Source organism: Diadema setosum, chromosome 4 (assembly GCF_964275005.1).
Source record: "Diadema setosum chromosome 4, eeDiaSeto1, whole genome shotgun sequence".
NCBI lineage: Eukaryota > Metazoa > Echinodermata > Echinoidea > Diadematoida > Diadematidae > Diadema > Diadema setosum.
The window spans coordinates 25,752,383-25,824,471 of record NC_092688.1 but is presented as its reverse complement, the minus strand read 5'-3'; the positions used below and the strand labels follow the sequence as shown (position 1 = coordinate 25,824,471).

Below are 72,089 nucleotides of genomic sequence, written 5' to 3'. Positions count from 1 at the left end.
AATTACATCATATTTTTGTAAATGTATCAAAATAAAATGTTACACTGGAAATATATGAAATCATAATATATCTTAAATATGTTAAATGTTATACATTGGATTTGAAGTTTAATAATGCTTTATCTTCCAGATGTTGAGAGTTACGAGAATAATTATAAAATTATTACGTACATCCTGGGAACCCTTCTCGTTGTTTTTGCTGTGGTTGGTATACTGTCCATCGCTTGGTGCAGGCGTCAACAGAAAAGGTGAATTTTTGTCAAAAATATTTTCAATTCAATGCAATTTTATTCGGCACAAAATAAATCAAAAGCTCATTATGTACACAATAAAAACAAAAGCGGATATATGCGTATATGCGTATATACATACATGCACATTTTAAGGGAATTAATGTCGGGACCCCTTTGAAACATCTAGTGCTTGTTGTTGGGGCGCAAAACAAGATTACACAAATTACAGTCGTTAAATGGCATATTGTGCAAAATGAAAAGAAAGAAAAAAATACACACACACACACACACACACACACAAAAAAACAACTTACCAGCCCTACACTATACACACACCATGTTCTTAACACACGCAGCGCACACCCAACACACACATTCAGTAGCAATGTAAGGATCAGAGAAGTGAAGAGAAAAAGAAATTAGGTATCAAGCAGTCTACTCAGTCATGGATAACAGTTTCTTAAAAGTATGCTGTTTGAATAATGTTCTAAAGCGAGAAAGTGTAGTGCTGGACTTGAGATCTGGACTATTGAATTCCATTCATTTACTCCTGTAAAACGAATTGAATGAGTCCCGACTGTTAAGCGGGCCAATGGCATTCTCAGGCTATCTTTCCCGAGTAGAATAATCATGAAAACACACATTACATTTAAACATATCATATTTACAAATCTAAGGTGTGAGTCATTGTATGCGACTCACTGAACAATCAAAGTATACTAGTATTCAGAAGTGAGTGTACATTGAATGCACATGAATATTGAAGTAATTTTGCTAATTTTCAATCCTCTTACATAATTTGGTGGATGGACTTGTGTCACAAAAACCCGAGTTTCTGGTCGCCAGACATTATGTTATTATTTCATTGTCGTCCAAACAGTATTCAATTTATTTTACAAAAACCACCCCAAATCAAAGGCAATGATCCGCCGATTTATAAAAAAACAAAAAAAAACAAAACAAAACTAAAGAAAAAACACACACAAACAAAAAAGCAAAGACAAAATGACGTGGAAGTTTGGAGGCTGTTGAGCAAGTGTGAGTGGTTATTGGTTATAAACAACTGCCATGGGTAAATTCAGTCTTTTAGTAGGGGATGACTATTTCTCCTAGTCGAAGTCCTTGTGTTGATTCAACATTCTGCCACTGTTTTAAAACATAAAAAATTGCAATTTTTCCTTCTAGATTAGACATACTTAAAAAAAAGGATAGAAATCGCCAGAGTAAAAAAAAAAAAAAAAAAAAAAAAAAAAATCAGTGTCAGATAGCAGAGAAAACACCCGTGTTAGAATTGCTTGTTTTACCCATTGAGTTCTGCTGATTTTTGGTGACATTATGCTTATAATGTAAGATTCATCAGAAATAAAAAAGTGCAGCGAAATTTTACTCATCTCAAAACTTTGCTGTCAAAAGTCAGAATAATTTTGTGCTACTTTAGATGTAAGAAATTACAAATCTTGGGGGTATTTTATTTGTAATTCACTTTTCTAGATTATGTTAGAGGGACAGGAATTTTGTATCACACTTTGCTTATGAAAAGCAATGAGAAAATATAAAAAAATATCAATCATTGTTTTTATTGATATACCTATTTGTGCTGTAATTTACAGTAACGTTCATTCCAGTTTAACAGGATGCATTCTAAGAGTATTGTTTTGTTTCTTTATTGGTTTTATGTTTGATACGTATAGGCGTCGACAGGCTTCTAGTCATTCGAAAGTCCACTCCAGTGAAGAGCGGTCACAGCTGGATCCGCCGAACACTTCGACTCATCCAGGCAGAGGAGATCACGGAGGCGCCTCAGCTCATCCAGAGAACGCGTATGAGAATCGTTCAGCGGTAATGACACAAAAATTACGTCGTAAGGGTCACAGGTTTCGATTTTAGAACTGAGAATTTCACTGTCCGTAAGTGTTTTTCTTATGGGGGGGGGGGGGGCGAGGGTGGGCTGGCTTGAGAAAGAAAAATGTAGCAGGAAAATCCCCTCACTTTTGTTTTTCATTTTCTTTGGTAACTTATAGCATGTAGTGAGTTTTGAATATGATACATCCAATTCGTGGTCCACCTAACATACGTAAATGAATATAAATGCTTTCTGCAACTAAACTTGCATGAGAAAATATTGAGTAATCTGGAAAAAAGAAGGAATTTATTCTCAACGTGGACCAGAAAATCCACAAATATTTGCATAGACTTAGTTTTGCCAAATAAACATGTGTAATCGTACAATGCATTTCTGGTCGACTTGTTGATTTCATAGAATTTTCTTCCAGTTGCACATCTTCTTTAAATAAGTTTTTGTGTTTAGCTTAGAGTCATTGCCTGAAAGCAGTAGTGCTTTTTAGCAGTTTTCGCAGACAAAGCCACTTCTGCTACAAGTTTGTTATTTCAATTTTCTACCTCGAAATGTGTATGTAATCTATCATTACTATTAAAAAAATATGAACAGCAGTGCCTTTGACATAATCAGGAACAGTATATTGCTACGCAGTGCCCCAAATTCTAAGTTATATGACAATACAATAAATAGTGTAGTTGCTTTTTAGCTGTTTAGTTTTAAATGCTGACATGGTTCACACACAATCGTCGACGTAAGTTGACCCAAGCAGTGCACTAGAATAGGTCCTATTCTTCAGAGTCTCGTTTCTCTATGGTTCTATTCCAACTTGTTTTGATGATGTGGCAACATGCAAGTTTCATGAGTAATATTTCATTTTAAGGCAGAAAATACCTTTTCAGGATATGATACAATGTGATAGATGTGCCTCATCGAGACTTATTGTGTCTTTCATGATATAGGGTCACATGTCACCAGACCTGTCTCTTGAAACTAGAGTGAGCATCGGGAGAGGTATTGCGAGTTCAGCAGAGACTAGATCACTTCCTTCTTATGACGTCATACACCCGGAGAGTGAACACTTTTTTGAGTGTATAAATACGGCAGCTGATAACACGAAAGCACTATACATGGACATGTCAGGCTCAGAGAAGAAAGGGAAGAAGAAGGTCATATTTCTTCAATCAAGACACTTTGATAAAGATGAAGAAGATGTTGATGAAGACGACTACCTCCTTTCCAATGTCAGTCTGCACAGAGCTACTAGATTTCAGCCTGAAGCAAGTCGAGATGCCATAGAGGCCAGTGACATTGCCAGTGACTCACGCTGTGGTAAAGACATCAACATAGCATCATCCACCACATCCAAAGCTGTAGGTGACACTGGTCAATCTAGGAACTTCCAGTTTCCAATCTACCATGACATTCCTTCAGTTTCCGACCAAGCTGCACCCACTTTAGAAACGGAGAATTGTCCTACCTACTTTAATGTCGAAGGAAATGACGAATTTGCCCCTTATGCGATGACCCAGAACGATCCTTTATATGCAGCTTCTATCTATCCTAGCACGCCAAGAGTGGAGCATGAGGTGGATGAACATGGCTATCTCGTTTTAGAAGCACATACTGATGAAAACATCAATGATCGCTGTGAGAGCCAAAACAACTTTCCGTCCACAAAAATAGATTTATACGAAAGCGACATTTCCCCAAGAAGAGAAGATGACTTCGATTCAACAGTGTATGAGAGTATTCCTCGTGAACCAGAACTCGAAATATGACTTTACACTTATTTTATGAACTGTGTCTTACACGTCACAACAACGACGACTATATACCATGGATGATATTCGCCATTCTGGATGTTCGTTATTCCGAAACACACAAACTCCCTATACCCGGATGTTTGTATTCTGAAAATGAAATGGGGTTCCTAAATCCGAACATTTGTGGAGTGATTCAGAAGACTTGTTGGTCTAAAAAATTATATCAAATTCGGTATTTTGAAGGTTCGTTAATTCTAACATGTAATAAGATTCGTAAATAAAGTTCGTAAGTCCAAAGGTTTGTCGATCAGAAAACGAAAACGATTCAATAGTCCGAACGTTCTCTAATCCGAAAATCAAATAAGGTTCATTATTCCGAAGGTTTGATGTTGCGAAAATTAATTACAGTTTGTTACGCCGAAGGGTTGTTAATCTGAAAATGAAATAAGATTTGTAAGTCCGAAGGTTCTTTCATTCCGAAAATGATGAGAAGGTGCGCACTAACGAACCTTCCAATATTAACTTATATTTTGGCTCAATCATCTCTGAACCATTCATCATGACGGAGCTAGGGAATCCCATAGGCTTCATAAACTTAACAACAAGCATGACAACCATGCAGTATAATCCGGAAGTATGAGAACAAATGCTAATTTTAAGAGTGCCTTAAAAAAACACTTTCACCTTTAATAGGCTGAATTCAAGTGCAGAGCAAAAAATACAAAGGAAACAAAATTAATTTAACCTGTGATGTTTATCATAATCCATTGATGAAAATAATGAATGAAGCAGTTTTGTCATATTCAAAACTCATTCTTTAAAAATATTTTTGGTAGAGGCCGACGTTTACTTCTTTTTTGTAAAAATGTCATACATTGTTGCGTTGCTATAAGTTGAATATAAGAAAAAGTTCATTTCTACATTGTTGTGGAGCGTTTTCTTGAGACGCTGCAAAGGTACATTATGTGTACACCTCAATGAAGATACCCGATTCGCACCATAACCAGATAACGTTTGTGTATGTGCCATGGTCAGGTGTGTTGGAGTATAATAATGTACCGAAGTAGGGTAAACGAATGCAATCATCATAGCTTGGGATAGGACATGTTCTCCATTAAATAGTCTCATTTTTGAGTGAACAAGTGAACGAACATAATACGAGAAAGCAACAAACACTAATGAGAGCTTTACTATTGACCTACGACTGACGTTTGATATATCAACCTACCCAGTTTCAGGGTATGCTGTACAACAATAATTATTAATAACTATGGTAATCTCTGTGGGACATTGTATAAAGTAATCTAAGGTATGGATTTAACATGTAATATCATTATACATTGAGAACCTTGCTTCCAAAAGGCGCTAAATCCATATATATATATATATATATATATATATATATATACATATATTCAATGGATTTAGCGCCTTTCGGAAGCAAGCTCTTCAATTATTAGGTAGAGGGTAAAGAGTTAATCGTTCATAATTTTGAAAACAGAGGAACAATCTAGTGTGGTGTTATTCACTAGCAGAATTCGTGTATTAATATCAAGAAATACCCGGCATCATTTACCTGACCAAAAGACATCCAAAGCTATCATTTTGGACTATCGTATCATGATGTGAAAGTGTAAACATTGTCATTGAAGAACTCACTGCTGAGGAGAGATCCTGGAAAATGCTTGAAGGAGTTTGATCACAGCTCTACGTTCATCCTAAAAATGCATTTCATGTAGACAAACAAAAACACTCAAGCTAAAGGATACGATCACTCCAAACGCCGACCGTTAAAGTTAAACCATCTATACCGGAGCAACTGATTTGAATTAAAGAGGAACAAAATCACCATTTCATTAACCTTTTTGTCAATGACTCAATTTAAATCATATGCAAGAAGTGAAATTCCGCGTTCAGAATCCAAAGATTTCGATGCTGACTATAGTTGTTATAATACATTAAATACTGGTGTGTTCAGTGCAATGAAAGTAGATGAATAGGGAGCAACTTCCGTTCATTAGCTGCATGTTTGAGGCAAACAGCATTTACAAATTTATTACCGATCAAGGATATGAAAGTGAAAAAAAAAATGAAGAGTGGGATTTTGTTTTCTTTCCATGGACATGGGCAGCTTTAATACGGAAGGCCAGAAATATCAACATACAATGACCAACTTCAGTAACACTTTTACATTCACACTCGATGGAGTATGGAAGAATAGTTCATCCCGCGCTTCGACCTGATATCGACAGAAGGAGGGCAATCATCTGTAGTCATAAGTTTTCTGCAGCTTGGAAAAATGCCCCTTTTGAAGTCACACCGTATGACTTGTGACATACAAAGACACACACTGCAAGAATATTAGTCTCAGTGTCATCTCTTACTTCCAGCCTTGCATGTTGAAATTGAATGTGAAATGGTGACAGTAATTTATCAGAAGAAAACTCCAAACATTTTCTACACAAAATCATAATGATTCCTTACGAAAGCATTGAATGATCATGAAAATAAGAAAATGATTCAGGGATCTTGGATCTAAATGCTATGCTTTCACAGATCACTTCAAAAAGTGTTCTTCATCATTATTAATTTATTTCTGTTACCATGACGCGTTAGAAAAAAAAAACAACGACAAAAATGTCTAGCACTCCTGTGTGTATACGCTTAAGTTCATGTAATAAAAAGAAAATCATTTGAAATAATGAGGGCATGTATGTGCTTCAATATGTTTTATATACATGCATACTAATACATAATGTAAACACAAACACACACACACATGTATAAAAGTATTGGCTAGACACTATACTTTCTTGTCTGATAGCTCTTGCGGGCCACTAAGTTCTTGAAATTTCAAAACTTGGTGGCCAGATATAGAAATGAACAATCTATAACTTTAGTTGCCCGATCGAGCAACAAATATGACCTGTTTAGACATTGTGTGCTGTTTATGTGTGTGTGTGTGTGTGTGTGTGTGGGTGGGTGGGTGTGTGTATGTGTGTGTGGTGTGTGTGTGTGTGTGTGTGCGTGTGTGTGTGTGTGTGTGTGGTAAACGAATCGAAAGATGATCGACATTGCTCGTACCACTTTCCTGAAAGCCTTGGAAATCGTATGAGATACATGCCTGTACGCCTGGACATCTACGCACGCGCAGGGAGTGGCCGATTAGCTGAAAAGGTCTCATGACGTGTACTCGAGCCCTCTTCTTCCTCGACATTGACAGAGCAGGGATACTATGCGTTCACATAACTTTACAGACAGAGCAGGAAAGATCTCCTGCAAACGTCACCCGTTCTGCAGACAAGCACATCGAGGAGCCTACCACTGCAGTAATTTTCCATATCGAGGCGGAACGGGCCCGAGTATCCATATACTATCATAAATTTAACATAAAATAAACTGGTACATTTATTCTGAATCTTGAATATTTCATAATTCTCAAGGATGCAAAGTTACCTCATCCAGATCCGTGTTAAGCCAACTCGAGATAAAGTAAATCTTTAATTTTTGTTTCTCCTTTTTCAACAATTTAAAAGAAAATGTGGCAAGACGTCATTTTTTTTTCCCCGACCATCTTTAATGGACAAGTCCGCCTTCATAGGCATGTGAATTGAGTGAATGCAGCAATATCAGTACAGTATGGTACAGTATAGGTGGAGATGAGAATAGGGCTTTTGTTACGGCACATTTTGGTAAATTGCACATTATGGTTATTTGGAAACTGCACATTTTGGTAAATTTACCAAAATGTGCAGGACATTGACGGCACATTTTGGTAACTTTCTTTTCCTCCACAATCATCACATACAAAAACACATTGTAAGTGCAGTTGGTTTTTGTCCCCACCGAATGAGTTCGGCAGCTTAAAGGCCGTGTCACACCTTTCCGGGTAAGCTTCGCGGGCTTGTTGCGAGTAAGGTTTTCCCAGCACGCAGGAAAATGATCTCGCCCTTAGTTACCCGGAGCTGCGCACGCAAGTCCGATTTACCCGCAGCCAAATTTTGAGCAGCACCTCGCAGGCAACTCCCACGCAGGTACTTCGCAGTCCCCGTATGCGGTCAGCGCGGCCAAGATAATGACATTCTGTCATTTCTGTTGGACTTCTGACATTCCTTCAGATGAATTTCTACGTAGTCAGCCCCCACGCGCCTGGCACGCAGGTCACACAGAATATTTGCAAGAAGAACATAAGTGGCACGCATCCAGGAAGTAAGACACATAACATGCACAACTCGCGCAAATCCTCGTCCGCCCTCAGAAATTGTCCGGTATGCTGGAAAATCCTCACAAGCAACAAGCCCGTGTAGCTTACCCGGAAAGGTGTGACAAGGCCTTATTATGGTTACGGGTAAAAAGGATTTGCAAGCGCACCTCCGGGCGACTACGAGTGAGATAAGTGCTAGGTACTGTTACGTGCAGGTCATCTGCGGGGACCTCTGGGTAGTAAAAATTGTTCTTCGCAAGTCGCACGCAAGGCTTGCCCGGAAAGGTGTGACAGGGCCTGTAAGGCCGTGTCACACCTTCCCGGGCAAGCTACACGGGCTTGTTGCGAGTAGGGATTTTTTTTTTCAGCACGCAGGAAAATTTTCTGCGGGCGGACAAGAATGTTTTACGAGTTTCGCACTTGTGTCTTATTTGCTAGACACGTGCTACTTACCTTCTACTTGCGTGTATTCCGTTTGACCTGCGTGAGAACTTTGAAACCGATACGTTTTCTGTTACGAGCGACTTACGGGTACTGCGAAGCATCTGCGTTGGAGTTGTCTGCAAGGTACTGCCGGTAAGGGTCTTCTACTGGTGTTCTGCGTGTACCCCCGCAACTCACTCCGAACATAATTATTTTGAACATGCTCAAGGCCTTGTCATACCGTATCTGGGGAAGTTTGACTTGCGGGCAAGCAAATTTTCTACCCGGAGCTCTCCGCAGTTGGTCCGCACCTGACAGTACCTAGCGCGTATCTCGCCTGTATTTGCCCGGAGGTGCGCACGCAAGTCCGATTTACCCGCAGCTAAGTTTACAGCATGACCAAAACTTTTTCCGTGTGAGTCGTGGAAATTGCCCGCAGAGGTACAAGCAGAACGCCAGTAGGAGGCCCTTATCGGCAGCACCTCGCAGGCAACTCCCACGCATGTATTTCGCAGTCCCCGTATGCGGCCAAATTAATGACATTCTGTGGTACTTCTGCCATTCCTTCAGAGGAATTCCTTCACTGAGTTGTCAGCCCCACGCACCTGGCACGTAGGTCACACAGCATACCCGCACGAAAAGCAATCGCAATAGCTTACTCGCGCCTTCAGCTCGGGTGAGCTAATTAAGTGCAGGCCCGTAGCCAGGATTTTTCAAGGGGGGGGGGGGTGCGGTCACTAAAAAAACGGACCTTCGGTACCAATACCAATGATGACACACACACACACACACACACACACAAATATATATATATATATATATATATATATAAATATATATATATTCTTTGGACGACCGAACTACAAAAGTTGTATTAGAATTTGCGCGCGAAGCGCGCCGCAAATTGTGAAATTTGACTGTTTTAATGACGTTTTAAAGTCTCGAGGAAATTTGTATTTTTGTCTGTTGCATGCAATCGCGTTACGGTATTTCATCTAGGAAATAGTAAAAACTCATTTTGCCAGGAAGTTGCAAAGTTTAATTGTGCTCGAGACTCTGCGCGCGTAGCGCGCCGCAAAATTGAGAATAGTGATTTTCCTGGTGTTGCTTTAACTTTTATTTTTTCTATTGTATACCCGCGTTAGCAGGCCTGAAGCCTGGTATGCGAGTTTGTCAAAAACGAAAATAAATAAGAAAATTTTTAAAACAAAATGAATTGTAAATGTGAACCATTTACATTTTGCCTCCTTGTGGTAGGATATTTCCAGCTTTTCCGAACTTTCAAATAATCATTTTAGATTTAATAATATTAAAGGTAGTAGGTCCGATTCGCAAACAGTCAAATGTCATATTAACCATCATGCTAAGAAGGTTTTCTTTGTGAAATTTGGAGGTCAGTGAAATTCAAAAATTAAACATCCGTTAGCCATTGGAAGAAGTTGAGTCAGTTAGTGCTCAGATGTTTTCCTATTTGCTTTGATCTGTCTTACTGTGCACACTAAGATACATACTGGAATGGTTATTTCTTATTTATTAAATTATAGTAGCATATTTGGTTACTAGCTGTCTCTAGGCATTTTCGAATTTGGGCTGCAAAGAGATCCACTACCTTTAAGTTAGAAGAGAGATAAGTAAATAATGATAAAATAAACAAACAAAAAAGAATGAGTTTCTTTTGTAATACCATCTGACAAACTTTTTACTTTACCATTTTACTTCATAGCTCAGCACTTTCCATTCTCTCTCATACCCTCTTACCCATTACATTTAAATGAAATACAACTAAAATGAGTTTGCGTGCCTGCATAATACTCTTTGGAAATTATAAGTGAAAATGTTCTTAGGTTTTGGCTCACTTTAAAATGAGAACCATGTCACAACATGAGAAAATGTATAAGTAATAATCAACACTACATTTCCGAATTTGGCCTGAAAAGAAATCCGCTACCTGTAAGTTAGAAAAGAGATTAGTAAATAATGATAAAATAAACAACAAAAAAGAATGAGTTTCTACCGCCGTATCCAGAACAGAGCCTGAAACGGTGCAGGCTCAAGAAATCGTTTGTACTATAATACGTCTTGAAGTACAGTGTGATACTGTTGACTCAGACTTCTACAAAGCTGTAAGTGAGAATTGTAATCCAATCCGACTCATGAGATATTTATGAAAATATATCAATAAAGAATGTAAATTAAATAACGATGCGTCACAATGCAGTCTAACGCTCTCACAATGCTATCATACATAGGGTTTTTCACTGACTGTTTTTACTCCGGAGCTCTTGCAATATTCAGGCTTTTGTAATACTATCTGACAAACTTTTTACTTTACCATTTTACTTCATAGCTCAGCACTTTCCATTCTCTCTCATACCCTCTTACCCATTACATTTAAATGAAATATAACTAAAATGAGTTTGCGTGCCTGCATAATACTCTTTGGAAATTATAAGTGAGAATGTTCTTAGGTTTTGGCTCACTTTAAAATGAGAACCAATAGAACTGTCACAACATGAGAAAATGTATAAGTAATAATCAACAGTACATTTCCGAATTTGGCCTGCAAAGAAATCCGCTACCTGTAAATTAGTTTCTAACGCTCTCACAATGTTATCATACATAGGGTTTTTCCCTGACTGTTTTTACTCCGGAGCTCTTGCAATATTCAGGCTTTTGTAATTCTATCTGACAAACTTTTTACTTTACCATTTTACTTCATAGCTCAGCATTCTCTCTCATACCCTCTTACCCATTACATTTAAATGAAATACAAGTAAATTGAGTTTGCGTGCCTGCATAATACTCTTTGGAAATTATAAGTGAGAATGTTCTTAGGTTTTGGCTCACTTCAAAATGAGAACCAATCGAACTGTCACAACATGAGAAAATGTATAACTAATAGTTTGTTGGAACCGTAAGCAAATGCCAGCTGAAGGCGAGTAGGCAAGTGTGTTTAAAAGCATTAGATTATGCACAGAGATCGTAGTTACTTGATAGATGATCTTTTCTCGAATGTTGGTACTAGCAAAATGGCTAGAAAAAGCAGCTATTATAATTCGTTAGGCATGCATAATGGCCCAATGAGTGTTACAAGAGAACTGGAGTAAGACAGGTCTTTCATTTTGTTTCGTCTCTCCTGATCGTTCGTAAGAAATGCTAATTCATGACCACCTTTTCACAATTTGATTGGAGCATGCATTCATAATGGAAAATAGTTGACATAATAATCTATCCCCAGGCATTATCATGCCAACATGTACTTATATATACATGTACTATATCTTTGTGAGACGTAGATATAAAATGTCTCAGGTTTTCGATTATAGTAATTCGAGGAAATTTCTTTCATTTTTATTATATATGTAAACTTGAGGCTATTAGATTTTCATCCACTTACCTCTGTTCCTGTGAAAAAATGCAAGTGTCAACCTCAATGTCATACACGAATCGCACGTACTCGGGCGGCCAGTGGAAAAAAAAAAAAAAAAAAAAAAAAAAAAAAAAACACCGGTCACACGCGCCAAGGGCCATGGCATGCAGTGCCAATATAATAATAGCTCGCACAAATTGATACATAACATTTGTGTTTGTGTGCATGGGGACGATCCGATGGTTCATACAACAAAAGGGTTTCGTACAATTATTTTTAACATTGTTAAACGTACTCTTCCACATTTACGTAGCATATAATGTGTCTTTATATTTATTTGGATTGTTATCTTGAGAATTGCTAAAAACCGTTATTATGAAAAAGTGGACCTTTCAGAATTGGGGGGGGGGGGGGTGCGTACGCACCCGACGCACCCCCCTGGCTACGGGCCTGTAAGTGTCTTGCCTGTCTTTACTGCTGCAGCAGGACCATATCACCTTAACTCCTTGACCGTATTATAAATCTCGAGCCTATCCATGGGTTTTTAGTCCAGTTACCAAAATGTGCAGATTGTCCAAAATGTGCAGGCAAATCCACTTTTAACTGCACATTTTAGTAACAGTTGATCCCGCCAGGTATAGGTGCAATATCGGCATATTTTGGTAAATTACCGAAATGTGCAAAATGTGCAGTTACCAAAATGTGCCGTAACAGCTTTTAACTTTTTGCGAGATACCAAAAAAACACTTATGATATAGTACAGAGCATACCATTTTAAGAGGAATTCAAAGTTTATTTGATGAAAATCGGGTTTAGAATGACTGAAACATCCAAAAACAAAGTAAAACAAAGCGATCTTGATAAAGTGTGGGTCCCACACTTTGTTAGAATCACTCTTTTTTGATATCTCAGCCATTTCAAAACCAATTTTCATCAAATAAAAGTTTAATTCCTCATAGAATTACATGCTCTTTCATATTTCATAAGAGGTTTCTCATTATGTCACCAAAAATGTTAGACACCTGAAACTAGGTCTCAACCAAAACTATACGATCCCTTTAACCTTCCTTTAACGCCCTTTATACATGTTTATTTGAGAAAATTATGAAATCTTATGCTGATTAAACTAAATTGAATGACCTAGTTACCTTCTTGAATGCTTAAGTGATCATTTAAATTTACTCGATTTTTTTTTTTTTTTTTTAAATCAAATGCAGATCTGATGAAATTAGGCGGGAAGACTTATGTCATCAGGGCCGGCGGAGCGTTTTCAAAAGTGTGTGTGTATGTTGGGGGGGGGGGGGGGGAGCACTTCCGGGTTTTAGTTTCATGAGTTAACAAGCAAAAAAACAAACAAACAAAAAAATACACATAAAAAAAAACCAACAACAACCCCCCCCCAAAAAAAAAAAGAAAAAAGAAAAAAAGAAAAGGTCCTCACCTCATCTCTCCCTTTCCAATCCCGGATTTCTTCCCCCAAAAAGGTCTTCACCTCATCTTTCTCCTCCTTCCACTTCCGGGTTTCTCCAGCTGACAAGCACAAAAAAAAGGGGTCTTCAAAGGAAAAACATAACCTTACCGCGCTAACACTCTATTACTTTTTCTTTTTAGTGCCACTTACGTAATTCCAGGTTAAAAAAAAAGTGTGGGGGGGGGGGGGCGAAAGTGATGACACCTTATGTATTCCTTTATCTGGTGCACAAAAAATTTGGGGGGGGGGAGCCCCCACGGTCCCCCCCCCCCCCCTCTTCCGCCGGCCGTGTATCATCCCTTACCTTCTGAAAGAGGCAAGTCATTTTTTTTTTTTTTTTAATGATGCGAAAGTGAAAATATGTTGAAACGTCTTTATATTTTCTTGATATTGTTCTATAATGTGACATCATCACAAGCTGTAACAGTCTTCTCATCCTTATGCAGTGACAGAGGAGAATCTTTAAAAATTCCCAACTTTTGAACTGACTGTCCGATTTTCTCCAAACTTTCACTGATGTACTAATATTACTTTATTCACCCAATTCACATGAAGGTGGACTTGTCCTTTAATATTCCAAAGCCCTCAATTGTGAAAGAGCTTTTTCATCCAGATTTGAATCCAGCACTCACAAAAGAAAAAAAAAAAGCGGGCGGGTTTAGCTTCTTGCACCAAGACTATTATACATTTAAGATGATCTAAAATGTATGGCCCAAAAATGGAGAGAGCGAGAGAGAGCGAGAAAGAGATAATGCTTTGTGAATTTGTAAGGGTCGAAAGTAGTTCTCCATTCAAAATATACACCCTCAAGAGTTTTGTGTATCACTTTGGTTTACATATTAATGGCTCAGAACATGCATCTATAGTACAGCACAATTCTTTATGGAGTCATTCAGCTTGCTGGAAGCTCTAGTCAGTAATAGAGTACTCCGAAAGTACTTTGTTAATTTTAATCACAGAAATATGATAATATATATAACAGTAATGACATAACAATACAATATCTCGAAAGACAGCGCTTGCGTTATATCACTGAAACTAATGATTGGCATTCTCGAGTGGCTGCATGTTGTGGATCCGCCTGCATCGCTTCCTTGAAAGCCCAGGCAACTTGATGAGATTCTGCTCTCAAAACGCATTCTTATCACGCGCACTCAGACTTTTTAATACTCCAACCACGTTACCAATCAGCTCAGTACCATCAACAGTAATTATTGTTCATTTCTATTACACCTTGCATGTGGGGATTGAAGGGAGCATTATACCGACTTTCAGACTTTCGTAGCGTGCTGTTATTTCGGAGATATCTGCAGTGGCTGTGCTATGATTTCCCCTTTTTCGCGATGGAGGAAAGAATGATATTCCTTGTGTGGATTTGTGCTCATTTCATGTTTTTCAATCCTTGTTTGAAGTCCTCAGCATTGGGAACTAATACATGTAGGTACCTTTCAATTTTCTTTCAATCATTGACAGATCTCGCACATTTCTCTCTTTCTCAGTTTTTATAGCATGTCCGTGTTTACACGAGAATGGACTGTTATATCAGATGTATGCTTGAACTTCTGTTCTAATAATTCCCACAAGTAATAAGATTCCAATAAGTTTTTATCTGCTACGCTTGTGAGAGAAAAACCATATATAACTTAACTACTGGGCTATGGCCTCCAGGAAGACGAATGCGTTCCAAGAATTCGGGAAGAAATAGTACATGATTCTGGGCATTAAATCATGTCACCAAACTGACATCATCTCGAATACTAGAGGAATATTTCATTGTTCCTCTTATTACTATTCTCATAAATCATTAATTTACATGCACCCTTTGTGATCCTTATCATCACGCAGATTTCAGTCTAAATTGTTCGGAGATTCCACTAGAACAGGAGATAACGTGTGACAGATCCTGCGTTGACAACGGTGATAGTTGGGTTCTGCAGGCACCCCGTGGAAGGAGAATCCTCTATACCCTCAAATCAATCAACAATGTTGTGGTGGGATTTGAAAGACTTGATGAAATAGGAAACAAGGACACTCGGAATCTGATAGTGAAAGACACAGTGTATTCTCCCTTTTTATCGCTCACTCATGAGACGAAGCTACGGTTATGGTATATATATCTACCCTGTGAAATTCATCATGTCCGTGGAGTGTTACGAAGGTAAGTGCAGTTTACACTTTTATCACCATGAATGCAACTGTTCACTGACTTTTAGTTACTCCTACACTGATATTTCCCTCCGAACCCGATGTTTCCATTTAACGACAGGACATAAAATAATGTATGATTGTGTTGACACTAGTAGTAAGCAGGCCGAATGATTTCAAAATGGCCGACATCGTGTTTTTAAAAGAGTGAAACATGAAAACCTATACAGCGAGGACGTACTCACACGTTGACACACATTATTAATAAAAAAACATAGATTCAAGTCATATAAGACGCGATGAAACAGTGACATCACATGGAAGTAAAATGAAAGTACACAAAGTAATTAAATGCCGTATCATATACCTCATTTTCATCGAAGCCATAATATGTATCAGAATGACAAATGTATACAAATATTCAATGATTGACAGCATTATTTCATGGGATTGTTATGGCTCAGGGGAGAGATCCAGCAATTCTTTTTTTCCCCGCTCTGAGTCCCATGGCGGTCGCGATTTTGCATTTTTAAGCAAGGTGTCTTGTCCTTTGCAGGGGGCGTAAGGTTTCTTTTCCCGTGGTTGTTTCTTTGTATGTTTGTTTTTTTATATACAGTTTCAATTCTTCCACGGTGACTACTCAAAATAAGCCACTCTAAAGCTCAAACACAAAGTTCCACGACACAGTGCACCAAAAGAGAATCACAAACATTGCATAGCTACATTCAGTGCATGACATACAAAACAGTTTAGATACACCATTATTAATTTGAAATATACAAAGGTATTGTACGCGACTTAAAAGAAAACTGTACTGACATTTTCTAATTGTCTGATAATTCTAATCTACATTTTATGATGCCTACTACTGGAAAGAGAGGATTCTACAACCCAGGATAAGCCTGTAATGATTTTTTGAAAAAAAAAATGAAAACGAGCAAGCCATGGATCGATCCACACAATTTGGCCTACGTCACAGGTGCTCTTGGTGCACAACTCGACATTAGCAAGACGAACTACATAATGCCAATCTACTGATGAAATCTCACGCGAAGTACTGCAAAAGCTTTTATTTAGTATAATTGCAATATGGAGCTATAATAAATATGTTAAACAATATCTATTAATCTTTAAAAGCAATCTCTTCAACAGCTTTTTATTTAGATAAAACTTGTGGGGAAATTCCAGATATGCAAAATGAAATTGGCATCGTTATCCGAACGTGCTGCCCATAGAAGACTATGTGTAAGTAACGTTACGCATTGATGATCATGATCGAGCGATGGTTCGCCAGTTCAAACTATCTAACGTAGATAAGGGCTGAGTGAATCTAAATCCAAATGTAGATAGACTCTCTTCAACGGCACGCACGATTTACGCTTAGTGAGATGAAAACGGTACCCAGTACACATAGACTCTGAAATACTAGAACTAGGACTAGGACTACTGAGCAGTCAATGAGTAGGTTCTACGTGGCAGTCCAAGTTTTGATGAGTAGGCCCTACACTCACCGTCGACATTGCAGCTGTAGGCCCTATGTGCACAGCGCTAATACGGCACAGCGTAACGTTACATACCCCTGCTGCCAGAACTTGAAGAAAGTCCAGACGAAAGTCCAGACTCCAGATCTAGATCTGGACCCTTGTCCTGCAGGTACTGTTGTTCCTGTGCTGGATTTTTCAGGTAAGGTATCTGCTTTATGGATTTCCGATGTTTTGTAGTCGAGATAAATCTCATAGTGGTGTTATTTACACCAAGGACTAATGTTAGATCTAACAGTTTGTTTCAGTAGGCCTACTAGGAGCCATATCTCGGAAGAGTGGCCTGACCACGTAGATTAGAACACAGTGTCACCGCTTCGCGATCCCAGCGCATGGTGTAGGTATAGTGCTAGCGCACTTCCGTATCCATGTAGATATCTCAACATTCAACTTGCCAATGGCACCAAACTCACAGGAAATACTTTATGATTCATATTAATTATCCAACAGCTCACGTTAATTGGAAACAAATCACATGTCGGGAAGCGTAAGTGTAGATGTCGACTTTCCTGTCGGCGTCGCTAAAAATAATCTGCTCTAACTGTACGACTAACACGAGTGATTGCGGCCAGGCCCTCCCTACCTGCTGCGCACGCACAGACTGAAGTTAGCCATTTAATATCATGAGACAAATCTTTCAAGTAATCGGGGGGCAATAAATAAATTTACAAATTATTTGTGGTAAGTTGAATGAAAAATGTAGTTCCTATATCACACAAGTCGCAAAAATCATTACGCTTTTGAATTTAGTTCTCGCGTAAATTCCCTGTTCGCACAGTACCAGCCGGCTAACTTCAGTTCTAGATTGTGCATCTTGCGTTCGCCAAGATCTCTCGCGAAGAGTGAGGTTTTTTTCGTAATGACGACTTGAAAGTCGACGTCAATATTGATACTTCTAGATTACTGATTTCGTTCAAATATAAGAGAATACTTTGAAATATGCTATGAAGTATATCCTGTAATTTTGGTGCGATTTGGTTTAGTGAAATTTGAGATATCTACATGGATAGAACAGTACACAAGCGCCGCCTGCTAGCTAAATTAGGCCTAAGCGTCGTCTGCTACTCGATACGAATTAACGCACGCGTATGCGAGCACTTGTAATCAGTGATAGTGAGAGCACCTGTGACATCATAACATCCGGGCTCGTCAGCTCATTAGCATAATTCTCACCTAAAAAGTTCAATTTTTAACATTAAATTACAGACTTAATCGTTATGAAATTTTGATTCTGTTTGCACCGCTGGGTCTTTTAGAATTAAAAGAACAACATATAAAAAAAATAAAAAAACCGGTAAAATGCCCTTTTAAACACCAAATTACTGGTTTGTCCCTCACTAATATGAAATGTACGAAATGAAATTTGCGACATTGATTTGTCCTGGAAGATACATGATGGCAATTTCAATGCGGGGTGTTCGGCAAATCTGAAATTTTATTTTATTTTTTTTTAATACTTCCTTGGTAGATATCCTGGCCATTATCTTAAAAGAAATAAAACCCAAAATGCAAAACAGGAAAGAGTATATATATAACATACTTAATTTCCTTTGCAAATTAAAGCATGTGATAAATATTCCTAGGATACTACCTGCCCACAGGCAGGTAAGTACAAGGAAAGAAATACAGTGGACCCGGTCCATCACTCCACAATTGACAGTTACACAAATATATACATGTATACAAGTACATTCACACACAAACATGATACATGAACAGCTGTTTCAGGACGAAAAGAAAAAAAAAAACCAAAAACCGCTAAAATGAACTTATATCAGCATACATTTAACCTGAGAACACTCACACAAAAAAGTAGCTCTAATCATTCGTTCAATTATATGAATCTACCGAAATTCACTACCGATAAATTGCATTAAATCCACCCAACATAATCATAATTATTTCACATCCAATATTATAGAAAAAACGGGAAAACATACATAATGATAAATGCATATGCAAAAATATAAATCCTATAAATATACCTATTTATTTAACAATACAAAGGGGGAAAATCAAAATGGACATAACCGGCCCGTAAATAATGACTGTATAGAAACATATGATATACATATAATATTCCTCTCACCTCTGTGGTATAATTCATAATGATGACGACGATGATAGTGATGATAATGATGATGGTGATTATGATGATGATGAAAATATTGATGAAGATGATGGTGATGATGATTATGATGGTGACGATGATGTTGATGATGATTATGATAGTGGCGATAAGGAAGAGGATGATGAGTCTAAGATGCCAGCACACCAACAATTCCTAACCTTTGCAATCTTTAGATTCAACGACATTAATGTCGTTGTCCATGAGTGTTGTGAAAATCAATTCACATAATAGCCATCATTCCATATCCGTATCTGTCATAATGTATTATTGTACTGTATATTGTACTCAATTTGATGTATATGTTTATTCCAATACCGGATGAACAGAAAGCCATCACGTACTGACTATTAGTTGATAGATTGATTTCTCGACATTATCTAGAATAATAGGTGTTATTATTGATCCTTACGTCACGTATGAATTGCATTCATGAATTCTATTGATGACTCAGTTTATTCAGTTTTCTTCATACTGTTCCCCAGTTTGGGGAAGAGAATTAAAGCAGAGTGCGATCTACATAAAAGAAGCCAACAAAAACAAGTTATAAATCGCATTGCTTCTTCCGTTCCTTTAATTGAGGAACTGTGAAAGGGAAACCACAATGTATAACTCGAAGGAGGATTTAGACCATAATTCTAATAATCGTCTTCACTTTGAATGAGCTAAGGTGTGAATGATTGCTTATAGATTATCTGTTAACCCCCCCAAAATTTCGAACGTTGGTCGTTTATTTTCAAGGGATATCATCGGTGAAGCTGGCTGACGGACCCTCTCCCCTTGAAGGTCTATTGGTTACTGAGTCAGATAAATACGTGTGCTATGATGAATTCAATGCTGGTGAATTTACCACCAAAGCTACTGAATTGGTCTGCGAAGAGCTCGGCTTCCCAGCGGCAAAGGGGTATACTTTTCAGAATTTGGCCGCAATCGCTACAGTAACACTAAACAAGACTCAAGTGCTGTCGTGTCGTAAAGGTAACTGCAGAATAATATGCATGCCGATCAGAACTTGTGTATGCATATGTATTTATCATCCCAGGTAGAATAGCATGTATCGCATCAAATAATCTTGATCGCCTGAAAGCACATTTTGCGTCCAAAGGTAACTTTGCAATATATTCAACGATGGAAATATATATTAGAAAAATAAAGTTAATGAGGTAGGCCTTTTACCATTTCCATGGTTCGTGTTTTTAACGTGCAACACTTTTAATATCACGGCATTCCAAAATTCCTAATGTTATTCTTTCTCTTCTGTTTTTCAACTATACTGCCAGTTTTCTTGCTGTACACTTACACAACGATGAGCAATAATACTTGCCAATGACATCGTTACATTACAGAGCTTAGTGATATAGATGACGCACTAAAATATTCATTAGAATAAGATTCGTTTTCTCTACACAGAAACTCTTATAATATAAAAACGCATTCATTACTGATATTCTCTTTATGTTTTGTTACCATAGTTATTTTCTCTTTACATTTATATTCATTAAACACGAGAGCCGTTATCTATGCATCAAACTTTTATGGGAAAATGCGGCATTAAACTTTATCCATTTCATGAACGATTTGTACAATATCATGCACAGATTCGCTGCGTTTAATGGACTGCTTAATGCCAACTACCGTGTGTTCTTCAAACAGGATTGTTAGACTCCATTGCCAAGGTAAGAATTGCAAAATGTCAAATGAAAACATGTTAATTTTCGTTATCATTCATAAAGCAGATGTTCGCAAACATATTGATATCTTTGATGAATGATATCTTTGATATCTTTACTGAATTAGTGTGTTTGGTGTATGCGAACTAGAGCTCTTTTAGTCGTTAATTGTGTAGGCCTATGGTTGAATACAACTCGACACTGTGAACAGCCATAAATTTAGATATCAACGCACACATACACACACACACACATTATACATATACATTTTTTTTTTTCAGGCGCTACAGATGTAAAATAGTTGACCTGTATTAAAAAAAAACAAACGGCTTTTCAACTGCCATTTCAGGGATGATTTGTGACTAGCTGTTGTGGAAATGAATTTGAAATAATGTACACTTCAAAGTTTCAGGTATTGGAAGGTTGAAATTATCATAATATTCTGTCACTGCGTAGAACCTGGATTTCTTGGATGCTACAAAGACAACCAACTAAACTCTCAAACAGCATTTAACACCGGATTTGGCGTTGATTCGGACAGCGAGTGCATGTCTACCTGTAGAAGACAGCCCGAAGACAATGGCGTTGCTCTCATGCGTCGAGGATTGTGCATTTGTTTTAAGTCTGAAACGTACGCGCAGATCATTTCTGGCGGAAACTTTTCTCACAATTGGACATGTCCTCTTGCGACACATTTTGAATACAACCGACATCGTTCATTTGGCCGTGAGTATTCAGGGCCAAAGATTACCTAACATTAGAGAGTGAAATAAGACAAGTGTTGCAAGCATCAGTGACAATAATGACGACAGTATTATTCAGCCATTTGTCAGTGACTGTTAACTGGTTAATAAGCTGTAATCCTCACGATATGCTCTGTCAGGCTCACACCTTCAATTACCAAATTAAACTTCATATATGTTTACTGTTATTTATTTTATGCAATCAATGTTTATAATTATGTTCACGTTTTGTGCAAGTCAGCTTGTCAATTGATTATTGCAGATAAACAGGTATCTGAACCCTACCAGAAGAGATACAAAAGTGAATCTGTTTAAATGTAATCATAGTATCTTTCTTCATAATGATTTATCCATGGAACATATCGCAATGATATGATTATTTCAAGTTTTCCCCTCATGGCTCATGAGACTTCCATACATCTCTCCTTCATTGAAAGTCTCGGTCGGTTTTTGTGATCATCCTGGGATTGTGCCCAATGGAAGTTGGGACTCGGATATCACGAGCTTCGGGTCGAAGATAACTCTCATCTGTGACAAAGATTACGCCGTCAACGGGAGTGCGACTCTGCAGTGTGTGACACAACCGGGATGGTCGACTTACTTCCCAGTATGGAATGCTTCGTTCCCTTCGTGCCGAGCAGTTGAAAGTAATGCAACGGCCTGTCCTATATTAGAAATCCATTAGACAGTATATTATCAGTGATTATGATTTAAAAAAAAAAATCTCTGCTAAGTGCAATAGTGTAAGAGAAATATAAAAAACCCAGCATTGTACACTATACCTGAAAGGGAAGAGCTGCAAATGATATTCTATTTTTTTGTATCTTTTTTCTTTGGTAACCTTTTTTTTTAAAGCATACTTTCCGAGAGTTATCGGCATCTGAGTGGGGCTGATAACAAATATGTGCCATTTGAGCCTTCACCTAAAACACGCCACATGACATAGAACGCACCAATGGGAATACCTGTACTGCCATATTTGATAAGCATGATAGGAGAAAAATTGAAATAAATCATTCAAATGCATTGACATGAGACAATGCTTACCAGCAAAATTTTCCATTTCTCGGAATTATACACAATGTTTCCCCGTGGAATAATTCATTGAGGAATATCAATCTATTTTATACTCCGTATATCTTCTTCATGAGTATGATACGTGCTCTGAAATGCTCACTGCATATTTCCTTCCTCTTAATTTGAAAATATAGGTTTTACCGGCCAAATTTGCGCTTTTTACAGTCCAATTCCTAATTGCTGCATTCAATTTAGCAAAATTTAGCCTAGATTACATGTTCGGTATTTTGATATTATGATTTCTTCAGTGATATTCATTTTGAATCATTCGAATTATCTTAAACTTTGTTCTTATCAGCACTTTTGTGAAAGAAAATAAATAAAAAAACCAACAAATGAAATTCGTAACACAAGCACCATTTTACTATTCGTTCATTCAGTTTAGAATGATACAGTCACGTGATCACGCACATGCTGCACTCGTTCATTCGAATTCATTTTAGGGCATCCTATGTAACATGTTCTGCAGTCAATTTAGCAGACATGTTTATGCCTCGCTTCCTTCTTTATGTTCTTTCATCATAGCTATTATTTTGTAAACATCATCACATTTCATATTTTCGTATCTAGATTTTGGCAACAGTTTTTATTTCATTGTGCGTATTGAATCTCACAGTCCGAAGATAGCGCATGTGGTCACAACTTATATGGCCGTTAAGTGCTTTATTCCGAATGTGTCGGCCAGTTCTAGGTAGTCAAGATTATGATCCTCACATGTTTCTATAATTCTTTCTCTGTCTTCTTGAGATATATGTCTGTATGTAACTTGTGCTGTCATGACTGTAAAAATGACATGTGTGAAAGAAAAGGGGCGTTACAGAACAACAAACTCTAATTATATAGGGTGAAAAAAAAATGATACCTTTACTGCTTAACAATTTGAAAACAGAGAGGTACATTAACATACACGTTTAGATTTTCTCACCTTTTCAAAAAAGAAATAACATGAAGTAAATTTTATTGAATATAATTGGAATTTGATAGCTCATTCGCGAAATTGAATGACTCGATCAAATACCCTTTTCGGCCAATGATGGCGAATTTGAATGAACGTAGAGTACCTGCCAATATGAATACCTTTTTACGAATTCTAAAGCCACATGTGCAAATTTAATTAATCGAAATACTAAATTGGACGCACAAGTTGCAAATTTGAAAGACAGACTGTATGAGAACGAGGGTTTTTTTTTTTTTTTTTTTTTTTTTTTTGCTAAATTGAACGAACCTTCTATCAAATGGACTGACGAAGTGCGAAATAGGCTGGGAAAACCTACATACAACAACGACCAAAGAGATTGATATTTTTACCATTTAATATCGTAAGATTACGACACCACATGTACCCCTCAGTATGCTTTATGATAAATCTTTTGTCTGCTATCACACAAGATCTTTACATGAGTTTGTCATTGCTTTTGTGGATGGGAATGTTTGTTCACAGACACAGAGTGGCCAGATGTCAGTACAATGCCTACACAAAGTACAGAAAGCACTTCTATCGTGTCTATAGGTATGTAGTACATTTGGCAATTATACAGTGTAACATACTTTGAACAAAACCGTATGTGCTATGATAGAATGATCACAATGTTATACAGTAATTGATATTTGGAGTATTCATAAGGTGCAAGCTCAAAGACCCCTACGCGCTTGGAATAAACATCACCACCAACAAAAAAGATGGTGGTTATGAAGTTCGCAGACATGGAGTGTATAATGGCGACTAGCTGCTTAAATTTCTGCTGTCCGCAAAGCCTATCACTTCCCCCTTTGTTACAATTGCAATTAATTTTGCAACATAGAATGACTAGAAAGTGGATTGTTTTCAATATACTGCAGGGGCCATGTGGATGTGTGTGTGTGTGTGCGTGTGCGTGTGTGTGTGTGTGTGTGCGTGTGTGTGTGAGTGAGTGTGTTTGATAGGGCGATGACAGCGCCAAAGAGGATCAAGGGTCAATGTTTGTTTAGTGTATATTTCCCTTTGAGGGAAGAATCTCCTGGCGGAATTGTTTGGATTATGTTTTTTTTTTTTTTTTTTTTTTTTTTTAGTGGGTTCAGGATTTCTGATTCCTCTTCCCCTGATTTTTTGTTTTTGTTTCGGGAGACCACTTTTTTTTTTTTGGGGGGGGGGTGGGGGATCGGCGGCCTGCGCAAAGTCAACATCTCCATTATGAGCATTCATGCGTTACAAATTTTCATACTTTTATCACCACGTACAAAAATCTGATATCTAGAATAGAACAGATAAAAAGATTTATCATGAACGTATTTTCCAGACATTATATCATATTAAAGCATGTATACCATCAATAATTGCAGTCGGTCTATCTGAATGCACAGGGCAGACGCAGACTACCCAAGCCAGTACGTCATTGCGAGCGACAACTGAAACATCGCAGTCAAGTGAGTTTAGTATCAAAATGATTCGACCCGCAGTAAAACATATTTTTGCTTCTAGTGTGTCCACTTTTACCTCTCAACCCATTAATTGCATATACGCAATGATTACATTAGGACTACTTGGCTGCTATTGCCTAAACAATGTTTCACCACCTGGTTTAGACGGAAACACACTAGATGTTGCTCTTCATCGTTCATAGTAAATTCATCATGAGTAAATATGCTGGATTCAAGTTTTGAAATTGTTACTTTCTCATAGTGAAGAAGAGTTTAATTCTGAATATGAATATGAATTCGAGTGACGAGTGGGGCATGTACGTGATCACGTGACTATGTCATTCTAAATTGAATGAACGAATAACGAGATTGTGTTTGTTTTACGAATTTCAATTGAAAAAAATGTTAATTAGAATGAGGCTAAAGGTAATTTGGATACTCCTAAATGAATTTGAATGAAGAGATCATGAAAACGAAATGCCAAACATGTCATCTATGCTAAATTTTGCTAAATTGAATAATTAGCAATTAAAAATTGGACTGACAAAAGTGCAAAATTGGCCGGGAGAACCTATATTATTGACCATATTTTCTTCCCTAGTTATCCTTCTATAATTTTGGAAAGTCTAAACGCTCTGTCTATATATCAGAGTCTGATGTAATAAAATATTTTCATATTATGTATGTTTACATATAATATCTATAATTCATTGCAATATAACTGTTTTATTATACATTACAATAGCATCATTTTTGTAATTGTATCGAAATAAAATGTGACATAGGGAATAGAAATATATATTATATATTCATATCTTAAATATGTTTAATATAATGAATTATATTTTAACTTAATGCTTTATCTTCCAGATCCTGAGAGTATCGGGAACAATTATAATATAATTACGTACATCCTGGGAACCCTTCTCGTTGTTTTTGCTGTGGTTGGCATACTGTCCATTGCTTGGTGTAGACGTCAACAGAAAAGGTGATTTTTTGTCAAAATTAGTTTGTAAATCTAGGGTGTGAAGTCATTGTATGCGACTCATTGAACAATCAAAACATATTCAGAAGTGAGTGTATACTGAATGCACATGAATGTTGAAGTAAATTTGCTTTGTTTGATTTATATTTCTCTTACATATTGGGGGGGGGGGGTGGAGATGTTTGAGTTTCTGGTCGCCAGACATTTTATTGTGTTTATTGTGTATTTCATTGTCGCCCAAAATGTTCATTGATACAATATTCTACTTAAGTTATTGTACACAAACCACCATCAAAACAACGACAAGGAGCCGTCTATGTATACACAGTAAAAAAAAAAAAACTAAAGAAAAATACGGACGACACACAAAAAACAAGGAAAAACAAAATGACGTGAAAGTTTGGAGGCTGTTAAGCAAGTGTGAGTGGACAGACAACTGCCGTGGGTAAATGCAGGCTTTTAGCAGGGGATGAATATTTCTCCCAGTTGAAGTTCTAGTATTAAGTCAGCATTCTGCCACTGTTTCAAAACATAAAAAAAACGGCAATTTTTCCTTCTACACTAGACATTCTTAAAAAAATAGAAATCGCAGTAGAAAAAAAAAATAGAAATCGCAGTAGAAAAAAAAAATCTTAAAACTTTGCTGTCAAAAGTTAGACTAATTTGTGCTACTTTAGATACAATGAAAGAAAAGAAAACAATCCTTTTGGTATATTCTGTTTGTTATTCACTGTGCTAGATTTTGTTAGAGGGACAGGAATTTTATATCACACTTTGATTATGAAAAGGAATGAGAAAATGGATAGAAAAATATTAATCATTTTTTTTTGGACAATATAACAATTTGTGCTGTAATTTACAGTAACGTTCTCTCCAGCTGGACAGGATGCATTCAAAGAGTATTATTTTTTTCTTTATTCATTTTATGTTATACGTATAGGCGTCGACAAGCTTCAAGTCAAAAGTCGAAAGTCCACTCCAGTGAAGAGCTGTCGCAGCTGGATCCGCCAAACACTTCGACTCATATTCCAGGCACAAGAGATCACGGAGGCGCCTCGGCTCATCCACAGAACACGTATGGGAACCGTGCAGCGGTAATGACACACAAATTACGTCTTTTAGGTTACAGGTTTTATCTAAGAAAGGAGAATTTTGCTGTAAGTATGCGTGTTTCTATGGGGTGCGGGGGTGAGGAGGCTTGAGAAAGAAGATATGACAGGAAAATTCCCTCAATTTTTTTTTATTCATTTTCTTTTGTAATGTATATAGCGTGTAGTGCAATTGATTGGAATAAATCCAATTCGTGGTCCATCTAACATACGTAAATGAATATAAAATGCTCCCTGCAGCTGAACTTACATGAGAAAGTATCGAGTAATATCTGGCAAAAAAAGAAAAGAAAAAAAGAAAAAAATAAATCTTAACTTGGACTAAAAAAAAATCCCCAAAGATTCACATGGCTTTAGCTTTTTTTCCAATAGGCATGTGAAATCGCTTACAATAATACATTGCTATTATGGGTCTGCGCTTGAAATCATTTCCTGAAATCTGTAGTGGTTTTAAGCGGTATCGTACATCAAGCCACTTTTGTTCTTTATCTCAATTTTCCACCTCAAAGTGTGTAAGCATACTATCGTGACTATTAAGAAACTTTACGGACAGCAGTGCCTTCGACATAATCAGAAATAGAATATTGCAGCTGAGTCCCCCCCCCCCCCGTTCTACGTTTATCTGACAATACCCCCCCCCAAAAAAAAAAAAAAAATGTAGTTGGCTTATATTTCTAAACGCTGACACACACACAATCATCGACACAAGTTGACTTATGTCAGTGCACTAGAATAAGTCCTGTTCTTCAGAGTCTCTGTTTTTTTCTAAAGTTCTATTCCAACTTGTTTTGATGATGTTAGACAATGAAAGCTTCATGAGTAATATTTCACTTTAAAGCAAAAATAATTTTCAGGAAAGGATGATAGATGTACTTCATGGTGGTTTTGTGTGTGACTTTTCTCTGATAGGGTCACATATCACCGGACCTGTCTCTTGAACCTAGAATGAGCATCAGGAGAGGTGTTGAAAGTTCAGCTGAAACTAGATCACGTCCTTCTTATGACGTCATACACCAGGAGAGTGAACTCTTTTTTGAGTGTATAAATACGGGAGCTGATAACACGAGAGCACTGTACATGGACATGTCAGGTTCAGAAAAGAAGGGGAAGAAGAAAGTCGTATTTCTTCAATCAAGGCATTTTAATAAAGAGGAAGAAGACGTTGATGAAGACGGCTACCTCCTTTCCAATGTCAGTCTGCACAGAGTTACTAGATTTCAACCTGAAGCAAGTCGAGATGCCATAGAGGCCAGTGACATTGCCAGTAGCTCATGCTTGCAATTTCCAATTTACCATGAAATTCCATCAGCTTCCAGCCAAACTGTACCCACTTTAGAACCGGAGAATTGTCCTACCTACTGGAATGTCGAAAGAAATGACGAATTAGGCCCTTATGCGATGACCCAGAACGATCCTTTATATGCGGCTTCTATCTATCCTAGCACGCCAAGAGTGGAGCATGAAGTGGATGAACATGGCTATCTCGTTTTAGAAGCACATACTGATGAAAACATCAATGGTCGCTGTGAGAGCCAAAACAACTTTCCGTCCTCAAAAATAGATTTGTACGAAAGCGACATTTCCCCAAGAAGAGAAGATGACTTCAATTCAACAGTATATGAGAGTATTCCTCGTGAACCAGAACTCTAAATATGCTTTTACACTCATTTTGTGAACTGTGTCTTGACGTATACGTCACAACAACGACGAATATATACGATGGATGATATTCGCCATTCTGGATGTTAGTTGGTCCGAAAAACACAAAATCCCCATACCCAGATGTTTGTGTTCTGAAAATAAAATGGGGTTCCTTAATCCGAACATTTGTGGAGTGATTCAGAAGGCTTGTTGGTCTTAAAAAGGACATCAAATTCGGTATTTTGAAGGTTCCTTGATCCTAACATGTAATGAGATTCGTAAATAAAGTTCGTGAGTCCAAAGGTTTGTCGATCAGAAAACGAAAACGATTCAATAGTCCGAACGTTCTCTAATCCGAAAATCAAATAAGGTTCATTATTCCGAAGGTTTGACATTCCGAAAATTAATTACAGTTTGTTACGCCGAAGGGTTGTTAAATCTGAAAATGAAATAAGATTTGTAAGTCCGAAGGTTCTTTCATTCCGAAAAATGAGAAGGTGCGCACTAGCGAACCTTCCAGTGTTAACTTATATTTTGGCTAAATCATCTCTGAACCATTCATCATGACGGAGCTAGGGAATCACATAGGCTCCATTAACCTAATTACAAACGTGACAACCATGCAATATAATCCGGAAGTATGAGAACAAATGCCAATTTTAAGAGTGCCTTAAAAAAAAAACACTTTCACCTTTAACAGGCTGAATTCAAGTGCAGAGCAAAAAAATACAAAGGAAACCAAAATTAATTTAACCTGTGATGTTTATCATAATCCATTAATGAAAACAATGAATGAAGAAGTGTTGTCATATTCAAAAATCATTCGTTAAAACATTTTTGTTAGAGAGACGTTTACTCCGTTTTGTAAAAATGACATATAGTGTTGCGTTGCTATAAGTTGGATAGAAGAGAAAGTTCATTTTTACAGTGTTGTGGAGCGTTTTCCTGAGACGCTGCAAAGGTACATTATGACATTGTGTACACCTCAATGAAGATACCTGTTTCGCACCATAACGTTTGTGTATATATACCATAATCAGGTGTGTTGGAGTATGATATTACCGAAGTACATTGGTCAACGAATGCGATCATCATATTTCTAGCTTGGACTAGGACATGTTCTCCTTTAAATAGTCTCATTTTTTGAGAGAATAAGTGAACGAACATAATACGAGAAAGCAACAAACACTAATGAGAGCTTTACTATTGACCTGCGAGGGACGTTTGATACATAAACCTACCCAGTTTCAGTATATGCTCTAACACAATATTGATAACTATGGTAATCTCAGTGGGACATTGCATAAAGTAATTTCGGGTATGGATTTAACATGTAATATCATTATAAATTGAAGAGCTTACTTCCAAAAGGCGCTAAATCCATCATTTTTTTCAATGGATTTAGGGCCTTTTGGAAGCAAGCTCTTCAATTATTAAGTAGAGGGTAAAGAGTTAATCGTTCATAAATTTGAAAACAGAGGAAGCAATCTAGTATGGTGTTATGCACTAGCAGAATTCGTGTTATTAGGAAATACCCGGCATCATTTCATTAATGACCAAAAGACATCCAAAGCTAACATTTCGGACTTGGGATAAAGACAGTAAATCTGATCATTAATACTGATTTACATTGTAACAAGGATAATCAGTGTCCGCAGTGCTACTCCTGAAGGTCTTGAAGACACTGAAAATTCAGTAGGGTATTAAGAGTGATGTTGTTGTTCACTTACAATTTTCTGAGGAAGGGAAGGAGAAAGGCCATCATGGAATAAAAAGATTTTTACGCCTTTACCAAATTTGTGGTTTCAATTATATCACAATGATAGCAAATAACATGAGAATCGATAATTTTGCAACTGACGGGAAATCGATCAATTAGTTCCCGCTCAGTTGCTTATTGATGATTAATGTAATATGTCGTAGTATGATGTAAATGTGTAAACATCGTCATTGAAGAGTTCATAATTGAAAAAGGAGAGATCCTGAAAAGGGCTTGGAAGAGTTTGATCATGGCTCTGAGTTTATCCTAAGAATGCATTTTATGTAGACAAGCATAAAACAATCAAGCAAAATGAAACGATCGCTCCATACGCCGACCCTTAAAGTTATACCACCTAAACCGGAGCAACTGATTTTAAATAAAGAGGAATCAAATCACAATTTTATCAACCTATTTGTCGACGACTCAATTTCATCCATGTGCAAGAAGTGAAATTCCGCGTTCAGAATCAAAAGATTTCGATGCTGACTATAATAGTTATAATGTTCAGTACAATGGAAGTAGATGAATACGGAGCAACTACGTTCATTAACTATACATATTTGAGGAAACATCATTTATACATTTATTGGCGATCAAGGATATGAAAGTAAAAACAAATTTTGAGAGAGGAGTGGGCTTTTTTCTTTTCATGGACGTAGGCAGCTCACGGGAGGCCAGAAATACTGGGGGTCATCCCACTAGACCGACACCCACGAGTCATACAGCCCACGAGTTCGACAATAGGTAAAAACAGCCCACGACTTCGACAGATACAACACGGGGCTTAATGTGTCGGTCTTGTGGGCCTTGTTAGCTTAGTGTCAAATTAATGGGCTGTATGACTCGTGAGCTGTATAACTCATGGGCTATATGACTCGTGGGTGTCGGTCTCGTGACGTGCACCCGAAATACTAACATACAATATGCCTGGCCGAACTTCAGTTACACTTTTACATTCACACTCGGAGTATGGAAGAATAGTTGGGCAAGTTCATCCCAAGCTTTGGCCTGATATCAAGAGAAGGAGGGCAATCATCTCTAGTCATTGTTAAGTTTTCACAGCTTGGGAAGAGGTCCCTTTTGAAGTCAATCCGTGTGACTTATGACATACAAAGACACACACTGCAAATATTATTAGTCTCAATGTCATCTCCTACTTCCAGCCCTTGCATGTTGTGCATGAAATTTAATGTGAAATGGTGATACTAATAATTTATTAAAAGAAACTCTAAAACATTTTGACACAAAATTATATTCCATCCGCATAAAAGCATAGAATGGTTATGAATCTTTAAAAGAAATGAATCGGGGATCTTGGATTTAAATGTTTGGAATACTTTCTTAGATCACTTCAAAAAATGTTCTTCACCATTTTGCTTTAGTTCTGTAAAAGCGCAATGAGTGTAACGATGACACGTTTGGAAACAACAACAACAACAACAAAAATGTCTAACACTCCTGTGTGCACGCTTAAGTTCATTTGATAAAAAAAAAATATCATATGAAATGTGTCTGTTAGCCCTTTCGGGCAACTAAGATCTTGAAATTTCCAAATTTTGTAGCCAGAAATTGAAATAAATACAATAATCCATGACGAATTTTAGTTGCCCGATCTAGCACCCAATATAACCTATTTGGAAATTGTGTGCTGTGTATGTGTGTGTGTGTGTGTGTGTGTGTGAGTGAGTGGTAAAGGAATCGAAAGATGACCGACAATGTAAGTACTCGCTCGTGCCACTTTCCTGAAAGCCTTGGAAATCGTATAGGATATACTAGTACGCTTTCGATTGGATATCTACACACGCGCAGGGAGTGGCCGATTAGTTGAAGAGGCCTCATGACGTATACTCGAGCCCTTTTCTTCCTCAACATTGACAGAGCAGGGATATTATATGTGTTCACATAACTCTAAAGAGCAGGAAAGATCTCCTGCAAACGTCACCCGTTCTGCAAACAAGCACATGGAGGAGCCTACCACTGCAGTGATTTTCCATATCGAGGGGGAACGGGCCCGAGTATCCATATCATATTATCATAAATTCAACATAATCGCAGTGAAAATAAAATAACATAAAACAAACTGGTACATTCATTCTGAATCTTGAATATCTCATAATTCTCAAGGATGCAAAAGTTGCTTCATCCAGATGCAGGTTCAGCTAACTCGAGATAAAGAATGTAAAGTAAATCTTTAATTTTTGTTTCTCCCTTTTCAACAATTAAAAAGTAACTGTAGCAAGACGTCATTTTTTTTTTTTGCGGGAATTTTGGCGACCATCTTTAAAGGACAAGTCCACCTTCATAGACATGTGAATCGAGTGAATGCAGCAATATTAGGAGAGAACATCAGTGAAAGTTTGAGGAAAATCGGGCAATCCGTTCAAAATTTATGAATTTTTGAAGTTCCTGCGCAGTCATTGCTGGATGAGAAGAATACTATAGTGTATGCTGTCACATGCGTAGAACGACAGAGAATTTCACACAATTTTAGTTTTTGAAAAAAGTGCACATTTCCTCGACTTGTCATTGACGTATGTTAAGGGTAATATTCCCTACCTTCTGAAAGACGCAAGTCAAGTGTTCTTTTCTTATGCAAGAAAAGTGAAAATGTGTTGAAATTTCTTTATATTTTCTGGTATTATCGATTATCGTTCTATACATGTGACATCACAAGCTGTAGTAGTCTTCTTATCCTGCAGTGACAGAGCAAAAACTTTAAAAATTCATAACCTTTGAACGGATTGTCCATTTCCCCCAAAATTTCACTGATGTGATCTACTAACATTGCTGCATTCATTCAAACCACATGTATATGAAGGTGGACTTTTCCTTAAATATTTCAGTTAAAGCCCTCAATTGGATGTAAAAGAGCTTTATCACTTAGATTTCAATTCAACGCTCACAAAAGAAAAAAAACAAACAAACAAACAGACGGGTTCAGTTTCTTACACCAAGACTACTATACATTTAAAATGATCTAAAATGGATAGGCCAGATAGTCCAGCGGATATAGAGCATATATAGGGTGAATCGTGCACATTATGGTAAAAGCACCATACTTGGCACACATGTACATGATGCCAATACAAGTCATTTCTGATATGGAAGCCACTCTGATTCTCCCTTTGACGGCCGTGGCGGCCATTTTTCAAAATGGCCGCCATGTGATATAGCAATGTTGTTTATTTTGGAAACTATTAGTCCGATTGTCGTGATTCTTGTACCAAAGTATAGGTTTTGAGGGTCAAGGATTCCAATAAAATAGTTCTTGAGAGGATAAAACGATGGCAACCTACTTATTAGCGGCCATTTTGAAAAAATATGGCTGCCGCTCTATATTCTATTCATATATCTTTAAAACCAATGGATGCATATTCATGATTCTGGTACAAAAATATGTTTTTGAGGTTCAATTATTTAAATGGATACATCTTTTCGTGTATACAACCATCACATCCTATGTTTTGGCTGCCATTTTAAAACATGGCCACCGCAATATATACTATACTGTACGCCTTTGAAACTAATTGGGGTCAATGATTTTAAACAAGCATTTGTTGATGAATAGAACTAACACATTTCGTTTCCATGTCCATTTTGATAAATGTGACATTGCACCTCAAAACGAACATAAAGTCGCACACACTGATTTTGCGTGAGTACTGAAAATAAGTGAAATGGGTCAACCTAGCCAAACTTGACTTTTTCATATTTTCTGAAAGAGCAGGTCTTCTCATACATTATGCTAAAATTTGGTATTATAAAACGGGCAGGAAAGTGTGTTTTTTAGCAGTTTATCTCGAACATTTTTGGCAGAATAGTATGATTAGGTGTGTCTTTAGAATCCCTTTTTCATTTCTGAAAAACCTTGTCCACACTCTTCACTTTCAACTCTAATAACTTTTGAAAGGATAGTGCAACTGCTTTGAAAGTTGGCATTAATTATGGACAGAATGTGTTAATGAGGCATGTTTAATTTAAGTTTAATCTGATAATCTCTTCATTGTTGTTACTCTGGTGGTTAACTTCCTGTTTTTTGTCCTATTCATCGCACAGCCAGCACGGTTTGGTGAAGATTAAGCGCTTGAATAGACACTGTACTTCAGAGCCTCTTTTCTCAGTTCGCACTTTTCCTGAGTTGGTGCTTTCTTTCCAATATTTAGATAGGTTAGAAGAGTCCATTTAATTTGAGTTATACATCGTTTTAAAGCCTAAAGTCTGCTCTTTCAGAATATGGTCTTAACTAAAAATTCATGTCTGGCGACTTTTTGTTTGTTTTGAGGTGCAGGGTCACAAATATGACTGCCGCACTACATAGAGTATGCACACACACACACACACGCACATTATATACAGTGTGGCCTAGGATTAACGGAAACGCGAGTTTTCGCAAACATTTGCACATTTGCATTGCTTTGATGCCAAAATGAATGACATAGAGTTTAGAGAATTTATCTAGAAGAAGAATGACACCAAAATCATCCAATTTGGTTGAGTGGTTTTCATTCTACAGATGTTTTTGTAAAGACGGGTCGAGCGTCACATTTCTTAGCTCAATTCAACAAATTTCAGCATCGAACAAAAGCCACTGCCTTGGGAGACTAACAAAGAATTAAGGCCGCACATCACAATGTGGAATGCTTGAATAGGATTATTGTTGAAAATTGACCTTCAATTGTTGGGTAGTCTCCGTTGCTGGGCTTTGATTAAATAAAGTAAGAAATTAATGATCAACAAAAGCATATCTAGAAAGAATACTCAACCAAATTGGACAATTTCCTTTTGGTTTTGAAAAAGATATTCGTTTTCGTTTTCTGAGGGGCCACCCTGTATATATACATATATGCATGTATATATATATATATATATATATATATATATATATATATATATATCATTCATTTCATTTCATTTATTTCCACTTTCATAATTGGTTTACAAACTTTGCATTAAAAACAAACAGACAGGCAAACAAACAAACAAAAATACATGGTGTCAAATATGATAGTGGCGGAATCATGAGAAGCACAAAGTAGGCTTATTGAAAATGATCCCTTAAGAAATATTGAGATGTAAATATGTGTAATCATGTATGATCATTGTTTTTTTAACTGAATTGAAACAAACATGAATGCAAAATACGATAAGATTTACAACTTGAATCAATAAAAGAAAGGATAAACGTGTAGATATGAAAGTAGAGAAGAAAAGAAGAAAACTCCATATTTAACTATTCGTCAACTTGTAATTTGATCGCATCAAAAAAGATGTTGTTTATATAATCTTTTAAATTGTCTTACGGTCTTACTGATCCTGAAAACTATATTCAAATTATTCCATTAAATAGTACCTTTGTAAAATATTGATGAATGCGTACAAAATGTGCGATTTGAGTGGGGATGAATACTCAGAGCATTTCTGGTATTATAATAATGAATTGAACTATTGAGGGTAAAATAATCAGAGAATACATCAGGGGAAAACTATTATGAAGTTTAAACATGACTATTGCAGACTCTAATGAAATTAAATCTTGAATGGGTAATATTTGAGTTTCTAAAAACAGAGGTAAACTGGGGAAAGCATATGTTGAATTTTTTTATTAAACGCACTCCCCGTTTTTTTTTTTTTTGTAATTTATGTTTTCGATCAATATTCTTATCAAAAGAGAATCCCCATACAATATTGCACTAATTAATATGTGGTGAAATCAAAGCATGGTATAACATTTTAAGGACATTTCTAGGAAGATACTGTAACTTATACAAAACCCCTATGTTTCTTCATATAATACTGGCTATGTAATCAATATGATAATTCCAAGATAATCTTTCATCTATAATTACTCCTAAGAATTTTGTGCTTACAACTCTATCTATTTTCATATTCTTAAAATACAATAGCAAATTGTGGTCTGTTATAATTCGCATACAAAATGAAATATAATGAGTTTTATCTGTATTCAAAATCAACTTATTGGTTTCCATCCAATCCGCAATTGTCTATTGATCATCAAACAGATCATCAAACAGTTTACATGGATCTGAGCCTTTACAAAATACACTGGTATACACCCTCACTGCCATATGTAATGTCCCAATTGACAAGACTCGTTCACCTATTATTGGTAAATGAACCTCCTTTGTTGTTGCGACGTTTAGTTCTTTATTTTCATTGATTGTTGTTGATTGACCATACCTCTATCACATTCACTATTCAAGTAGGTATTGAACATCACATAAGTACAATTGTTGCATACCCGGGCCCTGATTCATAAAGTTGTTCGTAAAGTTACGAACGACTTACGAGCGACTGGTGATCAGTTCTTGTGGTGAATTATTGAAATTCTAGTATCGTAGTATAGCACATCGCAACTGATCACCAGTCGCTCGTAAGTTGTTTGTAACTTTACGAACAGCTTTATGAAACACCCCCTGGAATACTAAATATAATTATGTTGAATATCAAAGGTAGAATAAATGGTGAGAATGGAATAGAAGACCCCCCCCCCCCCACAATTTTGGATGCATTGACAGGAGAGTACAATTAGTGTACTGTCATTGTTTCCAGCCACAAAGACATGATTATTGCAGTCTTATAAGACCTACTGATTTTTTTTTTTCAGTTCTTGTTCATTATTTCATAGTATGACCTTGTCAAAACTGTTACACAAAATTATAAGGAATCATATGAAGGATACGAATGAACTCTGACAATCCCAAACAATTATTGTTCCTGATCGTCCATTGATGAGCGGTGATGAACGTGAATGCAAAGATGCAGGTGCGCTTTAGAGGACGTCTTCAGTATTTCTACTGGTGCCGGTAAGTAAGATCGATTTACTGAATATTATATTCTGCAGTTTTATCTTCCAATAATTATGAACCTAAAAATTTGTATTTCTTTGAGGTTTTCCTTAAATTCATAAATTAGCATAATCTTTCTTGTAGTTTATATTTTGCTAGTAGACTCATATGGAGGGCGGTAGTTGGCTCAGTCGGTAGCGCGTCTGCCTCACGATCACGCGGCTCGGGTTAGAACCCGAGTCTGGACTGAGCAATGTTGTGTGTAAACATACCGTCCCCTCTAGCAAGAGGCAAAACACTCTGTCCCTCGGATATGACATAAAATGGAGGTCCCGTGTATGACAGAGTCACAGCTCATGCACGTAAAAGATCCCTCTTCATTAATTCATCGCAAAGAGCAGGGTGTCTAACCCGGTGAAGTGGTCCCACCCCACAACCAACTGGACCCCATGGAAGACCAGTTTAGTGTAGCTGAATATGGGCTATCCAGCCATCTTCACAGATGGAAAATGAGCAACAACAACAACAACATGGAGCTGCAAATGACAATTAGATGTAAACCTACAAAGATATATCGATAATACCTATTATATTTACTTTATCGTTTGATGTATAAGATTCAGTGTAGTTGTAAGTATCAGAACAGCCTGGTCAATCATGGATTTTATAGACGTACATATAGTGTGTTTACATTTGATGTAAGTGACCCAAGAAGTTTTAGAAGTTTTCTCACTCTTAGTGTCATGTTTCCAAAGAAAACAGATGTACTATATTGGTTGGAAACTATGATTAGAGCAGTGGCAACACTGAAGAGGCTACCCTGGGTAAAAAAGACCTTATTATTATTATAATTATTATTATTTTCATTCAATGGTCCAGGGACCAGAGAAAGCGAGAGTCTATATTTCTAGAAAATCTATAATCTTGATTAATATGTACTGCAGACATGAAATTGTGAAGATCATGTTTTTCACATACACTGTACACACAGAAATCCTACAGAGGAAGTTGAGCATATTTTCCAAAATGGTTACAAAGTTAACTGTGCCCAGATGTTTCACATTAGAATACTAAAAATGAGTGAATAAGTAATTGTTGACCCCTAACACAAACGCTTACACCAGAATCAATCCACAATGGGCATCCCGCTTTCATAACACTCGTACGTTATATAACTGGAGGGAGGCCATATTTATTAAATGACCGCCAAACAAAGGATGTGATGAACCTATTCACTTTGCTAAAACACCATTATATTGAAAACCTTCACCCCAAAACTATACTTTTACACTTGAATCGTGATTATATATCTGTTTAGTTCGAAGATATACAATATTCATTATCTGTTGTATGGCAGCCATATTTATTAAAATGGCCGCCAAAACGTAGGATAAAACGATACATATTCACTTATAGTTGAATTTATCGGAATCCTTGACCCCAAAACATATAAGTTGGTACCAGAGTCATGACCCTTTGTCCATACGTTTTAAGGATATGTTATATCTAGCATGGTGGCCATACTTTTTTTTTTTCAAAATGGCCGCCAATCATAGGTTGCCATGTTTTTATCCTCTCAAAAAGTATTTAATTGGAATCCTTGACCCTCAAAACCTATACTTTGGTACAAGAATCACGACAATCGGACTTATAGTTTCCAAAATACACAGCATTGCTATATCACATGGCGGCCATTTTGAAAAATGGCCGCCACGGCCGCAAAAGGGAGAATCAGAATGGCTTTCATATCAGAAATGACTTGTATTGGCATCATGTACATGTGTACCAAGTATGGTGCTTTTACCATTAAGTGCATGATTTTTTCTATATCCACTGGACTAAGAGAGATGAATAGAGAGAGAGAGAGAGGGGGGGGGGGGGGAGAGAAAAAGAGAAAATGCTCTGTGAATTTGTTAAGGGTCGAAAGTAGTTTTTCATACTCAAGAGTTTTATTTATCACTTTGGTTTACATATATTTCATGTTCAAAACATGCATCTATAGAACAGCACAATTTTTTATGGAGTCATTCAGCTTGCTGGAAGCACTTAGGCGATAATAATGTAGTCCGAAAGTACCTTATTAATTTCAATACTGTCACGATCACAGAACTATGATAATAGATCTGTGATAATAATATGACAATACAATTATCTCAAGCGACAGCTTGCATGGCGTGGGCGTTTTATAACTGAAACTAATGCTTGGCATTCTCGAGTGGCTGCATGCTGTGGATCCTCCTGTATCGCTTCCTTGAAAGCCCAGACAACTTTATGAGATTCTGCTCGAACGCATTCTTATCATGCGCACTCAGACTTTTCAATACTCCAACGCCATCAATCACCTCAGTACCATCAACAATATTTTTTGTTCATATCTATTCCACGTTGTATGTAAGGATTGAAGGGAACATTACACCGACTTTCAGACTTCCGTAGCGTGCTGTTATTTCGGAATTATCTGCAGTGGCTGTGCTATGATTTCCCATTTTTTTTTTTTTTTTTTTGCGATGGAGGAAAGAATGATATTCCTCGTATGGATTTCTGCTCATTTCTTGTTTAGCAATCCTTTTATGAAGTCCTCAGCACTTGGAACTAATACATGTGGGTACCTTTCAATTTTCTTTCCATCATTGACATATCTCGCACATTTCTCTCCTTCTCAGTTCTTGTAGCAAGTCAGTGTTTACACGAGAATGGAATGTTCTGTCAGATATGCTTGAACTTTTGTCCTAATAATTCCCACAAGTAATAGGTTCAATAAAGTTAACCTTTATCATTTTTATCTGCTGCGTTTGTGAAAGAATATTCATTGATAACTTAACTACTGGCATGTGATCTCCAGGAAGACGAATGCGTTACAAGAATTCGGCAAGAAATAGTACATGATTTGGCATTTTAAATCATGTCACAGAACTGACATCAGCTCGAATACTCAGAGGAATTTTTCATTGTTCCTTTTATTGCTATTCTCATAATTCATTAATTTACGTGCACTCTTTGTGATCCTTATCATCACACAGATTACAGTCTAAATTGTTCGGGGATTCCACTTGAATGGGAGATACGGTGTGACCAAACCTGCGTTGACAACCGTGACAGCTGGGTTCTGCAGGCACCCAGTGGAAGGAGAATCCTCTATACCGTCTATCTAATCAACAACGGAGTGGTGGGATTCGAAAGACTTGATGAAATAGGGAACAAGAAATCTCGGAATCTGATATTGAAAGACTCAGAGTATTCTCCCTTTTTATCGCTCACTCATCAGACGAAGCTACGGTTATGGTATATATATCTACCCTGTGAAATTCAACATGTCAGTGAAGTGTTACGAGGGTAAGTGTCTATGACAATTTCATGAAGAAGCTGCGTTTGTTTTATTCACTCCAACAATAATTTCCTTCAGTTCTCTTGAACCTGACTTTATCTTTCGAATTGCAACAGATTATGTATGATTGCGTAGACCGCGCGTACACTTTAATTGTCAAAAAGGCACGTGATTTCAAAGCGCACATGTGAAAGTAGACCATTTAGACTGTAAAGTGAAACGGTAATATCTACATTCAAAGAAGTAAAAATTACAGTCTTTTTTGCACAGAATAATGATACTATGACTATCGTATAGAAAATAGGTATCCTGAACAAAAAATCCAAGTCCTTATGTCGATGGTATCTATAAGAGACTGCGTCAAAACGCAGGCATAATTGAAAAGAAATCAAAGAACTAAAATATATCATAATGCGTCATTTTCATCTAAGCCATGATATCAATATGATGGTGTACTTATACAAAGTTCATACCATTTTTTCTCGATTGACGAGAGAATATCATGATTATTGTTGTGGCTCAGGGGCTAGAATCACGGATTCTCAATCTCTAGCCCCCTTCTGAGTTCGATGGCGGCAGCGAGAATACATCTTAGCATTGTCCTGGTGGTTTGGAGGGGATTTAAGGCTGCGGTTCTTGCCGTGGTTGTTTGTTTTTATACAGTTTCAATTCTTCCATAGTGGCTTTATACTTAACATCAAATTAAATGACAATTTCTACCTATGAAGACTTTCAATCACTGCAGAAATAACCTTATTTGCATATCAACTTTGCAATCTTTGCATCAAAATCCATATCAAAAATGCAGCAAAGCAGAATAAGTAAACTACGATTGATTGTAAAATGCATTGTCTATCCCTGAAATGGTACAAAATAAAATCGCGACACCGAATTCGCAGGGACATGGATGGCAATGGCAATGCAATGTGTCCAAAGAATTTGACATTTCTTCAAGACTTCGATGGTACCTCTAATACTGGGCCATTATTATCATTTTTTTTTATCAGTTTCGGAGTGTAGGAAGTGTGTTAAGGCCTCAGGGTCAATGCTAATTCAAGCAACAACAAACAACAACAACAACAACAACATCAAAACGAAGAGTACAATGTTTCTCCTGCTGTAATTGATACACTTTATCCTCAAGGAAAATTTAGGTGAATATCTCGAACAAGGATATAGATCTTATCATTCCGATATTCCTCCCTAAAATCATCTTTACCTCGAATGAGCTACGATGGCTGATTACATGAGAATTATGCAATCATTAATGAATTATTATACATTAGCAGTAACCACAATTCATTTTATTTCCTCGAACATCAATCTTCAAGGGATGCCATCGGTGAAGCTGGTTGATGGACTCTCTCCCCTTGAAGGCCTGGTGGTTATCGAATCAGACAAATACGTCTGCTGAGATAGATTTACCCCCAAAGCTGCTGAATTGGTCTGCAGAGAGCTCGGTTTCCCGGCTGCAAGGGAGTATACAAGCCAGTCTATTTTGGCCAATGGGCCTGCAGCAACACGAGACAAGACTCTAGTCCTCTTGTGTGGTGAAGGTAACCGCAGAACTGTCATGATTGTCATTATGCATGCCGATAAAAAACTTGTGAGTAATGCATGTGCACCGTTTCATGTAGAATATAGCATGCATCGCATCACAGACAAAGGGAAAGTTGATAGTTGACAAGCACACTATAGTCTGCGTCAAAAGGTGAAATCTGCAAGGTATTCAAAGATGGAAATTCATAAGCAAAAGTTTGCGAGGTATTGTCATAATCATAATTCGGTTTTTTCTTTTGATATACGTGCAACACTTCTCTGTACATGCAAAATCTTTAATGCCCAGATACATTTTCATATCTGATTTTTTACACCTTGATTCTTTACTGTGTAGCTTGTTTTCTTCATACATGCATACTTATCAGATATGGCAACTGTTGTTCATGTCTCAAACTTTCATGAGAAATGCAGCGTTCAAAACTTAAGAATAGTTAATGAACTACTTTGTACAATATCAATGCACAGAGCCGCTGCGTGTAGTCGACTGCCTAAAGACAACAACAACCGAGTGTTCCTCAAACAGGATTGTTAGACTCCCGTGCCGAGGTGAGAGATGTAAACATCGAAATTTGCGAATTATATATCATTGTTAATAGAGGTAATATAATATGCTACGGCACATAGATGAATTGAATTCTTATGTTTGACAATGATTGTGTATGGCGAAACCATAAATTCCGATGTCATGTGTATAGATTTTATTACAATTATCATTTCCAGGTGCTTCAGGTATAAAGAAATGGACTTGTTTTCAAACAGAAATGCTTGTTAAAGTGTCATTTCAGTTGTTCTGCAATATCTACAATTTGATTTTTCAGTGATTGGAATAATTCTTGAGCAGAAAGGAAACCATAGGCAGGTTTAAATAATAACATTTTGTGACTGTTGTAGAGCCTGGATTTCTCGGATGCTACAAAGGCAACCAACTAAACCTTTAAGCAACATCCCAAGTTGTACTTGACGTTGATTCGGACGGCGAGTGCATGTCTACCTGTAGAAGACAGACCGTAAGCAATGGCGTTGCTGTCATGCAAAAAGGAATGTGCAATTGTTTTCAGTCTGAAACGTATGCGCAGATCATTTCTGACGGAAACTTTTCTCACAATTGGACATGTGCACTTGCGACAGAGTTTGACTCCAACCGACATTATTCATTTAACAGTGAGTACGCCGAGACATCAGAGAGTAAAATAAATGTAGACAAGCATCAATGACAATGAAGACGACAGAATTATTTTCTAATAAATTCTGACACCTGTAATTGCCACAATAAACCGTTCTTAATTAACTCAGTGCACATTTTGAAAATGACCTTTCTTTCTTACTTTTCCCCTTTCTTTCTCAGTTGGTTGGGCATTTCATTCGTTTTCGAAGTGACATAGTCATGATGGTGCATAACAGACTTGCAAGACTTAATAATCTATGGAATTCATGTTCAAAGAAGAAGAAGAAGAAGAAGAAGAAGAAGAAGAAAAATGTACTTGCGTAAATAACCAGCAGGTGACCAGCGGGAGCATCCATGTAGTGCTTTGCATTAAATGCCTGAACACGGAGTCATTTTATCATTTTTGCCAATTTCTAGGCTTTAATGAACACTCTGTTGCTGTCAGATGGATGTGTCCGTATATACTTCAAAATCATGTTTATTCCCATAACAAAACTATCGATGTACATCAATGCTTTTCATTAATAACTGATACTTCAGACCCTCTAGTGGTACATAGTGAATAGTAATATTAAGGAAGCAATCCAGTCGTAGAATCACATTTTCTGACTTGCACAGTATTTCATGCTATTTCATAATCAGAAATACAATAAAATATGCAGTCATTATGATTTCATATTCATTTTATTCGCTATTGGCATCATAGGTTATAAATGTAACAAGTGTCATGATCTTAATCTATGATATTGCTTTAGTAGTTCTCTTTATATATTGTGATGGTGGTAGTGGTTATTTCAACCTTTCCGTCATGGCTCACGAGAATTTCCTGTATGTCTCCTTTATTGAAAGTCTCGGTAGGAGTTTGAAATCATCCTGGGATTGTGCCCAATGGAAGTTGGGACTCGGATATTACGAGCTTCGGGTCGAAGATAACTCTCACCTGTGACAAAGGTTACACCATCAACGGGAGTGCAACACTGCAGTGTGTGATACAACCTAGATGGTCGACTTACTTCCCGGTTTGGAACACTTCAATCCCTTCTTGCCAAGCAGTCGAAAGGAAAGCAAACGGTCTGTCCTAAAAATCATTTTTGACAGTATATATATATTATTATCAACGATTATTATCTTCAGTAATCTCTGCTTTGTAAAATAGTGTAAGACGGAGCGATAGAGAAAAAAAGACAGCATTTTATTTTTGTCTTGAAGTGAAGGAGTTGTGAAATTTTCTGGTATATACATGTACGTGTATTATGTATATATATATTCATTTGTATCTTATATGAGAGTTATCTACATTTGAGCGCGGTTAATGACGAATATGTGCCATTTGAGCCTTCACCTAAAACACTCGACATGACATAAAGCGCGATAATGACTGCTGTTTTAAGTTCCTGGTATTAATACTTCCATATATGATGAAAAATTGAAGTAAGTCATTCAAATGCGTTGACACAAGACAAACCTTACCTACAAAATTACTCACTACTCGAATATACAAAATCGTGTTGTTCCCCGCGGATTAATTCATTGGGAAACATAAATCTATACTCGGTATGTCTTTTCCATGATTACGATACGTGCTCTGAAATGCTCACTGCATGTTTTCCTTCTCTTAATTTGAAAATATACCAAAGAGATAGGCATTTTTACCATCTGATCACGTAAGCTTACGACACCACAGGCACCACTGATTTGAACTCCATGAAGTTTACTCCTGAATTTTATCCTTTCTTTGCTGTGGTATCAAACATGTTTTCATTAGGTTGTTATTGTTTTTGTGGATGGGAATGTTTGTTCACAGACGCAGAGTGGCAAGATGGCAATAACAGCACAATGCCTACACAAAGTATAGAAAACACTTCTAAGTGTATGTACTACAGTTGGCAAATACCATGTAACATATGAGCAAAACCGTATGTGCAATAATAAAATGATCACAATGTTAAAAGTAATTCATATTTGGCATATTCATAAAGTAGCAGGTCAAAGGTCCCTATGCGCTTGGAATAAACATTACCACCAACAAAAAGATGGTAATTGTGAAGTTCGCAGACATCAAGAGTAATGGCGACTAGCTTGAATTTCTGTTGTCTGCAAAGCCTATAACTTCATTTTTATGCCTCCGCAACGAAGTGGCCGGAGGCATTATGTTTTCGGGTCGTCCGTCCGTCCGTCCGTACGTCCGTCCCGTTTTGTTTTTGTCGATATCTCAAGAACCGTGTGGTGGTTTTACATCAAACTTGGTATTAGGGTATATCCTTGGGGGATAATACTTTGTGTGGATTTTAGGGTCACAGGGTCAAAGGTCAAAGGTCACAGGTTATTTTGTGAAAAGAAAATTGAAATTTCATGTTTTTCTCCATATCTCGCAAATGGTTCAAGGTACCTTAAAATGCAATATGCCTGAAGGTTTTTTTTTTTTTTAAACTTGATGTATGGCATGTATTACCCAATATATATTTTTGGGGAAGTTTCTTGCCAAAAGGTCAAAGGTCAAAAGGTCAAAGGTCAAGTGAAAGTGCTAAATTGCACTTTTTCCTCCATATCTCGAAAGTAACTCAAGGTATCATCATGAAACTTACATATTTATGCATGTTCTACCTAACAGTGATTCTCTGTGGAACTGTGAGGTCAAAGGTCAAAGACCAGGTTTAGATAATGCTATTTTCCCATTTGATACTGAAATTATACTTTTTCTCAATACCTTGAAAATTACTCAATGCATAAACTTATAAAAGGGTCAAAAGTCAAGTAAAAATCATCAGTTCCCCAAATACCTGCACTCTGACATTTGAATAATTTATCCAATTGAACCTAGTTCTAGGAAAGTGAACATTCAGCACATTTGTGGCAAACCTGTCATTTTAATATTTTGCCAATTGTGTGAAACTGTCATCACACATTGTCAAGACATTGTACTATAGACCTATTAGGAGAACCATGCATTATGGCGGAGGCATATCAGTCGCCGTAGCGATATATCTAGTTTTAAATACTATTTTGCGACATACAATAACAAGACAATGGTATGAATTCAATACAATGTAGGGGCCATGTGTGTGTGTGTGTGTGTGTGTGTGTGAGTGAGTGAGTCTTTTTGATAGGGTGATGACTACTCCAAAGAGGGTCAAGGGTAAATGTTCTGTGTATGTATATTTCCCTTTGAGGGGAAACATCTCATGGCGGAATTTTTGAATTATGTTTTTTTTTCTTTTTTTTTACTCTTTTGGTAACAGGATTTCTGATTCCTCTTCTCTTACTTTTGTTTCAGAAGAGCCAGACATTTTTCCTTTTTTTTTTTGGGGGGGGGGAGGATCAGCGGCCTGTGCAATGTCAACATCTTCATTATGAGCATTCATACACTACAACTTTTCATACTTTTATCACCACGTACACAAGTCTGATATCTAGAATAGATAAATAGATCTATTATGATCGTATTTTCCATCTTGGGGATAGGTGTTTAGGACATTATATCATCAGCATGTATACCATCAATAATTGTGGTGGGTTTATCTCAATGCACAGGGCAGACGCAGACTACTCAAGACAGTACGTCATTGCGAGAGACAACTGAAACGTCTCCGTCTCAGTCAGGTGAGTTTATATTGATTCGAGCCGTAGTAAAAATGTGTTTTTGTTTCTAGTGTTTCCACTTTTATCTCCTAACGAATTAATTGCATATACGCAATAACTACATTGGACAACTTCGCTACTATTGCCTAAACATTATTGTTTCACCACCTGGTTTAGACGCAAACACACTAGATGTGGTTCTTCATTGTTTTTTCATAGTGAATTGATCATGGATCAATATACTGGATTCAACTTTTGAAACTGTTACTGTCTCTTACTGAAGAAGAGTTTAATTCTTACGATACAAGAATAAAAAAAAATATCCATGAAGAAATGAAGAAATGTTGCAATGCGCCGTTCTTCAACAGGAACTGAAAAGAAAGCTCTTATCAATCGATTATCAGATTTTCGTGGTGATGTAACTATCATTATGCAAATGTCAGTTGATCTAATGAAAAGGCATTTTCCTGAAAAAAAGGGTCAATGAGGGAAAATGGGTTACAAGTGCAATGAAAGTGCATCCATATCATTGTGCAAAAGGGCCAAGTAATATTGTGAAGTAAAGTAAGCAATTATTGACCATATTTTGTTCCCCGTTATTCTTTTATAATTTTGGAAAGTCTAAACGCTCTGCTTAAATATCAGAGTTTGATGGGATGAACTTTACTACTTTACCATCAAAAATATTTTCATATTATGTATATTTGCATGTAATTATAAATCATTGCAATATCGATGTTTTACTAAACATTATGATTATATTATATTATTTTGTAAATGTATCGAAATAAAATGTGACATTCGGAATACATATAAATATTTTATATTTATATCTTAAATATGTTAAATATTATAGATTGAATTTGAACTTAATGCTTTATCTTCCAGATCCTAAGAGTTACGAGAACAATTATGGTATTATTATGTACATCCTGGGAACCTTTCTCGTTGTTTTTGCTGTGGTTGGCATACTGTCCAACGCTTGGTGTAGGCATCAACAGAAAAGGTGAATTTTTGTCAAAACAAGTTTGTAAATCTGGGGTGTGAAATCATTTTATGCGACTCACTAAACAAAGCATAACATTCAGAAGTGAGTGTACATTAAATGCACATGAATGTTGAAGTAAGTTTGCTGATGATCTGCATTCCTCTTTTTTAATTGGTAGGTGAACATGTCACGAAAACCTCAGTTTCTGGTTGCCAGACATTTTATTATATTATTCCATCTGTCGCCCAAAACTTTTGACACAGTATTTGTTCAACATAACTTGTGATCGTCCATGACAAAACCAACAAAAAGTTGCACCCCTTGATTTTACGTGAGGACTCAAAAAAGGTGAAACTGGTCAACCAAGTCAATCTTGAGTTTTCCATGTTTTCTGAAAGAGCTATTCTGCTTCTACATCATTCCTAAGTTTGGGAGTATAAGATGGATTGAAAAGTGCGTTTTCAGCAGTTTTTCAACAACCCCTTTTTTGTAGAGTAGTGTGATCGGGCATGTCTTAGAGGCTCCTTTCATTTCATGAAAATCTTTTGCACACTCTTCACTTTCAATTCTAATAACTTTTGAAAACAAAATGCTACTGCTTTAAAAGTTGGCATTAATCATGGACAGAATGTGTTAATAGAGCATGCTGAATTTCAGCTTGATTTGATAATGTCTTCGATGTGGTTGCTCCGATGGCGTACATCCTCTTCTTGTCCAATTCATCGCGCTTGAATAGACCATGTACTTTAGAGCCTCTTTTCCCAGTTCACACTTTTCCAGAGTGTGTGCTTTGTTTCCAATATTTAGATAGGTTAGAAGAGTGCATTTTAATTGAATTATATATCATTTTAAAGCTTGGAGTCTGCTCTTTCAGAATAGCTGAAAATCCATGTCTGGCGACTTTTTGTTGGTTCTGTGATGCAGGGTCACATTTTGATAAGAAAACCATCACCAAAACAAAAACATGATGCCGCGTTTGTTTATATGGAGTCGAAAAAAGTAAAATAAATCAGATAGCAGAGAAAATATCTATGCCAGAATTAGTATTGTTTTACCCATCGCGTCCTTCTGCTGATGTTTGGTAACATCGAGGAGGTTTAAGATTTGGAGTTTCAACTGGCTGTAATTATTCAAACAGTTGTCAGTTTTCTATTGATGTACAAAACACGTCCACACGTGCATGTGTGCCTTTGATGATCGATGTTTGATGCCGCCGTCTCGCTGAGCGATCTGAAGATTCATTTGATAATGTTGGCTATATTTTGCTAGTTTATTTATTAAATAAAATGAAATCTCACTTAATGATAAAGCATATAAAACAAAAATCAATCCCGTCCAGAAATTTGTGCAAAAGTGTAGATCACAGCTGTATCATGTTAAAGTGTTTAAAACTGTTTCATCCTGGAAAGCCGGTTTGATCACTTTTCCACTAAATTCCCACAAATAAAACTGGAATCTTCAAGTATAATTCTTTATTGATATTCTATCAGATTAGTGCACGGATATCCCCAGTCGAGTAATTTTCATTTTTAGTTCATCATTTTTTTTTCGTCCAAATCCTATTCGCGCATCCCCGTGTCTTTACCATTATATATCACCTGTCTTTTATAAGAAGAGATAGCGAAAAGTATTATCATCACAAAGACATATCTTCCTACAGAGTGACTGGTGATAATGCAATGAGACACGGGTCAATTGTCTTCCCCTCTGCACGGCAGATCCTGTTTGGCACATGCTTCAAATATGTGGCATATGTGAGTGGCGGTATCGAACGTCTAGGAAATGGATATATAAGACGGTTGTGACTCCATTCTCTTGAACCTCCTTGGTAACATTATGATTATAATTACATGCTAATCAATGAAAATGGGACTGTTAAATCTCGATTTAATTTTGCTCATCTCAAAACTCTGCTGCCAAAAGTTAAACTAATTTGAGCTACATTAGATACTACGACATAAAAGGAAAGAAAAAAGTGGTGGTATTTGTATTCTGCTGTGTTAGATACTGTAGTGACAGAAATTTTGTATCACAATTTGTTTATTGAAAGCAATGAAAAATTGAAAAAAAAAAAGAATGATATTAATAATTTTTTGATAATGGACTTATTTGTGCTGTGATCTACAGTAACGTCCTCTTCAGTTTGACAGTATATGCATTCTAAGAGCATTGCTTTCTTTCTTTATTCATTTTATGTTATACGTATAGGCGTCGACAAGCTTCAAGTCAAAAGTCGAAAGTCCATTCCAATGAAGTGCAGTCGCAACTGAATCCGCCAAACACTTCGACTCATATTGAAGGCACAGGAGATCACGGAGGCGCCACAGCTCATCCAGAGAACGCGTATGAGAACCGTGCAGAGGTAATGACAGACAAATTACGTCTTATGGGTCACGGGTTTCAATTTTCAGTTTAGAAGTGAGAATTTCACTGTACGTATGTGTGTTTCTGTGGGGGGGGGGGGGTTGAGCAGGCTTGGGACGGAAAATGTAGCAGAAAAATCTCCTCAACTTTTTTTTTTCATTTTCTTTAAAAATTCACAGCGTGTAGTGAGTTTTGAATATAATAAATCCAATTCGTGGTCCATCTAACTTACGTAAATGAATATAAATGCTCCCTGCAGCTGAACTTGCATGAGAAAATATTGAGTAATCTGGAAAAAAAAAAAGAAGGAATTTATTCTCAACGGCTACCAGAAAATCCACAAAAATTTGCATAGATTTATTTTTGCCAAATAAACATGCATAATCGTACAATGCATTTCTGGTCGACTTTTTGATTTTATAGATAGTATTTTCTTACAGTGGTACATCTTCTTTAAATACGTTTTTGCGCTTAGAATCATTGCCTGAAAGCAGTGGTGCTTTTTAGCAGTTTTCGGAGACCAATTTAGTCACTTCTGCTACAAATTTGTTATCTCGATTTTCCACCTCGAAATGTGTATGCGTACTATCATGATTATTAAAAAAAAAAATATGAACAGCAGTGCCTCTGACATAATCAGGAACAGTATATTACTACGCTGTGCCCAAAATTCTAAGTTATATGACAATACAATAAGTAGTGTACATCTTGCTTTTTAGCTGTTTAGTTTTAAATGCTGACATGGTTCACACACAATCGTCGACATAAGCTGACCCAAGAAGTGCACTAGAATAGGTCCTATTCTTCAGTCTCGTTTTTCTATAGTTTTATTCCAACTTGCTTTGATGATGTGGCAATCCTGCAAGTTTCATGAGTAATATTTTAGTTTTAAGCAGAAAATACCTTTTCAGGATATGATACAATAGTATGATAGATGTGCCTCATGGAGACTCATTGTGTCTTTCATGAAATAGGGTCACATGTCACCAGACCTGTCTCTTGAAACTAGAATGAGCATCGGGAGAGGTATTGCAAATTCAGCAGAGACTAGATCACGTCCTTCTTATGACGTCATACACCCGGAGAGTGAACACTTTTTTGAGTGTATACATATGGGAGCTAATAGCAGGAAAGCACTATACATGGACATGTCAGGCTCAGAGAAGAAAGGGAAGAAGAAGGTCATATTTCTTCAATCAAGACACTTTGATAAAGATGAAGATGTTGATGAAGACGGCTACCTCCTTTCCAATGTCAGTCTGCACAGAGCTACTAGATTTCAGCCTGAAGCAAGTCGAGATGCCATAGAGGCCAGTGACATTGCCAGTGGCTCACGCTGTGGTAAAGACATCAACATAGCATCATCCACCACATCCAAAGCTGTAGGTGACACTGGTCAATATAGGAACTACCAGTTTCCAATCTACCATGAAATTCCTTCAGTTTCCGACCAAGCTGCACCCACTTTAGAAACGGAGAACTGTCCTACCTACTTGAATGTCTAAGGAAATGACGAATTTGACCCTTATGCGATGACCCAGAACGATCCTTTATATGCAGCTTCTATCTATCCTAGCACGTCACAAGTTGAGCATGAGGTGGATGAACATGGCTATCTCGTTTTAGAAGCACATACTGATGAAAACATCAATGATCGCTGTGAGAGCCAAAACAACTTTCCGTCCACAAAAATAGATTTATACGAAAGCGACATTTCCCCAAGAAGAGAAGATGACCTCGATTCAACAGTGTATGAGAGTATTCCTCGTGAACCAGAACTCGCAATATGACTTTACACTTATTTTATGAACTGTGTCTTACACGTCACAACAACGACGACTATATACGATGGATGATATTCGCCATTCTGGATGTTCGTTATTCCGAAACACACACTCCCTATACCCAGATGTTTGTATTCTGAAAATGAAATAGGGTTCCTAAATCCGAACATTTGTGGAGTGATTCAGAAGGCTTGTTGGTCTAAAAAATGATATCAAATTCGGTATTTTGAAGGTTCGTTAATCCTAACATGTAATAAGATTCGTAAATAAAGTTCGTAAGTCCAAAGGTTTGTCGATCAGAAAACGAAAACGATTCAATAGTCCGAACGTTCTCTAATCCGAAAATCAAATAAAGTTCATTATTCCGAAGGTTTGATGTTGCGAAAATTAATTACAGTTTGTTACGCCGAAGGGTTGTTAATCTGAAAATGAAATAAGATTTGCAAGTCCGAACACTGTAAAAAATGCGACATGCGACATGTTTATGAACTAAACACAGTGTTGAAAATCTAAACACTTTGTTTAACATCTAAACACCCGGTGTGTATAGCACGTGTAAAGTATTGAGAGTTAAAGTGTTTAGCTTGGAGTGTTTAGTTGGAGTGTTTATTCTGGTCACGCTATGTTAATCTCAATATGTCCACATATATATGGAGAAGTGTTGGAAATGGTGTGTAAATTGTAATTTCTAGTTCCCTTTTATCACGAGATAGTGGAAACTGTTACGACATCAAGATGCATTATGATATAATTCATGTTTTAGGCCTTTCGTGGATATACTATATGCCTAATCAATAAAGAAAAAGGATAACCTAAAAATATGTAATGCAACTGTGATGAATTTATATTTTGGTTTCACATGTAGAGTCCTATATTTTAACTGCTAGAAAAAAAATGGGAGTTGTTTTTGTTAATGATTTCGTTCATGGTCTAGGGCAATACCCAATTGTTTGTTGGTTAGGCCTAAACACTTCTACTGTCAGGGTAAACAGACGCGTTTACTTTTAGAACCCCTCATAAACACGTTCTACACACCGCACATGTTTAATATAAACACTGTAATACTCGTACTTTACAAGTCAGCAGCGCATGTGACGGCCGCGGCCACAACGCACGCAGTGGTATCCTGTGCGTGTGCTTCTAGCGCACACTCGTTCTATTCATATGACCATAATGCACGCACAATTGGCGGGAAAGGAGATTTGTGCGTACCTGTACGGATGGATCTGTCTGATTGGCTGGCTAGCCTGCGCCTAGGCCTGTGTGTGTCCACCGCGCCGTGATGTATCGACTGCATATAGAGCACTGTGTATTATTCTTAATGGCGTCGAAGCGATAGAGTTATAGCCTGGCCGGCCTGCATGAAAGCGGTGAGTCTGCTGCTCTTTGTCTTTGTAAATACCAAGATTTATTGCAAAATTGCCCTCGTTTAATGTAAAACTGTGGTCGTAGAAATAGGCTACGCCCTTGAAGATTTTTATTTGTTTTATAGATTTCTAACTGTTAGATTTAATGTTAACTAGTATTATCGGGGAACGCTCTAACGTTACAGATTTTGCCTAACGACCCAACGTTATGGTTCTACGTTAGGGCCTATACGTATGGTTGGACCTACATTATGTACTGACGTACTGTCTAGACCTAGTGGCCCAAAACCACTATTTCGGCGCAATTGGTCAAAAATCGTGTCGCTCATGTTCCTTCTCACCTAGGAGAGATAAAAAGCTCTTTCAAAATGCCCCTGTGATTTTATGTGATACCAAGGGACATATAAACAAAAACTGAAATCATTTCGAAGGCGAAATTATACCACTAAGCCATTGGTGGAGGGATAAGTTCGGCCAACAGGCTTAAAAGTGCATGTCGCCAACGATGATTTTTAATGTTTTCTCAACTTTGTGGGAAAATATGAGCATAAAGCGGAAGCTTACTCACGGTTTCAGAAAAGTGGCTTAAGGTTCTATGAAAACCTAACACAACTTTTTAAACTAACCATTCTTTATCAACAAAATAACTGATGGAAATGTGTCGCCAGATCCGCTGAAACATACGTTACCATCTTTGTACTGCCAACTTGGTTATGCTATTACAGTGAGTACTACACAATTGTATTGTTTTTCTGACCAAAAGGGGTGTAAGTTTATGTTAAAAGATATTTCATCACACAGCTTCAAAAGACATGCGACTGCTAATCTCGCAAATATAGATTTTAAAAAGGTAGATTTAAGAGAAGTAACATACGTTACCATCTTTGTAAAAAGTATGAAGGTGCATGGCTCTGAATGATTGTTCTAGAGTTGAGACTAATGGAGTAGATTGTCGTCATACCCATGGGTGGCAAAAGATTCACTATTATGTTGCTAACTTATACGATTTAATCCACAAGTGTAACATACGTGATGTAACTTACGTTACCACCAAATGACAGAAAGCTTAATTACACCATTAATTACCACCTAAATGTACATTTCTCGAATCTGTGCCGTCGATTTGAGGTCATGGGATAGCTCAGCAACTTCTTTCAATGGCATCTTGAGCACTGGCAGCGCGCAAAATACCTTTACATGATGTGTTGAAAAACTGAGTAAGTATTTGATTGTTGGAAATGTGTTGTTGTTTTTCATAGAATCATGCTTTACTTCTGTTTATTGTGTCTTTATTAAGTCAGTAGATTCCACCGTAAAAATCCAGTTATTGCGTTGCTGTACAGGTTTATTCTTTTGAAATAAATCACTCAATTTATTACGTAACGTATGTTTCAAATTTTGGTAACGTAAGTTTCAAGATGTTGTCATGTTGATAACAGACAATCCACAGAAAAGCCCATTTAATTTGAGACAATTTAATTGTTGCAGTTATGATGTTGATGAGTTTCTCCGTCAAAACATATCAAATTCATTTACAGCTGTATGTTCTTGTTTGTTAGGAGGATGCAGTAACAGGGGACATAATCATAGTATCTTTGAAAAAAAAATCGTTTGGTGGGCGTTGATGTTCAACTTGGCTTTAATGATGTCATATTCCAGGTATAAACAATGAATTTAACATTGTTTTAAGAAAATTCAATAAATAGCTAATAAACTTAGGGATTACGCAGATCTCTACTTCAAAACTATTGGATCAGGTCCCTGCATTAATATAGTAACGTAAGTTTCTAGTTTTGGTAACGTAAGTTTCATCAATTCATGTCATTGAAAAAGGATATTTTAGAGAATGTGCGTGGATAAAAATAACATTTAACTGTTCCAGAACTATAGTTGAAGGAATTTCATAGGGAAATAAGTCTTTACAATTATATTTATCTTCGGTTATCATAAATCAATATGGTGACTTACTACTACCTGACTATTTCTAACGGAGAAAATTAACTCAAATTTGTGTCGTTATATCGTTGATGATCTCAAAGTGAAGAAAAACACACTTTGAATGAAGAAAAGGTAACAAAAATACATGTGCATTAAAGAAATGTAATTTTAACTATTACTGAGTATACCATCATAGATCAGGCCTACATGATAATAATAATGCTAATAATAATTATAGTGATGTATGTTTCAGTAAGATATATGTTTAAGACATCAACATTTTTTGTTCTTCCTTCTCGTTGAAGTTAATGCAGTTGCAATGGGGAAGAGCAGTGCTAAGACTAAAACCCCATGTATAGGGAACGTATAAGCTGCAATCAGATTGGCGAAAAATCATACCTCTAAACAAAGATTCAAGAAAAAAAAAACATGTACCCGTCGCGTAGTTGACAAAAAAAGAAACAAAGTCACGCATCTTTTTTTTCTTTATTTACCCTACCAGGGTAACTATAGGGGAGGGGGTTCGAGGTCCCCCGCCCCTTTGCCAGCAGTCAAAATATAAACAAAAGGAAATAAAAAGAAAAAATGAATCGCAGAATCCTCCTCCCCAGTTTGAATTAAACAAATAAAAAAAACATGAAATTGGGCTTGTAATGGCAGCATAGAATTAAGCTGAAGCCTTTCTTTATATTTCTTCAATTTTCTTTTCTTTCTTTTTTTTTCTTGCTTGTCAGTCGATGAAACCTGGTAAAAGAAATGAAACAAAAGAAAAAATGGCACGGGAGCTTTTATTTTTCTCCCTGTCAGGTGATTAAAACTGGAAGAAGTCGACTTTTTCTAACTCTGACCCCATCCCCCACCCCATGAAAATCCTACTTACGGGCCTGCCTGTAATCATTATCAGTACCTTTGTTGTGCATGTATAGCAACTTGTCCTTTCACTTTTCTTTTGAACGATTCAAAAACATTTTTCCATGCAGGAGACAATTTCCAGATACGGCAAGAATTATTAATGCAAGACTTGTTATTCTTGTTATCGTTGTGGATTATACTGTCTTATGCATACATAACAAGGACAATCGAGTACATCATTTCACTAATGACAATTTCATTCATCCTACCCAGTATTGTGCTAATGCAACAGTACTATGTAATTTGACGTTATTTCATCGACCTCATTTGCCATAGTCAACTTAGTAAAGTGGTCATTTATTTAATTAACAAAGAACATTTCTTGGTTCCTTCTCTCCATATCTCTTGTTTACCGAGTTCAGAAATTTCAAATACAAGCAATACGGCGTTATTGTTCATTATGAAGCACTTTAGTAGAGTAACCATCTCGTTTCTGCCGTTTCTTGTTTCATACAAGTGTTAAAAATCTTGTGAAGATTGTATTGCAACTGCTAATTTCAAACTGTTCCTGCATAGAATAACTGTTGCGACAGGTTGCGACAGCAAAGTTATGGAGTCTGTAAAGTTATGGATTCGAAACATATCTTTCAACAGCATGAAGTGACAGCTGAAGATAACAAGTTACAAGACATCAATATGAAGATAACACATTACAAGACGTCAAGCATACGAAAAATTCCATTATGATAAAATTGAAGTGAAACCTACGTTACCCACCACTCGTTTTATATTACACGTACATCATGACAATATTTTCGTCCGTGAAGGCACGTGAAAGCATGTTCCCAACTCTTATCATTTCAATGCCATAAATTCATAAGTATGAAGCCAATTGTCTTCAAAATATCAACAGTAACGGATTAATGTTCTACTCCAGAGTTTATACGCGGACATGTTATAAAGTCTTGCAGTTTTACAACTATTTCAATTGTAATTTTTGAGAATTGTATCACCATGATATTGCGACATCTTGTTATAATATACGTTCACTTAGAGTTGACGAGAAATTAGTGTAAGAATATATACCAAAACCAAAAATAAAAAGTACCAAAATCAGTTGCGCATGTAGTAGTATTATCTTTGTAACTTACGTTACATTAACATGAAACATACGTTACGTGGAGTCTGACGAATATATTTTTGCGCACATAGATTCACATGTTTCATCGATGATACTCAAGAATTGGCTGGCAATTTGGGACTGATGAATGTTGAAAATATTTTCTCAGGAAGAAAGTCTGACATCAAATTATCGAGAAAACAAATGAACATTACATGAAATAAGATTTAACACAATAGGACATGCTGTGTTCAGTATAGCATACAGGTCATTTGCCATCCTTCCCATCTGCAGGCAGCATTTACAAACATGGCAGCCGATGGTATACTTCACATCTGACGCATAATTATCTCAATCATAGACTGTAGTCACCAATCTTAAAGCATTTGAAATAGAATGACATTGGTAACGTATGTTACATGATGAAATCTACGCCCTATGAAAGAAATTATCACACCACAAAAATAAAGCAAGATTGTGTGTTCATATTTTTCAACTACAAACTTAAATATTTGTGTCATGGATTGGTATAAAAATGAAACCTATTCTAAAAACTTTAATTTTCGCGTTTTGCGATTGTCCAATTGTGCCGAAATAGTGGTTTTGGGCCTAGTGTCTGTACTACTCATCGACCGCCTTTATTGTAACCACTATTTCACCAAAAATATTCAACAGATTTACCTCAATTTCGTCTCACTTTAGGAGAAAATATCATTTCCCAAGAATCTGTTAAAGAGGTAACATGTTAAGTCTTCATTGAAAGCTGGTATTTTGTAATGTAACGTTAATTGGCTGGACTAATATGTTGCGTCAATAAATTTCTAAGTCCCTTTGGTATTACAGATTGTACTTACTAAATCAATGTGACTTTGTTGATTGTAACTTTAGTGTTTTCATGGGGTTATTCAGTAACTATAAAACAGTGAAAGTCTGAGATCACTCTACCTGAATTCAACATCATCAGTCAAAGTGTATCAGGCCTATCCGTGTAACGTTAGTGTCTATTGTTAGGTTCTTCTAGACCATAGTCCTTATTTTTGATGCCTTCCAGTAAGTTTTATTTCCCTGATTATTCTATAAACAGGAGAGCAACAATGTTGATTAGGGTCTAGACCGTCATCATCATCATTATCACCAATCGTCATCCGAGATACAGTTGGGTTGAGTTATTTGGGGCAAGCAGATCGGGAGACACCACACAGGTAACAAGTCTCCTGTTTAGAAACACTTTATGTTAATCGTTGATTTATGTACTAACAATAGGCCCTAAACCACATGAGATATCTCACCAAATTTTATTTGCAAATAATCTTATACAATGTGTTTGTACATGTTTTGGAGTAAGATGTATACATTTGTAGTAGACAGTAACACTTTCATGTTATTAAGGAAGGATTTACTTTTGGTGTGAGTGCACATGATAGGCCTACAGCAAAACAAGGACACAATGGGGGGGGGGGGATGGGGGTGTGACAGGATCTTCCAAATCATGCTTCATTTTAAAACCTCTCATAAATCTTAAATTTAAGTGATAAGCTATTTTAATTAGTGTTCTAAATTATAATGAGCAGGTAGATTGGTGATTTTGATTTCAGTTTGCTCATGGCAAATCCACCTCATGGTATTTTTTTTTTTTTTTTTTTGGGGGGGGGGGTGGTACAATAGGGCCTATTTTGGTCTAATTTTCTCATCCCATTGGAACCTCAGAACCTCCACTAAATTTAGAGAGAGAGAGAGAGAGAGAGAGAGTTTACAGGGGAAAAAAGAAAAAAAAACCCAGGTAGACAGCTCATGTTAATTTTTTTTTTCTCCTTACAAAATTTAGGTAGTGCATTTACTTGATTAGACTGGGAATGATACATTACAACACACTGATTTTTATTCCTCTGTGTAGAAAAAAGCAAAGCTTATATAATCACAAGAAAACTCTGATTTCACTGTATCTTTAATTTTACGAAGTTATGTGAATGTGAATGACGATGGGTTAGTGAATATATTTTGAGTGAAAATTCAGTTTTATTCCCTGTAAATTCTTCATAACTCAACAGGTGGTGAAAGTTGAATGTAAAGCCCATTAGGATGTCTTGAAAAGCGATGACACCAAAGTGGATGATGATGATGTCCTGACGACTGTATAAATCCAGAGTAAGACATTACCTCTGCTGGCAGAGAATGAGGCATGGTGCAGTCAGCAGATTAAATCAACTGGTGATGCATCACTGTCTACTACCCATGTGGAAAGTGGAAATCAAGTTAGTACTCAAAATTGCAGAGCCAAATCAATGAATATTATGTACACCTGTACTTAAAGGGCATGTGAATGATTTTCTATAAAATGCAGATTTTAAATGCTTTAAGTTCTTCTGTTTGTTTGTTTTTTAGGGGGGAGGGGGAGAGGACCTACTCCCAACAACCGAATCCAATCCATAAAAAAAGAGAAAAAATATGGAAAATTGATTTATTGCAAATACTACTGAAAGTGTAAATTACAGATGTCAATATCTACACCCAAGAGACAAAGGATACAGTAATGGTCGTAACTCTGCTTGATAATGATGATGAATAAGAAGGAAGCAACAACAAAAAAAGACCTGAATTATTTTCAGAAAATTCAGCAAAGTAAGTAAAAACTGATGCAAGACACTAAGTGCTCATGTGAAAAAGGGATTCTGTTCTACCCTTATAATTTGAACTTGCTATGGATTCAGTCATCTTCTTTGCTATTCATTTATTTTCGGAATCTATGGGAGCAGTCAAGTCCATTGTATTGCAAAGTCAACTGATTTGTTTTCCTTGTGTAATCATTTCTTTTTACCAGCACCAGTACGTCATGGAAGAATTGATCAGGGATCACGCCAAACCTGTCTGGATTAGAATGAAAGATGCATGCGCTTACTTCTATACAACCCGTCTAAAAGTGCAAACATCTGAGGATTACAAGGACGTCGAAAGAGTATGATGCTAGTACTGATGTATTTCTATAGGCCTACATGCCATATGAAGGAAATGAACCATGGGTAATAATTTGGAATGCTAATAATCTTTTTCCCGCTAACCATGTGCATGTTGTCTCACATCGTCATGATGTACTATAGACCTATTAGGAGGCATCCAAGCTGTTAGAGCAACCTTTCTATAGTTTTTTTTTTCTTGACCAAGAGTGTGCATCTAAACCCTAAACCTGTACACTAGAATAAAGTAATCATGTTGGGGGTGATAGAGTTTTGTATGCGATGGGGCTTCATTTCTCGGTGTGTGTGTGTATGAAGGTAGGGGGCCTATACAGGGCGTATAAAAAAAGTTACACTTTTAGAAAAATTGTCTAAATTGCATTTCAAAATATTTCAAAGATTTTTTTTTTCATATCTATGGATGCTCAATAGTCTCATCTATCAAGTGCAATCAACAAAGCAATTTTCTGTTCATGCTTGGATGAACACTGACGCTCTTTGTCCAGAGTGTGAAAAATGATTTGTGCCAAATTGAAAGAAAATGGAAAATTCAGCCAACAGTACAAAAGTGTTCTCATTCAAACAAATTGCTCTTTTGCTCACAGTTTTGATTATGTTATGATAGCTAACAGCTTAGGAATTTTCTGGCGATTTTCTGTCACGTTTTAAATGATTCCATTGTGTTTTGGAAGATTAATAAACAACATCAAGATCTTTTAGGCACAGTTATCACAAATCATGCACAAACATATCAAAACCACATGCCAGTCACTCAGTCAAGAAGAAAAGTACAAAATTAATGCATTCTCAGATCATTCAATCAATACAATCGATCCAATTAATCAATCAATCAATCCAATCAATCAATCACGTCCTATACATATCCATATATATGTCGACATATCTTATGTCGATCTGCCACTTTAAACATGCATACAATTATGACTGACTGATTGATTGATTTGATTAGATTAATGAATGAATGATTGGTTGATTGATTGATTGCTTGATGGATTGATTGATTGATTGATTGGATTGATTGAATGATCTGAGGATGCATTAATTTTGTACTTTTCTTCTTGACTGAGTGAGTGGCATGTGGTTTTGATATGTCTGTGCATGATTTGTGATAACTGCTTAAAAGATCTTGATGTTGTTAATCAACCTTTTACAACACAATGGAATCATTTAAAACGTGACAGAAATTCGCAAGAAAATTCCTAAACTATCATAACATAATCAAAACTGTGAGCAAAAGAGCAATTTGTTTGAATGGGGACACTCATTTGTACTGCTGGCTGAATTTTCCATCTTCTTTCAATTTGGCCCACGTCATTTTTAACACTCTGGACAAAGAGCGTCAGTGTTCAGCCAAGCGAGAACAAAAAATTGTTTTGTTGACTGCACTTGATAGATGACACTACTGGGCATCCATAAATATGAACAAATCTTCATATATTTTGAAATGGAATTTAGACAATTTTTCTAAAAGTGTAACGCTTTTTCCGATACGCACTGTATAATTCGAAAAGGAATTCAATGTTTATTTGATGAAAATCGGTTTTGAAATGGCAGGGATATCCAAAACAAAGCGATTCTAATAAGTTCTGACCCACCTTTTTTAAGATTGCTTTATTTTACATTGTCCTCTGTGCTTACGATTATTGTCACTTGCATGCTTATTGCTCATAGATTTGTTTAATTGTCTTTTTTTGACAGTTGATATGTAAAATTGTAATTTCATCTAATATGTAAAGACACTTGCTCGAAATCGTTTTGCAATCTTTAAGAAAAACAGTTTTATTCACTTCATTTTATTCATCAACCAATGTCCTTTAGTGGGGGGCGCAAGGAATTTTTGGTTCAAAATTTTCCAAAAGCACCAAAATTTGGCACACATGTAGCCCAAACCCTACTATTTCGATTTTTGATGGGCGCCAAGAAGGGCGCCCTCTGGGGCGGCCATATTGGCAAAATCCAATATGGCCGCCATATTGGTTTAAAGGTCACTTGCATTTGAAAACATAAAAGGGTTACAATCGTTTAAAAAGTCAGGTTAAGACGTTTTCTGGGTCAAGGAATTCGAATCTGAAGTTGTCTTTATGGTCTGAAATCAAATTTTCCTTATAAGGTCACTTAAGGTCATTTAGGGGTCAAGCCATTGTATTCATAACAGTTTATTGAAAAAAAAATGGCTTGGCCATGCATATACAATATTCCAGGAATGCCAGCCTTAGTAATAGAATTGCAGTTGTCGACGGCTGAAAAAAAGGCGTATTTCTTGTGAAGGGCGCCCTCCGGGGCGGCATATTTGCAAAATCCAATATGGCTGCCACGTACGTTTAAAGGCCAGTATTCAAAATATTTAAAGTGTTACAAGAATTTGAAAAATCAGCTTTAGAGGTTTTATGGGTCAAGGGATTCGATTCTGAAGTTATTTTTATGGTCTGATGTCAACTTTTCCTTATAAGGTCCCCCTAAAGGTTCTTATAAGGTCTCCCTATGGAATATCATAGTTAATGTCACAATCATTCCATTAATTATTTTTACATTACAGGCGCTAAGAGGAAATGTCCTCACCAACTGGTCATATTTGCGGAACTCAATATATTTGCATTTGCTTTAATGACAGCCAAAAGAGCTAGTTAGAATTATGGGTAATGCCCTTTTAACTCTTTATGTGCCACGTTCGCACGTCCGACTCAGTCGACGGCGTGCCAACTTCGCATATTCTGCTCAACAAACAAAGCCGCCAAAACCGATCGATAAATCGCTAATCACTGCTAATCCCGCGGCACAATGAAAGCGTTTCTCATGCTTTTGTTCCTCTCATTTATACGGCTTGCATTCTATGTGGTGATTCACTATCAAGTGGTGTTCCCAACTAGATTTGCTCGTACATTCTAAGTTTTTGTCACGGTTTTATATGCAAAACCCATGTCTTTACAGTAATGTAGCAACTGGTCATTCAAAAGAAAAATTGAAAATAGATTCTTCATACAATTTATGTCGAAACAAAGCTTGGCATTCCTCTTTAACTTTGTCTACTATCATGCCCATCTTAACAGAAATTTGTAGCAGTTATACAAATTGGAAAGCAGAATTCTTTCTCAAAGTATGACTACCTTCGTGTCTCAGAATAACGTGGCACACAGGGGGTTTCCACCATGGCACATAAAGAGTTAAAGAGTTTTCAAGATTTGATTATTGGATTCTTATTTTCATCTTCATCTGCAAGGAATGCAATTAAAAACATACATATATGAGAAATAGAATCCTATTGCTACCGAATATATTAATAGTTTAGCAATTGGGGGGGGGGGGCTACTCTCTATATTACCAGCGTCCTTGACGTTGCCACTAAAAAGGGAAGTGTTTTTACTTCTCTGTTGCAGTTCAGGGATCCTCAATCACAATAGATATTCATAATTCCGATTTAAATTCAATGGAATAATAACTATGAAGATCAGTCCTAATCTGGATAAAGAAAAAAATCTGTCGTGTTTAAGAGAGTTTTTAGTGCATCAGGTTGGCATCAATTTGATATTTTCGAACTTGTGTATCAAAGTTCGATGCTAAAGTCCTTATAGGAATTTTTATGTGCCTCCACACCTAAATATGCCGTTCAGAGAACATGACGGACATGTAGGGAACAAGCATATTTCACAGGTGCCACAGTGACACCATTAACAGGGTACAGATGAGATATGCTATAGTACAACTTTCATAACACCTTCTAGGGTCTATTAAGATTCTATCCAAAGTGTTTGGACGCAAATTGGTATGATATCACAAGACTTTATAAGTTGGTATCTCGTTGGTCTGAACACTATACGGTTGTAACTCTACTCTCCGCAACATCTCTACGAGGCACGTCTCCTGGAGACGAGCCCAATCTCCAGGATTCGCAGGAGAATCGAACATTTTCGATTTTTGAAGAGACTATTTCCGTCTTTCAGCTTGTCTCCGAGACGTCTCTGCGAAGTCTCCATCACTGTGGCCATGTCGTGGGGACTAAATTTGTCTTCAACATCTTCGAGATGTCCCCGCATCTTGTGGAGACCGTAATAACATAATGGCGACGAAAGGGAGAAGTCGCTGAGAAAAGACGCCTCTGATAAATCCCTGCGACTGCAAAAGCCGTGCCAACATCCCCGTGACTTCCAAGCAAATAAGTTTTCCCTTCGTTTGAAGACGTCTTGGACGTCGCCCTGGAAATTGCATTAGTTGTGACAGTGAAAATAATTTCTTCGAGACGCTGGCATTGAGACAATGTCTCCTCCCGTCAGATAGGCCCTAAATCCCCTTCCCCCCTTTAATTTTCCAGCAATATCAAACTGTTGACCATGGCTCGTCTGACACCTGCTCTACATTGTGCATTTTCACCTTCATTCATCCATCCATTCATTCATTCATTCATTCATTCATTCATTCATTCATTCATTCATTCATTCATTTCTTTAACATTTTTTTATTTCCATGTTTTCCACCTCCAATGCATGCCTTGAAACAGCTGTGGTGCAGAAGAATGAAATTTGGTACTGACTGAAGCATTGCGGAGGGTGGCTGATAGTACTAGTAATTGCCATGTACCTGTGCCATCTTTCCTCCAACTCCACTCTGTCTCCCTGAAGTCAGGGATCACATCATGACCCATGCTGTCATGATTCCAGTAGAAACTCATGTCATGATTCCAGTAGAAACTCACTTGCAGCAGCACTCGGAACTTCGAAATGTTGATACAGCGCCGCTTGAGCAGATAGGGTAGTTTCTGATGATCTGCTCCCACGTTATGACGAGACGATGCCTACCCTCGTTGACGCCGGCTGCCCCATAAACCTTGTTGCTCATCAGTATTTGCTGGACATGAGCACGATTATTAAAGTAGTTAATGTGTCAGTGAGCTCTGGTTTGCGGACCCATACTACTTAGGCATTTTGCATGCCACATCAAAGCAAGTCTGAAGTAATGTCGCACCCTGTCAGTGCCTGATGTTTGGTTCTGGAAGAGAGGTATGCTGTACAGGAAAGAGCTGAAAAGGCCTTTATCTTTTCAATATTACGACCCACCCGTAACTCCCTCAGATCGAAGGGATTAAAAAAAGCACACTACCGAAAATTTGATGTTATGCTCATCCGTGCGATTGTATACTGTTTTCAGAAAATGCTTTCAGAAAATATTATGTCATTCTTTGCAAGGATATCTTTGCGGAGATCGTATCTAAGTTGTTGGAAAGCTGAAGGATTGTGAGCTCACAATTCCTGTTGGATATTTCCGTCTCGAATCAGGTGCTCAGGATGAGTTGTCCGTCCCATTTATTCTTGGATATCTGTGCGCTGATAAATGAGGGCAGTTCTTTATTTTCCAATCTTAATTTTCAGCAAGCCGCTACGCTCTTCCAATCATAATTTGAGATTTGAGTGGTGCCATCACCATCTCTTGTCAGGGGACTGCACAGTGTTGCTGCGCAAAAGGGAAAATTAAGATTATTTTCTTCAGGATCAGAGTATCCCATACGACATCAATAGGTGTTCAGTTTCCCTAGTCATTTGCGCTTTCAGTAAAGAAACGGTTTCGTTTGATAAAAAGAGAATAAAAAAGATAAGAAAAAAAAAACCTTCAGCTGAATTGTCTTCACCTACTCTGATAAGATACTGCCATTAAAGGACTTTAATGATCAAATTTAGTTTACTGCCCCTAGAAAACTGGTCTGATCTGGATTGAGGAACTCGATTCCCTGGAAGCTTCGGCCATTGCTTCCTTCACTGAAGAAGCAGACGCTGTCTTGCCAAGGGAGAGCAGGCATACACCAATTTCAGCAGGAGGAGAATCATATCGCTTGCCAGCTGGGAAGTTATGTAATTGACCATGAAAGGTGACGAGGTGGCTCAGTCGGTAGCATTTGGCTTAGAGGGACTTGTGTTCCGGCGCGGATTCGAATCCCACTTATCTCAAGTCTAGCTAAGCATTGGTGTGTGTTGTCATACCGTCCCCTCTAGTAGAGGCACAACACTTTGCACCTCATCACTTGGATATAAAAAGTGGAAGTCCCTTGTGTGAAAGAATCACAAACCCAGACACATGAAAAGATCCCGAATCGGCATTTCGTTATCGGAAAACTCAAGGTGCATAAACCGGCAAAGTGGTCCACTCCAAGTACACATACGACTGGCCAGCTTTACAAACAGACCATCTAGTTGCATACGGGCTATCCAGCTATCTCGTCAGGAGGAAAAATGAAGACAAAATAAGATTAGGTGTGTTTTCTTACCCTCTTTGCCATTGCACCCTGACTCAGCACCTTGGAATGGTATTGTGGCAGCCGTATTTAAGCATATACTATATATATATATATATATATATATATATATATATATATATACTGGCATCAAAAGACTTGACCAAAACATGGCGGGCGGTGCAAGAACAGTAAATCTATTGACATCAAATCTTGCACATTAATAGACGTGGCTGGTGTTGGGTAGCACCCCTTTAATCATCGAGCTTTCGGGCGAAAAGCCCTTCTTCAGGATCTATACAGTCAATGACAACAACGTATAAATAAAATCAACCTAGGTATAAAATCATACTAAACTCAACTAGCCTCATATACTATACATTTCAAAATATACTCAACATAAAGCATACCTCAATTCAGCGCATTTTATAACAAAAAACAAATCAGCATACTATTACTAAATACAATCGCAAAACAAAACTTACTGTGTTGGTGCTGAGTGTGGTCTTGTAGTGTTGTCTGTGTGAAGATTGTGGTCGGGTGTATCTTATATGTATTTGTGTATATGGGGGGGGGGCGTTCCTGTACTAAGGCTCGTTCTCAATAATCAATCAAAAACTACCAATACTCAAAAATTTTTTCCATCCAACAATACAAAAAAACTTCCAAATTACCATTACAATTTCTACATATTAATACACCTCTTATAATACATACAAACATACATATCCGCATACATAATATAATTTATACACATGAATCTATTTATCCAAATACTTACATACTTACAACCACGTTACTTTAACTGCAGTTCAACTTTCCCAAAATACATATACCATTATTACATTACCTATCATATATCTACCTACATGTACATCAATCACTAATTCTATCTAACTAAAAATTATTCTAACCTTCTCAAACAATAACATATTTATCATATACTAACATTCAATTAGTCTAACAAATATTGTAATAATCTAAAAAAATAACATATTTTTATACACTAACATTCAATCAATCTCCTCTCATCTATCTCTATATAATACACCCTCATACATCTATTCAATACTTTCCCATGATTCAAAAACAAAATATATATACAAACATACATACATACTTACATTTATTTCTACAATTACTCATACATATCTGACAATCAGTAAAAAAGAAAAAAAAAAGGAAAAAAAAAACAAAAAAGACATTAAGGTTCTATGTTAATTCCGTTTGGGTGGAGGGTTTTTAACTTGTCAATCCAAAAGGATTCTCGGCGTAATGTTGTCGTGTGTGATTTGCTCTCGATAGCTTCGATGGCTGTAAGTTGTAGGTTGGATAATGAGTGTGAGGGTAGGTTGAAATGTTTGGTGTATGGGAGTGTTTTGTGATGTGGGTTGTGGTAGTTACGTATTTCTGATAGTGTGTTGTTGATTCTTGTGTACAGTGTTGTTTCTGTTTTCCCGACGTACTGTTTATGACAGAGTGAGCATGTTAGGAGGTATATGACGCATGTGGATTTGCAGTTGATGTGTGAGGAGATCTTGAATTGTCTACCTGTGGTTGTGCTTTGGAATGTTGTAGTTTCTACGATGTGTTGGTGAAGGTTACATTTTCGTGAGTTGCAACGGTAGAATCCGTTAGGTTTGTGTGATGGCGTGCTGGGGGAGGGGTCTTTGGCCCGAACTAAGAGGTCTCTTATTGTGCGTCCACGGCGGAAGGAGATGGTAGGGGGTTTGGGGAATAATTCCCGGGTGTTGTCAGATTGTTGTAGAGTCTGGTGGTGTTTGTGTGTGATGTGAGGTAGTTTGGCAGTGGCAGGCGAGTATGTGATTGGAAAGAATATGTCCTGTTTATGTGTGTCGCCTCCCTTTCTGTAGGAGAGAAGTTCATCACGTGGTGTGTGTCTTGCCCGTGTTATCTGGTTGTGGACCATTTGTTTGTTGTAGCCTCGTTGGATGAAATGTTGTGCGAGTTGTTGTAGGTGGTGTTCCAGTGACTCTGTGTTTGAGCATATCCGTGTGACGCGTAGGGCTTGGCTGTATACAATACCCTTGAAAGAGTGTGCTGGGTGACAGGATGTGGGGAGGAGGTATGTGTGGGTGTCAGTGGGTTTGGTGTAAAGTTCTGTGTGAAGTTGTGAGTCCGCGTGTTTGATTGTGACGTCGAGAAAGTGTGTTTGTTCGGGTGAGGAGTCAAACGTGAATTTGATGGTTGGGTGTATGTTGTTCATTTTCTCTTGGAGTGATGCGAGGGAGCGGGGGGAGCCGTTCCATAGGAAGAAGATGTCATCAATGTAGCGTCGCCATGAAGTTTTGAGGAGAGGAGGATTTGTCAACGATAGTATGGCATGTTCTACTTTGCCCATAAAGATGTTGGCGTATGTGGGGGCAACCGGGGTTCCCATAGCGGTCCCTTGGATCTGTAGGTAATGTTCACCATTAAATGAGAAGTTGTTGAGTGTGAGTACGAGATGGAGGAGGCGGAGGAGTTGGTCTGTCGGTGGGTGTGTATTTGTTCGGGTGTTGAGTGCTTCTTTGCATGCTTGCATGCCTTCTTGGTGGGGTATGTTTGTGTACAGCGATGTGACGTCTGCAGTGACGAGGAGTGTTCTTGAAGAGAGTGGGGTGTGATGTGTGTTGATGTCGAGAATGTGGTTCAGGAAGTGGGTTGTGTCTTTTAGATATGATGGCAGTCGTTGTGCGAGTGGTCTGAGGTGAAAATCTAGGAACCTTGAAATTTCTACAGTAGGGCAGGAGCAGCCAGATACGATAGGGCGCCCTGGGTTGTTTTGCTTGTGAATCTTTGGGAGGAAATACAAGCTTGGGCATACTGGGTTTTTTGGTACCAGATACCTTTTTGTGTCAGAGTCTACATCTAAAGACTGGACTGCATCTTTCACTTTCTGTAAGTGTTGTGGGGTGGGATCCGCAGGGAGTTTTTTGTATGTGGTACTGTTTGATAATTGTCTGTCTCCTTCTGCAATGTAGTCATTTGTGGACATTATGACAACCGCCGAGCCTTTATCAGCTGGTTTGATGATAATATCCTTCTTTGACTTCAGTGCCTTCAGTGCTTCCCGTTCATCCTTTGTGAGATTATCAATGTGTCGCGATGAGTTATATGATTTGGCATTGTCCTCCATTTCTGACTGTATATTGCTGAGGTAGACACTCAAGTGGGGGTTGGTGATTGGAGGTGACCACATATTTGCTGGTTTTGGTGGAATGAACGTGTTTGTGTTGTCTTGTGTGCCGGGGTAAGTCAGAGGGCTGGAGGTGTTAGCGTTATCGTTTTCTTTATCTCTTTGATCTGTGCTAAAATGGGCTTTCAGAGACATTTTCCGTTTAAACGATTCAAAATCTTTGTTGATGGATTGAACGTCAACCTGAGGGGGCGTGGGACAAAATTTCAGACCTTTGGAGAGTAGACTTGTTTCTGCTGATGATAATTTATGGTGCGAGAGGTTCACAATGGCTGCCATAGGGTGTTCGACTAACGATTCAGGGGGTACATTTTGGGCATTGTTATTGTTACATGTATTCTTTGACGTTTTTCTTCCTTGTCTTTTCCTCCTGAATCTCCTATTGGTTCGCTTGCGTTCAGAGGTCGTGTTTGTTGTTTTACTGACGCGTTCGGACACGGCGTTAATGTGACTCTCGTTGGTATTGTTTATCTGTGGGTTCTGTTCCCTTTCATCACGACCCAATTTCCGTACTTTGCGCTTCACAATTCCGGTTTTAACAGTCATGCAGTCGCGATGAATTCCATTCATGGTGTCGTGATAGGTGCGAGGAGAGGTGGCTAGTCGTAGTTTCTCTTGGTGGTCAGCTGTCTGTTGTTGTAGTTCAGTGATTTTCTTTTCTAATACCTGGATGGTCAAATCTCTCAGTTGACAGGATGCTTTGTATAGGATGGATTCCCATTGTTCCCGTGAGCTGTTGTCAATGAAGGCAGGTGTCTTCTTTAAGAGGAGTCCTTTGGGGACAATGCCTCTCTTTCTGTATTTGCCTAGGAATTCTGCGTGCAGTTGATATCTAATTCTACGTTCCAGATGATCAGAAAGATTACACGTGAGGCGGTTGATTGTTTCATCGTTGTTGTTTGTCATTGTAGCATGTATCGTCAGCGATGTTGTGGACGAAATGGGCCAAATGGCCGGGGTGCAGCAGCCGTCTGTGCCTACGCCGTGGATCCGGGTGTACGGATACGAGTAAAGCCCATGGAGTATGAATACTGGCATCAAAAGACTTGACCAAAACATGGCGGGCGGTGCAAGAACAGTAAATCTATTGACATCAAATCTTGCACATTAATAGACGTGGCTGGTGTTGGGTAGCACCCCTTTAATCATCGAGCTTTCGGGCGAAAAGCCCTTCTTCAGGATCTATACAGTCAATGACAACAACGTATAAATAAAATCAACCTAGGTATAAAATCATACTAAACTCAACTAGCCTCATATACTATACATTTCAAAATATACTCAACATAAAGCATACCTCAATTCAGCGCATTTTATAACAAAAAACAAATCAGCATACTATTACTAAATACAATCGCAAAACAAAACTTACTGTGTTGGTGCTGAGTGTGGTCTTGTAGTGTTGTCTGTGTGAAGATTGTGGTCGGGTGTATCTTATATGTATTTGTGTATATGGGGGGGGGGGCGTTCCTGTACTAAGGCTCGTTCTCAATAATCAATCAAAAACTACCAATACTCAAAAATTTTTTCCATCCAACAATACAAAAAAACTTCCAAATTACCATTACAATTTCTACATATTAATACACCTCTTATAATACATACAAACATACATATCCGCATACATAATATAATTTATACACATGAATCTATTTATCCAAATACTTACATACTTACAACCACGTTACTTTAACTGCAGTTCAACTTTCCCAAAATACATATACCATTATTACATTACCTATCATATATCTACCTACATGTACATCAATCACTAATTCTATCTAACTAAAAATTATTCTAACCTTCTCAAACAATAACATATTTATCATATACTAACATTCAATTAGTCTAACAAATATTGTAATAATCTAAAAAAATGGGACATTTTGAAATGTATAGTATATGAGGCTAGTTGAGTTTAGTATGATTTTATACCTAGGTTGATTTTATTTATACGTTGTTGTCATTGACTGTATAGATCCTGAAGAAGGGCTTTTCGCCCGAAAGCTCGATGATTAAAGGGGTGCTACCCAACACCAGCCACGTCTATTAATGTGCAAGATTTGATGTCAATATATATATATATATATATATTGATACAAAGAAAGGGAAAACTGACCAGAAACAAATGATAAATAGCGAAACTTTGAGCAAAGAAATAGAGAAAAGAAAACGAAACCGATGGAAACCCATTTTCTGTGCTCAAAGTTTTCACTATATATATACATATATTGTATATATATATATATATATATATATATATATATTATTATATATAATTTTTCATTTATTTGTCACAATCTTCGTTGATATGTAGGGGAATGGAACCGCTCTTGGCCCTAATTGATCAT

At 37.2% G+C, this 72,089-nt stretch overlaps 2 protein-coding genes and 1 pseudogene across 2 annotated transcripts in view; all 3 read left to right on the top strand.

The window, feature by feature from the left end:
• LOC140227765 (uncharacterized) overlaps positions 1-3,851 on the top strand; it is a 13,155-nt gene extending 9,304 nt beyond the window's left edge. Inside the window, exons 7-9 of the mRNA XM_072308164.1 lie at positions 131-248; positions 1,925-2,072; positions 3,033-3,851. Coding sequence (XP_072164265.1) covers positions 131-248; positions 1,925-2,072; positions 3,033-3,851 — 1,085 coding nt within the window. The remainder of the gene's footprint in view (positions 1-130; positions 249-1,924; positions 2,073-3,032) is intronic.
• Positions 3,852-20,742: 16,891 nt separating this feature from the next.
• LOC140227764 (uncharacterized) lies at positions 20,743-28,749 on the top strand. The gene is made up of 6 exons (XM_072308163.1): positions 20,743-20,794; positions 21,245-21,514; positions 21,969-22,178; positions 25,876-25,993; positions 26,931-27,084; positions 28,009-28,749. The coding sequence occupies exons 1-6, from the start codon at positions 20,743-20,745 to the stop codon at positions 28,747-28,749; spliced, it is 1,545 nt and encodes a 514-aa protein (XP_072164264.1).
• An 11,870-nt stretch (positions 28,750-40,619) lies between these two features.
• On the top strand, positions 40,620-52,079 carry LOC140227763 (uncharacterized; annotated as a pseudogene).
• The last annotated feature ends 20,010 nt before the right edge of the window (positions 52,080-72,089 follow it).

Excerpts from the sequence above, each read along its gene's own strand:
- LOC140227764 (XM_072308163.1), top strand. The coding sequence starts at position 20,743 with ATGCCAACTACCGTGTGTTCTTCAAACAGGATTGTTAGACTCCATTGC. Across the intron at positions 20,795-21,244 it reads TGTTAGACTCCATTGCCAAG|AACCTGGATTTCTTGGATGC; the intron begins GTAAGAATTGCA and ends GTCACTGCGTAG. Across the intron at positions 27,085-28,008 it reads CGTATGGGAACCGTGCAGCG|GGTCACATATCACCGGACCT; the intron begins GTAATGACACAC and ends TTTCTCTGATAG.